We start from the raw sequence: 68335 nt of genomic DNA on the forward strand, positions 1-68335 counted from the left end.
AAGATCTGCCAAGTCCATCTGCATCACAGAAAGCGGGAAGCAATGGCAGTGACATCTGCCATGGCTGAGTGCTGAGAAGCCACGTGAACATTTATAAAAGGAGATGTAGGACACTACCCCATCTGTTTGGCATTTCCCTGCTCCCTTCACTCAGGTATAAACCTCCTGCAGATGGTGCCAATCCCAGTAGTTCAATTATCCACCAGTGCATGACCCACTGCTCCTGTATCCTTTGGTGGACAGAGATATTACTGGAGATAAAATCTCTTCTTAATGTTTTCATTACCATCTTTTGTAGATCCACTCATAACAAACTACCAACTCCCAACACTAAAAGAGGATCAATTTCGATTTGATAGAAGGATTTATGAGGTGGTGAAATGCTGGTGAAGGTTGTCTAGCAAGGTGGTAAATGACATTACCTTGGAAACATTCACAGTCAGCTTGGACAGTCTCTGAGCAGGTTCATTTAGCTGAAGATGGCCCTGCTCATTGCAAGGGGGTTGGACTAGATGATCTTTAATGGTCTCTTCCAACCCAACCCATTCTAGGATTCTATGAAAACCACTGGCCATGGTCATGAGGAGCTGCAGCAGTCTGCTTTGGGATGAGGCACATGCATAGTGACAACTTTATGTTGACATCTGTAACACTGATTATCTATTTTTCCTTTATTTTTTACAAGTTATCCTACAAAATAATGCTACTCATTGGCAACTTTCTTGACATGAAATTCCAGGGGTTACAATGAGTGGTGATCTTACAGAGTCTTACGTCTTTTAAGGGGGTTGAATCACCCATTTGGCCAAACTGTACTGAGAACCAACCTTCTGTTGAGTTTTGCAGGTAGACAGTGCTGTACCTGTCAATCTTGCTGAAGCAAAAGTTTTCCTCAGACACAAATCTACCTACACTGCAGTTTCAGATTCTTCCTACAAAAGGTTTTTCTGAAGTTTAGTGTAAGGCTGAATAATTTCAGATGGGAAGCCTAACTATCTACTGAGAAAAATGGGAACGTACACTCCATTTTAAGCTCATTAGAGAAAGAATTAGAACGACATGTGGATGCAAAGCTGATATCCTCTAGATAGTAACTGCTGCATCTAGTATTGCTCAGCAACGTGCAAAAATAGAAGTAGAAATCCACACAGACAAAAGACAAGGGTTTTTTTCTGATGTCAATAAGGTGCCCAGATGTGGCTCCTGAGCTGTGTACATCCCATTGGCCTGACTGCCCCGGTGACCCCTCCTCACCCCCCATTCTCCTAGACACCTGCAGTTTTCTTTGAAGCAAGGACATGGCAGGCATTTCCCAGAGACATGTCAGGACAAAGAAGGAAAAGCAGAGAGATGGATTCTATCTGTCAACTCACAATGAAATACAGTAACAGCCCCCCAAGTCCCAAAAGAAAGCTCAATTTTTTCTAGTTAAAAAAAGTGTTTGGCTCATTCGCTAGACCAGCTGCTTCCTACATAAGAGGCATGCACAGAGTACATAAAAGAATATTTGACATTTCTAATCAATTAGGTAAGGGGAAAAAAACAGTCTATTTTCCTATTCAAAATAAAATTATCGTGGTTACTTCAGATTTCAAGGGCATTTATCTTTCAGCTTCAGACAGAGGGGCACTGAGTAGATTACAGGTTACTGACCTAGGGCTAGAGAGTGACTAAGCTGCCAGCTGGAATGGAGGAGCCCAGGCTCAGCTCTGGCGGAGCACTGGGATGGGAATATCTGTGTCAATTGTCAGCCAAGTCAGGTGTGCCTTAACAGAGCCAGGACTGTGCCAGGCCAGGAAAAACTGGCAGCATGGGAGGAGGGAGTTAAAACACCTCAAATCAAGTTGTTCAAGGGAAGCACTCCCAGATTTTGCCTGCACACTCCCTGGCTTCGAAAGCTTGTGTAAACATTTAACCTGGGAAATGCCAAGGAAATCAAGGTGAGGAAGAAGGTGGCTGGAAGGATTGTAAGAGAACATAGGCACTTCCCCAATCTGAGTTCAGCTCAGGATGTTTCAGTGGAAAAGGCACAACCTGAGATTTGTTATGTATATTTTACTCAAAAACACAGGAGGCTCCAGGCCCCGAGGCAGGTGCCAGGCACCACTGCCAGCCCTGCAGCAGAGGCAAAAGAAACAGGTACAGTGGCATGGTGCCCTCTTCTTGGAGATCATGTGTCTCTTTGAGGCCTCTCCAAAGGTCAGTGGAGAATGGATGAGGTCTTTGAGAGGGCTGACTGTACTGTCTCCCAGTTCAGAGGAAAGCAGCAGCTCCTCTGCACTGCCTGGGTGCAACCAGGGTGAGCAGGATGGGCTGGAGGTACCAGGTATGGGATTTACCCCAAGCAATTACAGGCTCCCCCTGCAGTTCTTGGAGACTTCAATCCCAGACAACAGTATCAGAAGTCTCAATTGCTGCACTTTGCACTTGTAGTACCAGGCCTGTGTTCTTCCACTATTTGTCAGGACAGCATGTTTCAGGAAAAATATATTCCAATAGGGCTGTGAAATGTCCAAGCCTGTAAAGTCCTGTCCAGACCCAGCAGAGCCCTCTGGAGACCGCTCTCACACGTGGAATCTTGGGCCTGTAGTGCCACCTAATGAACAGGCGCAGCTCAGAGCCCACACGGATGCTGCTGTGTGCAGGGAAATCAGGCAAAGGAACTTGGTAGGGCACTTCATTACTCTCTAATGCCTTCCACCCCTCTCCCAGTGCTTCAAAAATTACTTATTTAATCCTCACAACCCTGCTGTCAGGCAGCAGATAATAATAACCCTATTCCGTGAACAAGATGAGGGGCAGCTTTTTGCTGAGCCCAAATACATAAACCCAAATACACAAAACAAGTCAAGAGCAGTTGAGTAACAAATGAGAGTTAACTCCTTTTTCCATGTCGCTTTTGGAAACAGTGCTTCCAAGGAACAGGGCAAAGCAGTTAGATGGTGCTTTGTTGCTATTTGCACCCTTTCTTCTGGGACTCGTTGTTTTGTTTGTCGTGCACCAACAGGACCCATCTGGGTGACAAGTCCTGAACTCCCATCCTTCAGGAGGCAGAAGCTTGGTTCCATTTGGTTTGTAAGGACGGTGGTAGGCATGAGGATCAGGAATGGCTTTTAAGGTACTAAAGGACATTCCCTCAGGAAGAAACCAACGGTGTTTGGTTTTTACATAGGACAGTGTCAAGGAGAACAAATATTCCACACAAAGTGCAAGTAGCTGAGCTCTTCATGCTGGTCCCAGCAACTGCCTTCTCAGATCCAGAGAGCAAGACCCTGAGGTGGTGCCTCCCAGGACTGTGTTCTAGTTTCTGGCTTCTGCTGATATAAGGAGGATCCCAAAGGACAAACCATCACCCAAGGCAGGGAGCTGCCTTGAGGAGGCAGAGAGTTGCCTTTAGGCAGCTGGCAGACAGTGTGGGGAGTTCAGTCTCTCCCTGGAGCATAGGAGTTAGGGCTCTACATTCTTCCTTCTCCCTTTACCTTTTCTGTTGTGATCTCAGGTCAGGCACCCACCAGAGCAGAGGCCTCTTTAAAGGTGCTGTCACAGAATGCAGCATGTGTGTAAATGGCAGCCGTGTGGTCAGAGCCCTTCCCCAGAAATGGAGGGTCTGAGCCAAGCATTTTCCTCAGCTGGAAGGGTCAGTAACACACTCTTTCCAGGAGCCCAATCTGCTTTACCCCACACAGCATGGCACACAGGAGCATGGTTTAATATGGTAGTCTGTAACATGGGTGGAGAGCACCTCCCAGGTTCAGCATCCCAAGGGCATAACCCAGACATGTCATGGCAGAAAGGCTGGGAGCCTACTTCTGGCACCAAAGCAACAGATCTGGCCACAAACGCCAATCATGTCATGACTGCACAGATGCTGAGCCCTCAGCTACGAGTGAAATAGGCTCTAGCCCCTCAACTACTTTTGAAATATTTCAAATTTTCCAGAGTGCTTCAGGGGTGAAGAAAGTGAGCAGTGCCACTCTGGCCCTTCACAAAGGAAGGAACAGGGGACATACACTGTCTCATGTGCAAATAGTCCTCCGTGAAAAGAAACGTTTTTAGGGCTGGATGCTCTACAAACAGGTGGTGCCAGGAGAAGATCATATGTGAGAGTGGGAGTCTTTGGAAGTTTTAAGCAGTGAACAGCTGAAGAAGTTTCCATAGAGCATGTGGGAGCCAAGGCTTTTCAAAGACATATCATATGTCCACAGATGGGCAGGCTTTCACTAAAACAACAAAACTCAAATTAATTGAAGCAACAAAACTTAATTTCATTGAAACCACAAAAATATTTTTAAAGAAAACAAACCATAAAAGCACTCTTAAAAGCACTCTTGAACTCTTATTTTCTCTTGCCCACCCACATTTCTAGTCTAGGCTTCAGAGCAATGAAAATCCTATTACAGCTTCCTGTAGAGGAATTTATCTTAGGTGTATGTTTTGTATACCAAATCAGCAAGGTTCACTCTTGCCGTGACAGTCAAAGTGGCCAGAGAGAAGGAAGACTGATCTCTAGCTAAGTGTTTATTTTGGAATGTAGAAATCAGTGTTTCAGCACCTTCACCAGGACATGTTTAGGAATTTTGTATGAGTCAGCACTGGATGACATATACACACAGCCGGGAGTTGTGGTTGGGACACAAATCTCTTCTTGCCCAGGAAAAGCACCCTGCCATAGCTGCTCCATGGCCCAGTGAATTCTGAATTTGTCTTGCATTAAGCAGGTGATTCAGTGAGTGAGTATGTATTGGCCTTGCTCTTGAAAAAGAGAATAATCTGGTGTTTGGAGGCAGTCTCCCAGAAGGTGGGATTTTATGGCTCTGAAGACAGAGGAGGGATAGGACACTGATCACCAACACTACTGCGTTTGTGCAATAATGGATGAGCAATCATTTAAAAGGTAGGAAAACAACAAACCCTCTCCTGGTGGCATTTGCAAAAAACTGGTAGCTGCTATTTTTTGCACTGATCCTACTCTGGGAAGTAGCTGAGCTCTTCCAGGAAGTCTGGGAAGAAACACCTACCTGGCAGTTTGCAGCCACACCTGGCTATGAGACAAGGTGCAGAGGAAAACAGCTGCTCACCAGGTTGATCTCAGACTAAAGGACAAGTGCCAGCTGTGGTAGATTAAGAGGAACACAGTCTGGGATTTTGGCTTACCCTCCCACTAAAATGGTCTTCTAGGGGCCTTAGATGCGTATCCAATGCATGGCCACATTTCAAGAGAAGTGCTGTGCTCATATCTAAAGAGGATGGAAGGCTGCAGTTAACAACTGTGCTGTGTGTTGTGTAAGGGGTGGAGAAACACAACCAGAGCTTTCAGGCGGTCCTCTGCTTGGGCCAGATGATCTTTCCTCTACCCTCTAGGACCATCTCCTTTGGCTGGGGGACTTCCACGATTGTTTTCCTTGTGTCTGCTGTGTAACACGCGGAGGCAGAGCACTACTTTGAGCTGGGGCTCACTGACCATCCAGCGTAGGGAAATCCTTCTGCTGGGAGCAGATCAGAGCCAGGTGAGGAACACACAGCCGCAGAGATTTAAACACATTGTTCACTGGCTGCTGGTGCCAAGGGCTCCGGATAAGCCGAGGAGCTGCCAGCTGGCAGCAGGGGGCAACTGTATTCCTTCCACGCGTTTTAAGAAACATTAAAGATACTAATTGATGTGAACGTGCCGACAGGTACTTTTTCTGGTGCCCTTCGGCTTAACCGCACTGATACCCGATGCAACCGGTGCGCGTCTTCCATGCTTCCAAGGAGCGGACGGGGCTGCTCCCCGGTCGCAGGGCAGCACGGACTGCGTCTGTTTACTGCTCTTTACTCCTGCGATGTGTTCGGAGGCTGCCTGCCGAAACCGCAGTGTGCAAATGACCCGGTCCTGTGCTTGCAGGGCGGCAGGACGAGAGCCATCTACTGCTAATTCGACACGCAGCACCGCAGCGGGAGAGGCCGGTTCACTCACTTTGTACCCGGCATCGACAGTCCGGTTCCCCCCGGGCTGCCGGCTCCGGGACATTTATGGAGGCTGCCCAGGAGGGTCTTCTGGTGCAAGGACGTTTCTTGAAGCTTCACCAAGCAGCGTTTCTTCGGGGATGTTTTGGGTGGTTTTGAAGCTATGCTGATTTTTGCTGCAGTCTTCGGGGGGGGGGGGGGGGGGGGGGGGGGGGCGGTATCTTTGACAGGATTAGGCTTTGAAGAATACAAATGACCATTAATAAATTTTTAGTGTTAATGTAAGTGCTTGTATCAACTGGAAGCTGAATCGCTTAATCAGGCTAGCAGCAATTAAAATGCTAATTTTTTTCTGTACTTGATTCTGCTTGCAATTTTTACTCAAGTAAAACTCTTTGAAGTTAATTGGAATTTTGATTAAAGCCTCCTGGATCTGGGTCTCTGAATTTGTACTAAGGAAGGTTCAATATTTGCTTTGGTTTTCTGCACATGGAGTTCACTGCTATATATATGCACGACTGTACAATTAGTGAAGAACAAGAACAACTCCAATAAAGATTTCTGTAATCTAGTTCTTGATATACTTCAGAAAAGGTCTTTTATCACAGAATGGCTTTTAAAGTACTCCTAAAACAGTCTGTAAGATCTGAAAACCTTGATTGATTAAATTGTTTGTCTTAATTATTTCTAGCCCAAACGAATGGCTTAGCAACATTCACTTAATGGTAATTCAGAACTTAGATGGGGTAGGAGGATGGGAAATATTCCGGCTCTCTGCCTTCAGCGCTCAGGTTTTTGTGGCTAAAGAGAAAGAAAACAAAAAACAAACAAACAAAAAACAAAACAAACAAAACCCCCCCAAAACCCTCCCAAAACCCACAACACAATAAAAACAAACCAACAAACCAACAAAAACAAACAAAACAAACCCCACTGAAATTACATTGTAACCATTAGTAGAATGAAAAGTAACTGTGATGGAACTGCTTTTAAAGGTAACATTTTGCTCAAAATGTTGCAAAATAAACACCCGGCAAACGCAAAACCCTGACTAGACTAGAGTGACGAGGATTTTCAGGCAAAGGAGTGCTTTTCTGAAAGCTGTGACATAACTGGTGCAAATATTGCTTAAATTTCACTTGAGTCAGTTGCTGGTGTGGGAAAAGCAGAAAGAAAGAAGGGAATAATCGCATGGAAATTACACTGATAATACCAATCATGTGGGTTCTTACTATGTATCTCTGTTTATAAAAAGAGTATTAGAGCTTGTGATTAAAAATGCAGGTCAATTTGTTTTTGAAAACTCCTTTGTTATCCATTAACAAAGTTTATATATATATGTCTCCTTAAGGAGACATATATTAAATAATGAGTTGTAAACATCCTGGACTAAGAACCACAAAAGTTTATCAATAATTGAAATAATAATAATTGAAAGTCTGTTGCGACTAGGGGAGTTTTTTCTTTATTTTATTTTATCCTAACGTGGTCATTGGAGTGCAGTTGCTTTCTTTTTTCCAGTCCAACACCTCAGCAAGTGGATTCCATGTGAGGAAAATATAAACAGATCCTTGCAATTCAGAGAAATGTTCTGTTCTTCTTTTGTGTCTACTCTTTCTGAAGGTCTTAATTTTGAGAAATAAAGAATATTTTACCTTAAATATTTTCCCTATCCCCTCTAAAACAGACACAGAATATGAGAAAGGAAGAATTTAAAAGAAGATCAAAGCTTTTATTATTATTATTAACAATAATTTTGTAATATGGTATAAATGTCTTGAATATGCAATAGCTATGCTAGTAACATACCAAACCTTTGTTATAAACTGCTAGTTCTGCCTAATGATTATCCAAAGGGTCACCATTCCCTGACAGTGGATTTTGAGTTTCAGATGGCTTCAGCAAGGGTAAGCACCCTGCCAGTTACCAATCCACACCTGTGGACACGGTATGTTGTGTGCAAACGAACACCTGCAGCTTAAACAACTGAGACTAACACGTTTTCATTGCACATTTGCCATTTTTTCAGTAACGTTTGGCCTGTTTCAGACTTCATGTGCAAACAGCACCCAGTGACATTCAGTCACAGCAGAGAAGCAACTGAGCGCACTTGTGGTAGAGTATGTAGAAATAAGTCCCCGCTCTGATGTAAAAAGTTTCCTAGGAGACTTCAATGAAAAAAACCTCGGACTGTTGTTTGGTGCAGTGGTTGGGAAGCAAAAGCACATTTCTGCAGACTGGTGTGCAAGGGAGCTTGGATACCTGAATGCCTGCTCATGATGTCCCTGTTTTCTCATGTTTCACCCAAGAAAGCCTTAGCTGCCTCGAAGAGGTGGCCTGAGGTCCTGCTGGTTCCACGATGACTGATAGCTACACGTGTGCTACGACCACAGAGCCTCTTTGCCCTGCTAGAGGCACAGATGCACCCCCAGGACCTCTCATCAGCCAGATGGATGCAGCAGGATCGACGCCGAAATCGGGATTATTAACTGGATCAACGCTGAAACAGGGACTGACATCCCATCAGATGGATTAACACTAAAACCAGGAGTGGTGATCCCCTTTCCTCTCTTTTCTCTCATTTTTATAGTTCTTTCTTTCTCTCCCTCCCTCCCCTGCCCCGCATCCCCCCCACTCCCTTTAATACATCTTTTCTCTCTTCCTTCTCATTTTACCCCTTTTTCCAAAAACCACTGCCATGTGCTTATACAGTAGGTCAGGGACTAACATACCGATTTCCATGCCAAGTGTGTAATTTACTAGTAAAGCTTTCTGATCGTTTGCGGGCCCTCAGACTTTCGTAGCTGCTTTCCACCGCGAGCGTTTGACGAATCTCGCGGGCTTCCTTCCCCGTGAAGGCAGGCCGCGGCAGGCACCTGACGCTGGGGCACCCGCAGCGGCCGCCCGGCCAGAGGCGTCTCGCCGCGTTCCTGCCGCAGCGCCGCTCCCGCCTCCACGCTCTGCCGCTCGCCGCTTCCCCAGCCGCCGCTGCCAGCGCGCCACCGCCGGGGGCCCCGTCCCCGCGGACAAGGCCCGTAGATGCCACGGCTCGGCGGCGGGAGGCGGGAGGGAGGCGGCGCGGCCGGGGCGGGCAGCGCCTGAGGCGCCGCTCCCGCCTCCTTCGCCCCCTCGCTCCCCGCGCCCGCCCCCTCGCGCGCGCGCCGGGGAAAACGTTGCGCAGGTTCTAAAGCGGCGGCGGGGGCGCGGCCGCGCGCGAGGGGGCGTGTGAGGGGGAGCGGCGGGGAACGGCCGCCACCGGCACAGCCTCGGCCCGCCGCCGGCCCGCCCGCCGCATGGAGCTGTCGGCCATCGGCGAGCAGGTGTTCGCCGTGGAGAGCATCCGCAAGAAGCGCGTGCGGAAGGTGGGCAGCGGCGGAGCGGAGCGGGGCCGGGAGGGCAAGCGGGGACGCCCCCCGCCGCTCCCGCCGCGCACCGGGAGGGGGGAGGCGTGGTGGGCGCGCGCGGCCGCCCGAGCCCCGTCGCCGTCCCGCGGTCCCCGTGCCCTCACGCCCGCGGCGGGGCACCGGCGCTGTGCCCGAGGCTGGCGGGCGGGCGACACACGTGGTGCCCGTGAGACGGTGCGGGGCGGAGGGGAGGCCGTCGTTGCTGGGGTTCAGGCTCTCTGCGGGATGAGCGCTGCTGACACCGAACGGGAGAGCCCAAACTCGGAGAGGGTTTGGGAAAGCTCCCGTGACTCAGTTTCCCCAGCCGCGGAAGCTCTCCCGTCCCCTCGGAGTGTTGCGAGGATTAACCTGTAAGCGTGCAGTGCGTAGAGATCCTCCGGTGGGAAGTTCCTTATACGTCAGTGTTTTCCAACTTTGGGAAGCTGATGAGCCCCCCCCCCAAGAGGAAAATGAAACCGGTTCTCTGCCTCAAAGCACTCGAAGCCGAGTGTTTTCCTTGCTCTTCTCTCCTGGAAAGATGTCTGTGACTGCAGCAGCGGCTCTTGGAGTGTGGTCGTCCTGCATGCGTGAAGGCCTTTGCCATGCTTTGGGAAGTGCTTAACAAACTCCACAGTATAACATTAAATATTTCGATAGTTGTTCACATTGCTTGCAGAGCCCTTGAATGCAGTTTCCAATCGCTACTTTATTATTATTATTATTATTATTATTATTTTAATCTTGTACTTAGAATGGGGGGAAAAAAAAAAAAAAAAGATAGCTCTGAACTTCAGCTGTGAGCTGCTGATTGCTTGGGTTGAAAGGATGAGTGCCTGTGATGGATGGAAAAGTGTCTGAGTAGAGCCTGTAGCAAATGGAAGAGAACATGCTAGAGATGCTTCCTAGATCCTGATATACTGTGTTTCTTCTCTGCTTTTAAAAAAAAAAAAATCATCTCATATTTGCTTCTGGCATACATCTCCTTCCTACATTTATGTGTGCTGACTTCTTGTAGGTTTGCCCATGAATGTGTCAATGGTTCGGTCTTGCTCTCTGGTTGGTTTTTAGTGTTCTGCCTGCAAGCCTTCTGCAAAGCTATGCTCCACGCTGATGGTAGTACAAGCATGCTTATATACCACTGTGTCCCAAATTCTTGGAGAAAAATGTAACGTTGAATAGGGAAGTGGCTATGTTTTGAAAATAAAGTGACAGGAAACAAGCTTTTTGGTTGCAGAGTTCAGTCTGTTGATTGGTGGCATCTCATACTGTAGCCTGTATTTGCTTCCATAGTTCACCTGTTTTCTTCTGCCTTTTTCCACCCTCAGGGTAAAGTAGAATACCTGGTGAAGTGGAAAGGATGGCCCCCAAAGTAAGTTGTGCTTGTCTGTTTTTTCTTTAATATTCTGTAATAGCTTGCACTGTGTCTCTGCAATTGAGCATTTCATTCATAAATGAGCAGTGGCTTGTCCCTCATTTCAACAACAATAAACAAAATGAAAGAGCCGCAAACCAAACCCAAAACTGTTTTTTGAATTGGCAGCTAAGGAATACAAACTGTGTGGCAGTCTATTCTGACTGGTTTTTGCTACCGCTGGAATATTTCATGGAGATACTTTCTAGATACAAATGTTTTTAAATGCCTTACGAGTTCAACAAAGAACCCAGCTTCTTCTGAACTTGGAATGGCTCCTGCTTTTCTGAGTCAGCACCAAGAGGAGCCCACTTTATGTTCAGAGCTGTCCGCAGTCTTTTAAAATAGAAAATGTGTTAATGGTCTTGTCTTCCTCTCCTACTGCTTCCCCTCTGCAATTCACCAACAAAAGGTTGGTGAAAGGGGCAATGTTTCAGATTTATTGATTGTAGCCAAATGCAGGTGAACTTTGTCCCTTGAGAATTACCGTTCATTTCCTTGTCTGAAACCTCCTGTTATTCTGAGTGCCTTTTTTGCGTATGTTTTGGTTGCTCCATTACAAAAATCAAGAAAAGTTTGGGGGTTTTTTGGCATTGTGTGCACAGTTTACAGACACTTTTCTCATTAAAAAGGCAGCTTCATCTGAAGAGGAGCGATTTCTCTGCTTAAGCAGTCTGTGAAATGCTTTGAGATTAAAAGGATTAGGTAACTGGAGAATATTACTATGTCAGCTAGCAGTTTAGTAGAACAGCCTCCTGGCCAATCCATATGGGGCCCTGTCTTTGCTTTTCTGTTTGTGCCTGTGTGTGTACATACACAATGTGCGTGGGTACAGCAGTGTTACACACGCAGTTGCTCTGTGTGTTGCTAAGCAAAGGGAGCTGCTTGTTACAGCTTCATCCTCACAGCTGCAAAGCGGGGCCTGACAGGATGGTTCTGTCAGGCTCTACCTGGTGTCCAAGAAACTGAAATGCCTAATTGTCGTGCCTAATCCTTGTGATTATAGGCCATGTGTGAAGATAGGCAGCTTCCCCACTCTGGTGGTGTTGGGAGAGTGTGACTTTATTCTTGAGTGCTCTGCTATCAGAGTGTAACCTTGTGCACTTGTTGAGCACCTTCTGCCATGTAGTGTGGTCACTTCTTGGACTGCTTTAGCCTCAAATAGCCAAGTTTTACTTCATCACTGACAGAGGTTGGGAAATGTATTTGGAGCCTGCAAGGCCTCATCTCTTGGCCAGAATACTGATGTTTATCCCATTCTCCTTTCAACAAACTCATTGAAGTCCTTCTCTTGTAAACTCCCTTGCTGAGAAGGTGGGCTGGGGCATAGCGTAATGTTTCTTGGACAGAGCAGGCCTTATTCTTAACTGCTGCCTTTTCTTGTCCTGCATCTTGGAAGACTGCGCGAGACAGAACACTTTGGGGAATTTAAAGCACAGTTCCCCTGGGTGCAAGGTGATGTCAGGGTTCTCTTATTTTAATATATGGCATGTCCAAGCATCTTCCTTCTTCCCCCAAACACCAAATCTGAAGACTGATGATTTTTTTGTTTCCTTCCTCTTGCCTGCCTCCACTTTAACTGTTGCCTCAGTGGTTTGAATTACTTAAATTCAAGATGCTCAGAGCATTGGAGTCACTTTCATCACACTAGAAGTCTCTGTTCCTTGTTTCTAAGCATACATATACCGGTGACAGCATGCAGCACCACAAGCTATTTGTATCTCTGTGTCTGTTTCTTCATCCCACATCATTCCCTTCCGTAATTACAAACCTTGTTGCATTGCTCTTTGTAATCTCTGTACCTATTATCCCATCATTCCCACTGGAAGTATCATGGAAGGGAATAAGGATAGGTCAGCAGTTTACTGCTTACACATGCAGTTCATATTTCACTTTGTTTCCCCTTCTTCTTATTAAAAAAATTCTTTTTCATGCCCTACTCCTCGGATTTATGGATTGCACTGCTGGAGTCAGGGAATGGAGGAGTGACAATTTGACTCTAGCTACAAGCTTGTTTACAACTTGTGGTGGAGTTAAAAGGAGGGGGAAGAGGAGGAGTAGAAGGAGGGGGAAGGAAGATCATATGATCTGTGTTTTCCAGAGTGCCTGCTCTCTGCAGTTTGCTGCAGCCTAGGCTGTGTACCCATATATAAAGCTCTGTGTGCGCGCGCGCGTGGCAAACTCAACCGTGTTTTTTTTATATGCAGTGTTTTGCCGCTGCAGCAAAGCCAGAATCTGAGCTGCAAAGAAGAAGGAAATATCCACCAGGGTGGGGGTTTTTTTTGTTTGTTTGGTTGGTCGGGGTTTTTTTAAGCAAATCCCTTTTCTTCCTATGAAAAGCAATCAAATGACTTTTTTCCCCCCTTGTTATTTTTCTTAAATTTGTAGGATGAGTGCCAGAATCCCTGCAGCTGGGAGGAAACCTTCCTCTTTTCAAACAGTATCTTGGCTTTGACAGCTCACAGTCAGGTTGCTGCAGGAGGCATGAGCAAAGGAGGGAGGGAGAGAGGGAGGGATCAGCTGGTTATGAAGACATGTCTGTTCTTAACTCTCTGATGTACAGCACACCTTGGGATATCTGAATGTCATATTTTTGTTTCTCCCTTTTGTGAAAGAATTGAATTTTCATTTCTAGATCTATCCTCCAGTAACATTCCTGTGTTACAGTATCTTTCTTCTCTCTCATGGAGAGATAAAAGGGAAAAGCTTTCCCAAACCACCTCCCCTGTACACCTCATGTATTTCGTGTTCTCACATACTGTCTGTGCTTCATCCAGAAATGTAAACAACCTAAAAGGCTTTCTTGCTGTTTAAAAGCAATGATACAAATGCACCCTTATGCACCTGCATTTGACTCCTCTCTGGTCCTTCTCCCCAGGGTCTGGAAAGGAGCTCTGCCTCCAGGCCTGGATCTCACATTTCAGGAAACTTAGGATTCTGAGGCATTTGAGGATTCAGATTTGCTTTCTTGCCTTAGAGTGTGTATGGTGGAGACACAAGACCCACCTTTTCTGGGCAAGTGTGACCCCCTAAGAAGTAAACATGCCCCAAGGACAACTTTGTGATCCTTTCAGCTTCCACAGTGGGAGTATTTTGGCTGTTTCTCCCTAGTGTTGTGTGCATCTGTGCTTTTTGGAAGCCAGTTGTGGAGTTGCCTGCTAGGTGTGCTCAGTCCTTTCCTGAGCACCTGATTCCTTTCACAGCTGTCTGGCTGTTGAGGAGGGAGCTGGGGCAATGACTAACGCTGTTCCCAGGCTACTTTGGGAGCGTCGAGCCTGTTCGGAGCAGTGTTGGTGGCCCTGCCTGCAGTGCAGCTGGGGTACTTTGTGTCGATGAGCTCTGCTCGATAGGAACAACCTGTAGGGGGAGCCGAGCAGGAGGAGGAAGCGTTGGCAAGCGGCCATCAGCTTGCCCCAGGGCCCAGCTCCCAAGGTTTGGTTGACCGGCATCAGTGGAAAAAATTAAACTCTTAAATGAATCCTTTCAGCTTCAGTGATTAGAAGTAATTAATAATGCAGGTGAGAAAGCATACTTACTCTTTGAGCACTCTAAATTAAGAGAGACCTATTTTTCAGAAAGATGTATCAGACCGTGCCTCATTGTTCCGTGGGGTTTGTGGGATTTGAGGGAGTGCCGCAGATGAGACCTGTTTAGGCATGGACTTTAAAATGGTTTGTGAGTGTCTGCACAGGCTTTGCACACAGAGTGGAGGGGGGCCCTGGGGAGGAAAGTCTTCCCTGTTTTTGTACAAAGAGCTGCTTGATGCTTGGCCCTGCCTGTTTTGGGAAGGGGAGGTGGTGTCTGTGGGAAGCTGGGGAGGGAATGGCTGGAATTCCTCAGAGCTCTCACAGTGTTGTGGCAGGCCCCACTGATCCTTGTGAAGACGGTATCCAGGGTCGCAGCACACTGGTAGCAGGCCTGCAGAGTGAATGTTTCATTAAAATATTGTTTACTTTTTATTCCATATGTTTTTCTTCAGATACAGCACATGGGAGCCAGAGGATCATATTTTGGACCCTCGCCTGGTAGTGGCTTATGAAGAAAAGTAAGGGCACATGTTCTTTCTCTCCCTGGACACAGGAAAAGAAATAGTGTCTTTATTTCATTATATGCATAAAGTGCCCGTGTTGTCCCTACTTCAGTCAAAGATGAGATATATAGTAATGAATCCTGCTTGATTTTTGTATCCTGCTGTTGATTGAGATGGAGAAGATGGGATTAAAGCAGCTTTGATTGGCACTGTTCAGGAAATGGCGCCAAGAACAGGCAGCACTGAGTCAGAGAACAATCAGATTCAGGTTTTAATCAGGTCCAGAGCTGGACTGGAGTGATGTGAGGTGGGAAGTTTCTCTAACCCATCCTTGATTAGCTGTGTCAGAGAAATTCCCCTATGGCAAGGTTTTCACTCCTAAAGGAAGTAATTCTGGGATGTTTTCCAAGCTCACACTGGTCACTATTGGGTTTTATTGAAGGAAATGGAGGGAGATAGGCTGCAAAAGGTTGAAGTCCCAACCAGGTTTTATGTTGTGGTATTTAGTATTCAGTTTGATTTGTATTCCTCTTTCACAGGGAAGAGAGAGACCGTGCATCAGGGTACAGGAAAAGAGGCCCCAAACCAAAGCGCCTCCTACTGCAGGTAGCCTCTTGCTCTTCTGTGTATTTCTAACTCCTTAGCTGCTGTGCTGCTCCCCTGCTCTCAGTGAGGTGGAAACTGTCTGTTTGCTGTTGCATGGACAAAATTTGAGGTAACAAGTTAACACAATAACATGAAATTAGTGTTTAGGCAGACAGTTTTAACCTGTTAGCTGAAGAGCTAGCTAATTTGTGTTTTAAGAAGCAAAGAAAAAAAAACAACAGCTTTTTCTCTCTGAACTAGGATTTTACAAAGTATGGGCTTGGGTAGTTGCAGGTTACCTGGTTTGTGTGTTCTTTTAGTTTCATGTTGAGCTTGGACTTTCCATCAAATCAAAGCCCACAGTTGTAAGTGGAGTTTCAGCATGCTTTTACTGTTGCCAAGCAAAGCAGCCAGTCCTAGTAAGCAGATATTAGGAAGAGCTTAGAAGGCAATTGAAGAGGGGAGAGAAGTGGTATTGTAGAGGCAGCACACCTTATCGTAGCTCATCTAGATGTTCAAAGAATGAACAAAGAATATTTTCCTGGTCCCCAGTGGGGAACCCTCACTGCATGATCAGATGTCTGCTCTGACCCTTGCTGCGTTGGTGTCTTGGCAGCGGCTGTATGGCATGGACTTGAGGAGTGCTCACAAGGGAAAGGAGAAGCTCTGCTTCTCTCTTGCACGGAGGTTTGGAGGAGGAGACAGTAGCCTGCCAGGGGCCAAGACAGGGCAGGCAGAGTTCCCTGAGAAGACTGGGGGTGCAGTCCTGCCATTCTCTCTCCGGAAGCAACGCAAAAACCAGAAATACCTACGACTGTCGAGGAAGAAGTTCCCCCGCATGGCGAGTCTGGAGAACCGAAACTGCAGGCATGAGTTCTTCCTGAATGATGCAGTGGGCCTAGAGGCCAGGCAGAGCCCTGAGGACTGGGAGGCCACGCAGCACACCAGCAAAGAAGGTGAGGCCGCTCACCCTTTGGTGAAGTTCTGGGGCACGTGAAGGATGTTCTGCATCCTTCCACCTTGGTTACATCCTCGTGGGATTGTGGCTTAGGTCAGGTCTTCAGAGCAGCCATTGCTGACCCATATTTGGCTAATAAACAATTAGTCTGTGTTCTTCAAACAAGAAAGAAACTGTCAAACGAGGGTTTCTTTCTGGTTTGAAGAACACAGACTAACTGTTTTTTTCTTCCTGTTGGCTCTATGCAGTCTTACATCCCCGATGCCCCTCAGAATGTTAGAAAACATGCAGAAGATACTGCAAGTTTTTCCCTTCTTAAAATTTCCTCCCAGCAGAGGTGACACACGAGCATGACAGATGAACTCTGCTTCTGCCCACATTATCCACATGTGCTCAGCCTGCTGCTTGGTTCAAAGGACTTTGGCTGGCAGTGGACAAGCTTGGATAGCGGCAATCCTCTCGTAGTGCTGCCTTAAGAAGCATACAGGAATGCTGCTAGGAACTCATAATGTACTCCCTGCCCCCTCATTCCTTTTCCTGTCCACACCCCTCTAAAGCCTCTTGCTCTATATAGCTATGTGAGAAGGGGAGAGAGAGATGAAGTGAGGATGGTAACTCCTGCCTGATCCCACTGAGTAGGCAGCATGAATGTAGGCATGGGGGATGTCCAAGCACATTTGGCATTTTGGGGAAGGATACCAGCATCTTGTGCAGGAGGGCTGTGGGATGTGAGCATTGCTCTCAGTTACCAGGGAAACTCTATCCCCGCGTTATTAGAGCTTCTGAAGGCGTAGCCTTCCTGAGGAGTGGAAAACCAGGGCTTGTGCTGCTTGTAGTAGCTACTCCTTGCTAGGAGAGTCTGTTAGCCAGGCTGGATTAGGCAGGATCTTGGGGAGAGGGCTGTGTTCTGGGAATCAGCGCTATTCCCTCCTTTCTGAGAAAGACTGGAATGGTGCTCAGAATCTAGGGAGGCCGCAATCGGAGTAGCACAGAGGAGCCCAGTGTTACATCCTGGCAGTGAGAAAATGTATGGGGCTATTCTCCCCAGAAGTATGTGGCACTAAAGCACTTGGGGATCAGAAGAGTAAGTGACACTACAGAATTGTAAAACTGTTTTTGTTCTCCCCTTGACACGTGGCCTGTGTGGAATCCCAATTACTGTTAGGGGCAGTTGGACTCTTTCTGGGGGGAAAGTAGAGACCCCAGGTGTTTGAGACAGAAAGCAGGAAATACACTCTTAAGGGGGTCTCATTCTTTGCCTAGGTATGTAGTGGACAGCAAAGTATATAGTGGACAGGTAAGAGTGACAGGGAGAGGGTGTGTTTTCCTTCCTCTCTCTTTACATGGCAGTCTCTGGGGGGTGTGGGGAAGTGAGCCTTTGGGTGGCAGGGGGCCTGATAATTATTCTTACAGTGAGAAAGTACAGGGTTGCTTGGGTTTCCTGTATGGAGCTGCCAAGGAGGCATATGAGGAAGGAAGAGCAGTTTCTCCATGGAGCACTACTGAGGGATTTTTGAGAGCATCACACCCAGGCTGCGTTGCAGGTACAGTACAAGGCTGAGCCTCAGTTTTTGCTCACTTTGACTCCCCTAGGAGTATCAGAAGAGTGTGTGTAAGAGATTTTAATATTTACGTTTTCAGCAGGGTAGGGCATTCAGAAGACAGTGAGCTCAAACCAGGGTGAATATGCTTTGCTGACACAAAACCATATTAGGGCCTGAGATGGGATAAGGGGTATGGGGGAATTGTGGATGACTAGATGAACGCACTAGTTTTACAGGGTCTTTTTACCTCTGCATAGGCTGCTCTGATACCACTGTGTATCTGGACACCTGATCCTCCATTTTCCCTTAGCTTCTGAGGGTAGGGCTTGCACATGTTCTTTCTTGCTCTGTACAGGCTGAATGCACCTACGGTTTGTCAGAAAGGAGACCCTTTTTCCATCCTTCCTTTCCCTCTCCCCTTTCTCCTTTCTCCTCCCTCACCTTCTCCATTTCACTAACATGCCCTTATTGTCTCTTTCTTTCCGCAGCAGATGTGGATGCCGGTCTCCCTTGGATCCCCACTGTGCCCCCCAGTGAAGTGACAGTGACAGACATCACAGCAAATTCCATTACCGTCACTTTCAGAGAAGCACAAGTGGCTGAGGGCTTCTTTCGAGACCGGAGTGCACAGTCCTGAATCTCTGCAGTGCTCCCCAAAACCAGTGCTTTTAGGGTGTGGCTAGGGAAGGGTTACATTATTCCTTAAGAGAAAAAAAAAATCCAAAATGTCTCCTCTTAAAATGTTTACAGAGACCTTTTTCTCCCCTCCTTTTTCCCCTTTCAGATACGCAAAAAAGGGCAGCGTAGGGGGTGTGTGTTTGTCATTGCTTTGTCCAGTGGAAAAACTGACAGCCCTTTCCCTGGCAAAGACTCCCTTCCTTGATATGGAAGCAGCAAGCTGAACAATTCACCTTTTATCCTGTTAAGTGGCGGCAGCTGCATTTGTGGGGAGAGGGCATATGGAGGTGGAAAGAGAGCTGGATCTCTGGCCTTCCTCCTTGTTCTGCAATTGATATCCTTTGGATAAAGATACATCTTTGTACATTGCTCTTCCCACCTTCCTCCTCCCTCTCTTCCTGCAGCAGTGAGAGGCGATGGATCCTACCTGCGTAGATAACTCCAGCCTGTTAAGACTTACTCTCCAGTGCTGTTTTCCCTGTGGCCTGCTGTCAGGATTTCAGAAGCGTATTTGCCTCTCTGTGGTAAGTCAGTCTTTGCAGCAGAGGTCCGTATACACTGCAGAGCGTTCTCCCTTTGATTGTTGATCTTGCAGAAAGACTGAAATGCATCTCTGAAATCCAAACTGGCAACATAAATTCAATTTGCCCTCATTAAAAGCTCAGAAAGCCAGCATAGTTGAGACATACCATTCTGTATATGCTAGACAGGATTTCCAGGCTTGGCTCTGCTGCATGAGGAATGCATCATGGAAAGTGGGGTCTTCTTACCCTTTGCCAAATTCAATATTAATAACAAATCCTGTCCTGAATCTGTGGTAATAAGTTCGTTGAAAACTGATTCCTCTCCCTTGGGAGGAGAGACTAATAGGACAACTGAAGCATTGCCTGGCACTGCAGAGATATCCAAGATACTGGCACAGGCCCAGGACATGGGAATTGGATAGAAATGAACTAGAAGTGGACCTTGATTAGCAGCAAATTCTGTTCTTGGATCACATAGAGAGATCCAAAATAAACAACATGTGGGGAAGGCATGTATTAGATTTGAGGAGGGGAAAAATTCCTAATTCTTGCATGGCCTGAGTGATACTCTTCCATGACTCCAGTATCCTCACAGTACCTGTGGTCCTGTACTACTTTACTGATAGGAATCTCCCCTTGGAAGGCTTAAAAATCTTTGCCAAGGGAAGTGGTCTGCATTTCAATAGACCTGCCTGATCTTGCACTTCAAAATGCCTTGTGCTGGACTGCCTGTGACATTTTGAGGTTTTTGAAGAATTGCTGTATTTTGAGTTGGTAGTTTAGCATAGCATCTGTTCTTGCACATGCAGGTTCTCTTCCATTTTAAAAGCAAACCTTATTTAAATAACTTAATTTTTTAAATATACACCTTTTCCAATGAAAAGCGAGAAAAGTAAGGTAGTCTAAAGTGGGAACTGCAGGACAGAGTGCTGCAGGGTAACATTGGCTACTGTCATGGTTACTGTCCTCAAATACTATGTTTCCTTACCCCACCCCACCTGAAGCATCTCTTGTCTGTTGTATTTATTCAAAATGAAAATAGGAGCCTTCTTAGCGCTGAGATAAAAAGACCTGTGGAAATCCTCAGTCTGTTTGTTTGAGGGGCTTGGCTCCTGGCCTGCAGAATTTGGGAGCTCTAGGATTTCTGGTCCTCCAAACATCTACTTATTATAAAGTGCTTAAACTGCCACTGTGGGTTTTTACTAGAAGCAGTTTTTACCTCATTTAGGATATGGCAGCTCAGTGTAGATTTAGTATTTCCCCTTCCATCTCAGAGCTATTGGAGCAGGTCTGTCTTTCTTGCCATCAGAGCAGTTTCAGGATCACTGGGAAGATCTTGAATTTCTGGATTGACCTTTTGTTTCTCAAAGAAGTAAGATGGGAGTTTGATTATAGAGAAATCTGAGAGGGTGAGAAGTGGAAGCTGGGGGAGAATTATGTGGTGGGAGCAAGAGTGAGTGGGAAAGAAGCTTGCAGAAGCTAGCAAGAGCAAGCTGATGAGGTAAGCATGCAGGCGTAGGATGTTTGTTGAATGTGAGTGTCCAGAGCGAGGCTTCTGTGTCTGGAGTTGCACCGTTTTTTGCAGGATGTGGGGTCAATGTTGTTACTATCACCCACACACCCCCTCTTCCTGACACCCGCCAAGTATGCTGAATACCTGCATCTTTCTTCTGTTGTGACCAGTGGACACACCACGTGATTCAGTCCACTCTTGTGGGTTGGAGCAGGTCAGGTAGTGATGGTTGCAGAAGCATAGCGTTTTAGCTTATTTTAAAAGAAGTCTTGAACTGCAGCTCATCCTGCTAAGTCTTCATGGCATTTATAGGATCTGGTTTCTTTATTCTAATGCAGCAACTGCTGCCTTTGACATGTCTTCATCTCAGTGCACAAATGCACCAAAAACAGCTTCCTCTTTACTAAGTTCCTGGCTTTGGCTGACATTGGAAGCAATATCAATCCTGCAGCAGGAAAAAGCTTGTACTAATAAACTAAATTTCCATCCTCTGATTTTCTCTCCACTCTCCAGCTGACACTTCTCAACACTTTATTTTGGCATTTTTCTTTAAACATATTTTCTTTCTCTTGCAGTGGAGTTTTCAATGACTTGTGGTGGTCTTTCAAAGAGGATCCACCCACAGCTTCATATCTTAATCTATTTTTTTTTTTTTTGGATCAGGCAATCTAGTGTTCTGCTGACTGGTGACTAATCATCTGCTGTACGAAGTGTGGAACAAAGTACCTGGCTATCATGCTGCTTTGTGTCAATGAGAAGCTACCCATAATGGGGTTAAGACACAACAAGCTGCATGTGTGTGGGTTTGGAGGGGAAGGTGTGAAGAGGAGTTTGTGGTAGGAAACTAAGCTAAGCAGTTACTTTGTTGTTGTGGCCTTTTTTTTTTTTTACACTCATGAATTCTTGTTTATCTCAAAGAATTTTTCAAGAAGATTTTTCTCCTGATCTTTTTAAAATGTGGCTCTGTTCCACATTGTCTGTTGACATATCACTGTAAACTTCCTTGGTAGAGCTGGTCTTCAGGGACTTTAAAATTAGCTTTATTCCACCCCTGCAGGTGTAGAGAGCATTTCACTAGTGATGGAAAGACACATTGTCTGGGTTTTTCTCTTCTCCCCAATATTGTCCATCTGGCAGTTCAACCCAAAACCTGGCAATTGAAGTGGGACCTCCTGTGCTGACATATCATGAAAATCAGATGTTGTGTTTGGATCTTTGTTAAGCATTCTGCTTGATTAGAAGAGCCAGAATAGCATCCAGCTGAAGCTGAGTTTAATAATTCTATTTGAAGCACAAGTCGAGAATAGAAATGGGCTAACTCTCCCATACCTTGTTTGGTTCCATGGCTGTAAACAAGAAAAATAAACTTCAGCCAGTGGAAATTACTGAACTACACAAGAAACAACCTTCTCAGAGAATTGCTCTAATAGTCATTCTTAGAACTGTTTCCATGTGAAAATATACCAGCAGTGTTGGGGGACAGAAGTGTTTATTTTACAGATCTTGCAGTAAACTCACTATATATGTGATAGACCTGAGGGAGTTCATGAGACTGGAAAGCCTTTTTTTTAACATTGTATTTAAAAAAAAAATCTATATGGAAAGGACTGCCTCTGTTCCTGGATGGTAATACACTAGATGTTATTGCTCTGATATGCAAATGATACCTTGGAATAGCAAGTTTTAACACGTAAATAGTGGCATTAAGTAGCCTCCTGCATGCTCCTTATTGTCTTGCCTTTGCTTGGGGGCCATTCTGCTTGTGAAGTCGTGAAGTCAAGTCAGACTAAGGTGATTTTTTTTTTTTCCTTTTTTTTTTTTTTTTTTTTTTTTTTTTCCCAAGCAAGACCAGGATATTATTGTGAGAACACCAAAAGCAGTTCCATTTGCCAAAATAAGCCCAAATTTGTTAGTGAATTGACTCTTGTTTATGTCAGAGCTCAGACATAGAGAAGCTTATTGAGAAATGAATGGCTTTTTTTGTTATTAGTGTTGTGAAACTGTCCAGAATTGTTCTTCTGGTGTTTTGTGACTGGATGTATAAAATTGTTTGTTCACCTCACAGGGGGCCCTTGGTCCCAGTACCATTTCATGCTGTATGCCAGCTAGTGCTGCTTGATGGTTTCACTGGAATAGAGAAGGGAGGCTCATACAGGTCAAAAAATAGGCAGAGCTGCTCAGGCAAGTCCCTCTGTGGTAGCCACAACAGAGGCCAGGGTGCGGAAGACAGTGGGGGCTGCCAGCCACATCTATGTATTAAACGAAGTTTACCACCACCTTTCCACCTCTTCCTCTCCTCTAAAGCTCTGAGCTTTTGTTTTCAGAAGTAGGGAAAGTACAAAAACCTCCTTTTTAAAAACAAATTGGTATCTACCCATCTTCTGTTCCTCCCTGGCCTGTCTGCAGCTTTAGGAGGAAGAGGGTGGTGGGCCTTTCTGGGACAAATGCTGGTCAGGGAAGGGAAGGACAGAGTTGCCTCAGAGCTGCTCTCACTAGGTTGTTGAGGAGGGGCCTTTGGGTGATCTGGCAGTTGAGAGAGGTGTATTATAAAGAAAGAAGTTTTTGTGAAACTGATCCCTTGCATCTGTGAGTGGAGCCCTGAATGGGCCTGCACAGAGGTGAGTGCTACATTTATGTATCAGTCTTCTGCCATTTGGGAATTCAGTGAAGATGTGTAGGTTGACAACTTGCATAGAGTAATTTCTACATTAAAATGTATAGCATTGAAACACACTGCTTTTGCCATGCCTGTTGTAAGGGTTTTCCCCAAGGGCATGATAAACTTGTTTTGAGATAATAGCTTGTGGTTAACAAGACCACATTGTCCTGTGCCTGAACTTACTGTCCTCACAGAGAAAGTGTGATCTTCTGGGTGTCAAACCACCTGGATTCCACACAGGAAGGAGGTCAGGATCGGAAGGCTTATAAAACAGCCTCAGGGCAATTAGGAGAGAGAAGCAATCACTTAAAATGGAATTCAGACCCTTCAAATCCTTTCCTGTAACTAGCACTTGCTGTAGAGATGTCCTCTTTTTCTCTTTCCCCCTTAACGTCTTGAAGTGCAAGGAGGGGGCAGGAGATGATCCCTAATTAACTGGGAGAGGTAGAGGTGCAGGGCTCCATAGGAGCATTTGGGGCTGCTGTGGATTGCTACAGAGTTGGGATGGAGTAGAATTCCTAAGGCTATTCTGAAGCTTCATCATAGTTTATCTCATTACTGAGGTAGCAGAGTTTTGGCTGGGAGGGGAATTTTGGAGGAGGAGGAGGTGGAAAACCTTTTAAAAAATTATTATTATTGTTATTATTATTGTTGTTGTTGTTGTTGGTTTTTAACCAGAAAATGTAGTGTCAGCACAAAGAAGCTTTTTGCAAATCTGTCAAAATGTTAAGCAGCTTTCTTTTGCTTTTAAGTCGGAAGTATGTTCTGAAGCACTTTGGAAATGCAAAGGACTAGGAGTGCCAAGTACTCCTTATCGTTTACCTATAAGTGGCATTTGAAAAGCAAAAGATGTATCTGTTTCAGGCCGCTGGCTGCTCCTTATCATTTTTCCAGAGCTGCCACCCAGCCCTTTGCCTCCCTCCCATGGGGGAAAGTGTACTTCACCATGCTGGGAGCAGAGGGTTCCCTGAGGGAGAAGAGGAGACCTGCTAAATCCCTTGCTTGTCTTTGGGGCACAGGTTGGCTTCCTCCCTCCCCACCTCCTTTGATTGAGGAAAGGGAAAAATGAAGTTGAGTTTCAGTTTGAGTAATCCTAGTCTGGAACTATGACTGTTTCTTCCAGCTCCAGAGACATCTTTATAGTTTCCTGTCTGAAAAATTGCACCTTATTAGCTTAATTGAGGAACGAGGAGATGTCTGTCCTTCTGCAGGGAGTGGGGAGAAGAACGGAGGGTGAACCAGGAGCTGTCTTCAGTAGCTGCTGGATTTTTCCAGAGGCCGTTTCCTCGCCTCAACTCCAACAGAACACCAACAAAAGAACTAAAATGATTTAGATTAAGGTTTTGTTCTGTGTATCTCAACAACCTTTTGAGCAGGCTAAAGGCAGAGAACCCTTTTCTCTCACCTAGTCAGCTCTACACCATGGGGGTCAACACCCCAGTTCTCTCATTGGGTTTTCAGCACCAACCTTTTCCCTCAGCGTACGCACATTGTTAGAACGCTTTTGCACACCTACTCATCTAATTTGGTGTGCTCCCTTTCTGTTGCAGGAGGAAGATGGGGGACAATGGGGTCAGTTAGAGGGGATGGTCCCTGGCTATTTTTGTTCCTGTCTCTTCAGTTGTTGCTGTTGTTCCCATCAGCACGCTAGAGTGTTGGAGTCTTTGCACACAGAAAGCTTCCTTTTGCACAGAATGAGCTTCTAGCTTTTGTACAGACTAACTGAATGTATTTGGGGAGGGGGGGAAATAGGGAGCAAACCAATTCCAAACAAACCAATCAGAGTATAATGCCTTTTCTGCGCAAGTATGTGCTATAAAAGGAGATTGTAATAGCAAAGGGAGGGCAGGCTCAAGTATAATTTGACACAAAGTGTGGTTTTATTTTTGTACTGATATGGATAAGAGACTGTACAGCATCTATTTATTTAGATGATTTATGTGGTAAATGTTGCAAACAAAATTATTAAAATATTAAATATGAGAACTGACATTTACCTCATGGTATGTTTGTGTGGTCATTTACCCCTCCTTGCTTTAATTCTACAGCTGAATTATTTTCCAACTGTCACATCTGTAGGTGTATTAACATGCAGTGCAGCTGGAAAAAGAATGGAAAATATGCATGCGTACATGAGGAAGATCAGTAAAGAAGGATCGGTGAAGAATGGAGCCTGCAAAAGGCTCTTTCTGACATTACTCATAACTTTGATTGGAGGAGGTGGAGTTTTTGTTAATTTTTAACCCACTGGGTAAGTTGGAGCTGTCCAGGGGTGACTTGGGATGACTGGTCTTTGGTGGATTATAATTTGAAGAGGAGAATGCCGATGGCAGGGTGGCTGTTGCTCTGGGTTTAGGGAGTTCTCTACATCCTTGCACAAGGCTGCAGTGCCAGGACAGCTCTGCCAGCACCAGGAGAGTGCTGGTATGCCCCTTATCCTGCATCTCATTGGAATGAGAAAGACTGAGGTGAGGCCTGGTCTGCCAGGCATGCCCTGCAGTGCTCGCCAGCTGGACAGCAGCTCTCCTCCAAGCCAAAGCCTCCAATGGTTTGGCCAGCAAGGCATCCAGGAACCTCTTCAGGATCGTAGCAGCTCCTCGGTACAGTTTGGCCCCTGGTTCATCCTAGGGCTTAGCCAAGGAGCCCGAGTCCTGGAACTGCTGATACTCCATGGAGGAAATCCCAAATGTTACTTAGTCCACTTGGGTGCCTGGCTTGCTCCTACAAGGTGTGTCCCACTCCATCCCCTGTGGAGGGGGGTTTATCATGGTGTTTATCAAGGTACCTGGGCAAGAGAATGGGGCTGTCTGAGATACCTCTAGTAGATGTAATGTGGGGGTGAGCCCTGCACCTGAATGCAGCTATGGCATCAATTACAAAAGCACGTGGGGCAGAAGCAGAGGGGGATGGGGTGCATTTCCTGAGTCAGTCATGGCTCAAGGCAGCATGGTTAGGTCTTGCCTGTGTTACCAAAGTGCCGTCAGCATGCTTGCCTTGAGCCAGGGAAGCTGGAATTGAGTGATGGCATCAGAGCAGGACTCCAGCCAGCCACTTGCTTTCTGGCAGCAGCTAGCCAGTCAGGTGAAGTAAGAAACTGCAGTGCAGAGTTACAGGAAAGCCTGCTCTGGAGATTGTATCTTCCTACCTGTGCCAATGCTGCAGAGGCTGGCTGGTACTAGAAACAGTTTGTCCTTCTGCATGCATGTGTTGGCTGGATTAAAGGTTAATCTGGGCAGTCCTTCTTTGTTTTAATAATCTGTTGCTATGCTGCCCCTCTGATCCATGCAGCGCAGCTGACTTTCCTTGCATAGCTCTCCCCATTGGATGCCTGGGAACGAGGGCACTCAACAAAAAGGGAAACCACAAGAGTTGAGCAGTTCAGTGTTCTCCAAGAAGCACAGAGCGCAATGGAGCCTGTGTGACCCCTGCAATGGTAATCACTTCCTGTTTGCTCAGTGCCACACAACTTCCCTGCTCTTCACAGCGTTTTGCTTGCCAAGCGACTGCTTTTGAAACAAGAATACAAGAAATCTGGGGGACTTGTGTAATCATCCTGAACCAGTGGCAGCCTGGGCAGCTGGGCCTGCTTTGGGAAATCCTAGGGAGGCCCCAGGGTCATCATAGCATCCCACTGCTGTAGGCACAGCACAAACCCCACAGGCCTCCTCTCTCTGCTGCATCAAAAAGTTAGTGGGCTGGAGGGTTGGTAGTTCTGGCCACTGCTTGGGCCAGGCTGAGCCACCCATACCTGGTGCGCAGGGGACCTGCCTTTGCTTGTGTGTGCTTCAGAGCTGCAGCAGGGAACCCCCAGCACACATTCACCTGAATGGCCACACTGCCAAGGGTTTGCTTGGAAACGTATATGGCACTGGCTTGAGGGGCTGGGCTATGTGCAGCTGTTCCTAGTATAGGTGAGGGACTGACCATTTGCTTTCCAAAATCTGCTGCTCCTAACAGTGAGCTCACTGAAGTGAAGAGCAGCAGAGTCAGTTGATGAACCCTTGGAGCTGTTCTGGAGATAAGTGCAGCTATTCCCACCAGATCCACAAAAAATGAGCTTGGAGGCAGCTACTGACTTTGAGCAGGTGAGTTTCCCCATTATCAAGTGTCATTTGAAAAACACATAAAAATGTTCTTGCACGTGCTGCTGTCCCCCTGCGTCTCTACACTGCTGGCCATGGGTCTTGATGTGAAAGATTTTGTTGCTTTCCCAAAGCATATTGCTTCCAGGTACTGACTTCCTGGTGCTAGTAAAAAGTGATCCAGTGTATCCTATGGCACCGGGGTTTTGCTGTCAGCGAGTTGCAAGAAAAGTATTTTATTTCAGTGTCTGTAGTGAACAATAGCTGTTTAGGGAGGGCTGTCTTCCCAGATGGGTTGGGTTTTTTTAAGTTTTTTACTAGAAATGTGAATGAAACAAAGGAAATGCCCAACAATGCCCTGAACAGCTGGATATTCTGCTACTATTTTGCTTTGTGAGAGAAAAAGTTAGATGAAAGTGTTAGGCCACACCTGTGCATCGGCAGCTCACAGTGATTTCAGCAGTGGCTGTGACTGGAAAGAAGGTTCTGCTGACGGATGGAAGGAGAAAATAACTAGAAAGAGCACATGGAGCTCTCTGAAAAGCTGTTGCCCCTTCTAGTCCATGGATCACGGTGCCTTTTGCTCCTGTCCTGAGGTGGGGTGTGCTATTCGTGATCCACACATCTGTTTTGGGACAAGGCCACCAGTCTTGGTTGCTGCACATGTGTTTGTGTAGCCACGTAAAGACCTTTCCCCCTTCGGATTTAAGGGCGCGTGCTTTTGAGGGTGGATGATGTTGCTGGTTGAAAGCTCAGTTATTTGACACTCAGCTACAAATGTAAAACAGTTGTTTAAACAAAGTGAACAGTAATAAACACTAATTTAAATGTGGATGGTGTTAATGAACACTTAATGTGCAAAGTTAAAGAAGTGAAAAGCAAAATGCAATGGGTGTGATCAACTTGTTCTTTTGAAGTCACCTTCAAGCATGGGAAGAACCGAGATTTAAAAAGGTGGTGTCTAGAGAAAAGAAGCAGTCCAGAAGGACCTAACTCAGTCTAGGTGAGAGTCTTGGGCTTTTGTTCTTGCCTGGCCTGTGATGCCAAACACCTGAGAAATGGCCTCTTAGAGCCTATTCTCAAATTGAGAGGTATGACCTAAATGCAGAATTATCAGTGATGAAGCACTCTGTGGTTCAGTCCCTGACTCAGAAACAAGTCATTCTCTGAATTGTTCACATGTCCTGAACCGCAAGGTCTGTGTGATTGTCCCCATCAGCATTCAGCTTACCATTAACCTCTCTTTAAATGGGGACATGGCAGTGAGGAGCGCATCCTCTCCTGAGTCACTTTTCCTCTGGGCAGAGAGCTTGTGTTGGCTGCAATATTTCAGCTAAGGTGAAAAAGAACAAAACACTCTGACAGGTCTTGCCTGAATCACAGGCAGTGAGGAAAACATTCATTGTCCTGCCTGCCTGCCTTGACTTTGGGAAATCCATCTCTGATAGTATTGATATTACAGCCATAATATAACTGTTTCCAGAATTCTCTCCTTCTGGGTGAAACCCCTGAGCAAGAGGTGGGAAGGGAATGTGCAAATGGAGACAGGGTTAATAAGGGTCCCAGGGGCTGTGAGGGGTCCCTGCCAGCCCAGCTGAGGAGCAGGTAGCAGAGAGATTCCAGTGCTCTGCAGGCACCTTGCTGGTCATGGTGGGTTTAGAAAGAGCAGCAAATGCAGGACAACCATTGCCTATGGCCCTCATCACACTTGCCACTTTTTCCAGAGGGAATCTGAAATGCACAGCCTCCGCACCCCAAAACCAGGTGAGAAAGCAGAAGAGGCCAGATAAGGTCCTCCAGGTAAGGGAGGACCCTGCGTTCCGCACAAAAACAGCTGCAGGGCCGTGAGCTTCCATTTTCAATCGCAGAGAATGATTTTTGACCGAGATTTTTGTCTTTTTAGCACCTGCAAGAGAGTGTAAAGTATGCTGCAAATTAGGGGTTTGCAATAATAGTCAGGGCAGGGAATTCCTCTAAGTGACTTAACATTTTTCTGGTTTCCTTACAGATTTACGTGGCATGATTGGCCCAATTACCTCGCAGTACCTTACATTGGCTCAAAAATTGTACCTTATACTGGCACAGACACCAGCTAAATGGAATAAAAGGCAGAAAAAGGAAAGAAAATATTTAAGTGACTTTATTAATAGTTTTTGCCTGGTATGGGCTTCAAGGCTGCCTGCTTCCCCGCTGACGAAAGGGGTGACGGTGCATCTACAGCGGGAGAAGAAGAAGCTGCCGCCATTGTTTTTAGTAATAAAAAGGCCCCATTCGGGCGGGAAGGGGCAATTCCGCCGCAATGCCGGGGATCTGCCTGGGCGGAATTCGCTTCCCTTCGCTCTTCTCCCCGCTGCGCGACCGTCCCACGGGCCTGGGGATGCGGGCCCCTCACGCCCCGCCCGAGGCGAGGCCCCTTTAAGGGCCCTTCACCACGGGAGGGGCGGGTCACGCGCGGCCGCGGCGGGAGGGGGCGCGCGGGCGTGCGCGAGCCGGCGGCGGCACGAGGGGGGCGGGGCCAGGGGGCGGGGCGGTGCGCGCGGGCGGGCGGGATTATTATGGGCTGTGGGCGCCGCCGCCGCCGCTGAGGGGGAGCAGCAAGATGGAGCTGTCTGCAGTGGGGGAGCGCGTCTTCGCCGCCGAGTCCATCATCAAGCGCCGCATCCGAAAGGTGAGGAGCCGCCCCGACTGGGGCTGCGGGACCTCCACCCCCCAACCTCGGTCCTCGTTGCCGGGCCCTGGCCGCGCCGCTGGTCCGCCCGCGGGGCCCCCGCCTCACACCCCCCCCCCCCCCTTCTCCCCCCCGCCTTCTCCCCCGTGTGTTGCAGGGGCGCATCGAGTACCTGGTGAAATGGAAAGGCTGGGCCATCAAGTGAGTGTATCCCGCCCGGGCTGTGGGGATGGGGGGCATGGGATGGGGCAGAATGAGATGGAGGGGGAGGTATCTGTGTGTGCAGCTGCGGGGGGGATTTGGGTGCTAACCACTTCGCTTGTCCCCTCCGCTGCTCCCACCCCGGCAGGTATAGCACCTGGGAACCCGAGGAGAACATCCTGGACTCCCGCCTCATCGCCGCCTTCGAGCAGAAGTGAGTGTTCATCCCCCACCCTGAGCTGGGGGGGCTGCTGCAGCAGGTTTGCCTTTGGATGGGCGAGCGGGAAGCAGCGTCCAGGCGCTCCTTTTCTTTTTTTTTTTCTTTTTCTTTTTTTCTTCTCTTTTTTTTTTTTTTTTTTTCCTTTTAACTTGTATGCTTCTGTTTGTCCCTGTGGGAAAAGTTTTAACTTCTTGACAAATTTGATTCCCTAAAGGGAACGAGAGCGTGAGCTGTATGGGCCCAAGAAGAGAGGACCTAAGCCTAAAACTTTTCTGCTGAAGGTAACTCTTATTTAAATAACTTGGGCCTAGCAAAAAAAAAATCTCTCAAACCTTGCCGGCATGTGCCCTTGGGAGGAGTGGACTTTCAAGTGACTTGTGTCTGATGCCTGGCTCTGGGAGCGCGGGGAAAACCCGACAGGAAAGGGGGGGTGGGCAGAGGCGCAGAAGCGTGTGAGGGGAGAAGGCGTGTGCGTGCGACGAGTGCCTCAGCAGGACGGTCAGCACACGCAGACATGCATGGTGAGCCTGCAATCTCTTTTTCCAATATCCTCTCATTCTCATGGACTTCTGTTGCCGCAGTGGAGAGCTGGTCAGTCCTGTTCCCTCTTCCTTCAGCCGGCTGTTTCATCCAACCCGTGCCCTGCAACTTAGCAGCGTGCTGAGCAGTCAGGCAGCAGAGGCGGGAATCCTGCTGCCACTTGTGCTCCTCAGATTGCATTTAAGGATGTAGGTGCTCTGTGAGAGTTTCATGAAGGGTTTATGCTTTGATCTGTAAACTGCAGGCTTGTTTTGCTTTTGCAGAGGGTGGGGGGGGTGGCTGGGAAGAGGAGGAGTGTTTCACCTCTGCATAGGATGGCAGCTGAAGTTTCCAGTTTCTCCCTGACAGACTCAGCATCTCTGCAAGATGTCATAGCATCTCTGCTTGCTTGCAGAGTAGAGCAAAGAAGGTAGTCCCTAGTGCAGGCCTTCTTGCCCTGTATTTTTACCTTCTTTTTGTTTTAATTAAGAACTCTGGTAGCTGCGTGATTGTTATGTGAGCTCTGTGAACTTATTAGTTTACAGATTAAATGCCTTGCTGTACTCCCCTCTTCCCTCCCCTTCTTCTCCAGCTGTCACAATCTCAGGCTCCAAATGAGCATAGAAAGAACACACCTTTGTACAGTTCAGACAGATGAGCAAATCCACAGTTCCCATGGTTTTATTCTGATAGGAAGCCCTGGAACAGCCAGCGTGGACCCTGTAGTAAGGCATCACTATCACCAAGTCATCCTGTGGCTTTGGGCAAGTCACTTAGGCTTTGTGCATGTTTCCCCATCTGTGAAACAGGTTAATACTTCTCTTTGCCTGGCAGCAGTAGGAGCTTTACTCAAGTCAGCACAGCATTTTTAACTGCATGAGCACCAGAAAGCGCAGTGGGGGGTAGGGTGTCACTTCTTCTCTGCTTTGAGAGGGCATAATGAAGCACACAGAAGAAATGTAGGAACAGGCATATTCTGATGCCCTGCATGAAACCCAGGGGACCATGGTAATCCTTGGTAAGTCCTGCTGATGGAACTATGCTCCCTGGTCACCTGGTTTTCTGCTAAAAAACTGTTCTATATCTGTAGCTCGAGAATTGCAGACATCCCATATGTGCTATCTCTTATGCTATACTCAGGGTACACAGACTAGTTAGCTTTCCTCTTTCTGGCAGTCATACATTAAATGTAACCCTTGTGTTTATACTTCCAGCGGTGCAAAGGAACACTTGAAGGGAAAACTACCAGCTTGAAATAGTTCTCTGCGTGCATTAAAAAATACTGGTATTTGTAACATCTGACACTGTTCAGAGCTGTAGAGAGGTGACTATGCTATGTGTAATCAGTTTCTTTTATTTTTGATTCTGACTGTGATATGGCCATTTCTACTGCCATATCACTCATTAAAAAAAATAAAAATCACTCATATTCACTCATTTAAAAAAACAAAGCCAACCCGTGAACTCAAAACCCACTCATTGCTTCTCTTTTCCCCTTACCCTTTAAATGTGAACTATTTAGCAGCATCCTTTGAATCACGTCCATGACACGTTTCTGTGGCACATCTTCCTTCTGCCAGCTCCTCAAACGGTAATGGAAACCTGTAGGTTTGCAGAGCTGGCTTGGTACTTTGTAGAAGATGAATTGTGATAGGGAGCAAGATCAGCTTTCCTGAAGGCTGATGCCATGTAGTGGGAGAGGCTGGCAGGGCAGAGCGCTACCACTTGGTTTGCACCTCTGGGAAATGGAGCTAGTGGAACTGTTAGTGCTCTGACTTGCTGTTCTGTGACTTCGGATCCTACCCTAAAAATAACGCCCCAGACCAGGCAGTGAGAAGTAACTCTGTCTGAGCCAGCCCCGTCTGAACTTGTTTGAGCTCTGTTCAGGCAAACCAGAATCAACACAATTGTGACTAGAGTTATGACAGAAGACGGTGAGACAGTTTGCAGCTCAGTTCTTTTGAACCTTGAAGATGCACATTTGACCTCTTTTAGTCCTGCAGCACAGGTGCTGTGGGAGGAGTGGGATTGACTTCTACCTCGTGCATTGCGAACAGTATTTTCAGTTCTTTCAGCTGCAGAATCTCTAGCCAGTGAGAATTTCGGAAGCAGGGGAAGAAATTTGATTCTTGTATCCCAGAGGGAGTATTTGGAGTTGGCAGTTAGAACAGTATTCTTTTTGATCTGTTAACTGAACAGATTAGACCTGGATGCAATGATGTTTAAGCACAAATCTGGCCTAGGACTGCTTTGATAGACTAGTCTGGCCTTGACTTGGTGGCTTGCTAGGATTTTTCATGTGTATCAGTGCTTAAACTTAGGCTTCTGAGTCTCCAGAATAGCATTAAAATAAGTGCCCTGATATGCCACTCAGTCCCACCCACCCTTGTGTGGGTGTTTTAGCTTGCAGTTTGGACTAGGTTTATCCTGGGATTAGTTCTCAAAAGTTGCAGATGAGCACCCAGGGGGATTTGCAGAAAGCATTCCAGCAGGTTAGGGGCCCACGCCTTTGGAAAAGCTTTGAAAAGCTGTATCTTTGACCACCTGCCGCCTTTGTAAGCCAGGCTTCTGTTTCTGAGAGCTTGCCCTTTCAGTCAGACTGCAGAGGCACATCACAGTCCAGGCTTTGTCATATCACTATCAAGATGGCCAATGTTGAAAGCAGCCCCTTCAAACTTCAGCTGCAAAGTTTTGGGCAGGAAATTGGTCTTTATCCTTTGCATGCTAGGGGCAAACTTTCCCACAGCTGAGCTCAGGCTTGGCGGGAGGCTGTGATTCTTGGGAGGCTGCTGCTGTGCTGCAGGCCTGTACTGAGTGGATGGGAAATGAAGTTTTTGGTCTGAAACAAGCAGCGCTATACCTAAGGCTCTTACCTTATTTATTAGGTATCTGGCAGAAGTCATCCTTGAGGACAGGCCCTTCAGCATGGACACTGGTGTGAGGTTAGAAAGAGACACAGCACATGCTGTAGTGATCTTCCTCTTTTTCTCCTGCGCAGTTTGCTCTTTTTATTTTGCATTTTTCTCTAGGCACTCCGCTGTGTGAAATGCAGACCTCACCAACTCACCTAATAAAGTCTAGCAAGTGCTATTCAGAGACAGAGCCGAGTCTGCAAGCTCAGTGGGTGGTTGGCAAAGACCCCTAGTCGGGGCAGCCATAAATACTAAGGTGACAGGAGTGAAGGTTAATGGGAAGGGAGAAGTAAGGAAGAAAAAGAGTAAAGGGATTCTTAATAGGAGAGTGGGGAAGAAGGGGCTGAGCAGCATGGTGCTCTGTCCTTTCACCCTTTCTTGAACTCTAAAGCTGGAATTGGGTTTCTTTTGATCTCCTCCCTGTTCATAAATTATCCTGAGTAATTTGAAAACAGACAGTTCCCCTTTTGTAGCATTTTGTTCCCAATCCAGAGGGAAATTTTAGTTTATGGCAGTGTTGCTTGGGAGAACTGTGCTATGAACTGGCTTGTTTTTGCCTTGTCACTTGGAAGACTGCAGAAGAAAGAGGGTGATAAAAAAGCAGAATGGCAGCCAAAAGGGGAAAGAAGAGCTCTTGCAAATGCTGTTTGGAGCAAAGACTGGGGGAATGCAGGTGGAGAATAAAAGACAAAGCAGAGCCAATAATTCATGAGTGAGTAGTGCTCCTATGGTGCAGCAGCACTTCTGGAATTGGTGAGATTTTGAAATAATTAACTAGAAATCCATTGCCTTACAAGGTCTTTGGTTTGGTTTTTTCCTTCCAAATTGGAGAGATTTTGATACAAATCAGGTAAGAGAGGCCTTTCTAAGCACGTGTCTGTGTACGTGCCTGCGTGCCTCAGTGCGTTAAGGGAATGAATGAACAAATATGCTTGCTGGGCCTCGAGGGACACTTATTCAGAAATAGTAGGGAATGGGGAAGATACTCTAGTTCCCAGGGGCAGTGAGGGAGAGCTGTACAAGATAAATAAAGGTGATACATATCCCAGATGGGAAGAGGGGGAAGGGAAGCAATCCCATCCAATCCCAATTGGCTTGCTCTCATGACAGAGCACTGCAGCAAGCCTCCAGAAGCTGCATCCTGAGCTGTAAGCAGAGAGTGAATGACTTCATATACATGCTGAGTACCTCTTCAGCAGTGAGCACATCCTGTGGGTGAAAGCAGCAAAACCTTGAGAGGTATTTCCATGTGGAAAACTTGTGAGCCAAGTAGCAAACTGTGGTGACACAGCTGAAAGGATTCAGCACGTTTGTTTTGCAAAGACCTTATCCTCGTGTGGCTTGTGAATGTGATCGAGGAATGGATCTGGAGCAGGGAGAAGTGTTTCCAACAGATGAAACTGAATGTTGAGTCTTCTCCAAACCAAAGGCAGCAAGTTACTTAATTTAAAGTTGGAAACAGGAGAAGGAGAGCCTCTGCACTGTCCTCTGCAGTGAAGGGATGGGTTCGTGTAGGTGATGCCTGAATAAACCTGATCCTGTGGTAGGAATACTAAGCTTCCCAAGTGAGAAAGCTCTGGGGGCTGGTCTTAGATAAAGCATCTGATACAATTTTTATTGAAACCTTACCTGGAAAAACAAGGTAAGCTGAATATTTGCATAATGCTTTTTGGAACTTGCATTGAAACTGGTAACTGGGGATAGCAGTGTAGCAGCAGGGGAGGACTGTTGGGCCCTAATTTACCCTCTCTTAATAATCTGACCAAAGTATCAATGCTGCATGTAGACTACCTGGAGACTACTAAAGCTGGAATTTAATAAAGGCAGATAGCTGAAACATGAGTTAGAAACAGTTTCAGCCTTGAGAAAGTGCCTCAGAAGTAACTGGAAACGCAGACACACAGCATGTAAATGAGACCTACTGGTTCTGGCTCACTGGAAAAGTCCAGGCCATGTACCAGGGCTCTGCACTAGCTGCTGTGCAAGCACAAAACCATGACAGGCCTCTCTCTCTTCTGTGAAAATAGGACAGGAGCTGATTAATGTGTACAGGCAGAGAAAGTAAAATCAACAGGGCTGTGGAAGTGGCTAGGTAGTGACCATCCCACCGTTATCACTTTGTTTAATGTGGCTGATGGGAAGCTTTGCTCAGGAGTTTTTGGGGTGTATAAGGAAACGGAGGGTGTTTGTGACTGCTTCCTCTGCACTTCAAGGAAGCTGCCTTCTTTCTCCCCTTGGTGATGGAGGTGGTGCTGGTGGAAGGTGACAATTGGATTTGAGTTGGAGCCGAATGGCACAGAGGGGGCAGAACTCCTTACTCCAAGGCATGATTACAGGGTAGGCAGTTAATCTGAAAGATGTGCAGTGTTGGCAACAGGAGAGGCCCTGAAGGATGGATACCTGTATCCATCCACTGAAGCTGTAGAAGGATTTTCAATGATGCATCTGTCTGTAACCTCTGCCTGGCTTCCCTGTCCTGTATTTTGGAATGGTACATCGTGTTGCATTTTGCTCTTGGCTCAGCAGTGGTAAATTGGTGAGAAACTCAGAGCACAAGAGCAGCAATGCTGGAGGGGCTGGCTGTGATGTGGAGCAGTATGAAAAGGAACAAATTTATGAATTCAGGTTGTGCTGGTATGTAATGTCAAAAAGCAAACTTTAGCTTGTCCTTGTGTCTGCCGTCTGCTTCAGAGGGACCTGTGAGGAGATGGAGCAAGTGCAGCCCAAATATGCATTTGCCTGTGACCTCCTGACCAGGTCTGCAGTGTCTCCAAGTTGTGTATTGATGAGATGGGAGGGTTGGTGTGTGGTGCAGGGAGTTCATCTGGTGCTGTTGCTGTGCTCAGGCCTGTACAATGCCTGTGACAGGATCTGTGTCTTATTTTCTCAACAGTTTGGGGCATGGAGTAACACACAAGGCTGAGCAAAGAGTAACTGGATGGACACTGGGATGCTTTCTGCTACAGCAGGATGTGTTGGAGTTTATGTGTGCTGGGAACACTTCCCTTTAGCTAGGTGGAAACAGCCCTGTTTGTTAATGTGCACTACATCAGTGCCTGCCTTGGGGTTGTGCTAACTTGTCTCTGTTTCTTTGTCAGTTGGCTAACACAGAATCCAGGTCCCCAGTCAGGATGAGCCTTCAGCCTCAAAGTCATTGACAAAGGTGGGAAGACTGTTTTCTTGTACAGTCAGAGAAGGAGGCCTTGTTTTTACAGTCCTTTTAAAGCCAGAATACAAGCACTGGAGTAGTACTGAAGGCTGTGATCATCCAGTGTTAGTCAGAGAGGAACAAAATGTCTTCACATCTTTGTTCTCTGCTCATTCAGGATCTTCAGTGTTTCCCATGGGTATCTCTGTGGAAGAAGAGGAACTCTGACTAACAGCAAAGCTCTGGAGCTGTAGGGCCAGAACTTAGAGCTTTTTGTGCAGGGGCTGGCTGGGCCCCTCGCTTAGATCTATTAGATCCCTGCCTTTACACGCACAATTTTTTCCCCAGGCGCTTATCTTGTAGGAGGCACAGCCTGCAGGGTGACAAAGGAGATGGAGTTAAGTGCTAAGCTCTTAACTGGCAAGAAGCCATCGCGGTCTTGGCGTGTGCAAGGGGCAAAGGGATGGAAAAGTTGGGGAAGAGAAGCAGCTGTTGTCTTCTGGCGCTGCAGTTCTTGCTGTGTCCGCAAGGTGGGGGAAGCTGCTTGTAGGGTGGGCAGTCACAGGGAGGGGGCTCGCCTGTCCCCTCCAGGCCTTTGTCACTTCTACCTGTCACCGCTGCTGAGAGGGAATATGGAAGGGAGTTGGTCTGGGCAAGTACTGGGGTGCAGGTGGAGGGATGAGCCATACAAGCAACAGTGTTCTGAGGAGATGTGATGTAAAAATAGACTGGGTTTCCATGCCCACAGGTCATACAGCACTAGCTTACCAATGAAACTGTTGTTCCTGCTGCCAGAAAATGTTCCCATCTCTGGTGCATGAACCAGGGCAGTTTCTGGCACCAGAAGAGTTAAAAAGGTTGTTCTCCTGACCTGGCTCTTGGGGAGGACTGGCGCAGAGCAGTTGAACAGGTGCTATTCCTGCTCTGGTCCAGTGCTAGGTTTCAAACAAGTGTGGTGCTCAAAAGGACAAGTCAATATCTTCTTTGGAGGTGCAGTTAAATTTTACTTGAATTCCAGCTGGCCTCATCTCTTGATTTAAACACTGGACTTTGCTCCCTTACAGCACAGTAGGGATGAAGGAGTTGCATGTGACTGTAGTTAAAAATCAGATCTCTAAATTTCTTGTGTTTAATGAAGACTGCTTCATCAGACCATTCTCACCAGCCTTCATCTGTGTTCCTGAAGACCGCCTTCTACCACACTTTTCAGATGCAGTTCTCATTAGGCATTTCGTAGCCTCTTCCCTTTTACCTTGTGCTTAATTAGTAGAGAACCCAGTACAATCCATGTGTAAGTTTGGGTACTGTCTCAGCACTGACAGCCCAAAGTGCCTAGGATGATGCTGGCTTCTTTGGCTGACAGTAGAGAGTTGTGCACATTGACTGATGATGACCAAGGCAGGCTTTGGAAACTACTAACTGTAACCCTGAAACATGCCTGGGAAGTAGCAGTTTCTCCCTGTGGAAAGCATGTGTCAACAGGGTTACAGCCTAGGCGGACATTAGCTGCCCCAAAACGATACAGTGTCCTGTGCCTGTCTGGGGTCTGTGCTGGAGCTATCAGTAGTTTCTAGGTGTGTACCTGCGCTTGTCATTGACGTTGGGTATAAATGTGGCACGGTACTGCCGGTGAGTGCTTGGGCTGAAGTGAGCAGTGCCCGATTTGAGATCTGGCTGCACCTTGGCTGCCTTTCTGACCCTGTTTTTTTTCTTTCTCCCCACCACCGCAGGCTCGGGCCCAAGCGGAGGCCCTCCACATTGGGGATGTACACTTTTCTGTCAAGCCTGGTTCCAGTACCTCCTCTCCCAAACTCCACTCCAGTGCTGCGGTGCACCGGCTCAAGAAAGACATCCGGCGATGCCACCGCATGTCCCGGCGCCCCCTGCCCCGTCCAGACCCGCAGAACGGCGGCAGCATTGGTGGTGGGGCTGGCATTCGTCCTCCTGTCTCGCCCTTCTCGGAGACCGTCCGCATCATCAACCGTAAGGTGAAACCCCGTGAGCCCAAACGCAGCCGCATCATCCTCAACCTCAAAGTCATCGACAAAGGTGGGAAGCCAGCCAATGGGGCCGGGGGCCTGGCTCGGCCCAAGATCCCGTCCCGAAACCGTGTCATTGGCAAGAGCAAAAAGTTCAGTGAGAGCGTCCTCCGCACTCAGATCCGCCACATGAAGTTTGGCACCTTTTCGCTCTACAATAAGCCGTCTGCTGCACCTACCCCCTCTCTGGAGGGCAAGGGGGAGGCCGAAGGCTCCCAGGCAGCCTCCTGTGGGCTCATTATGGGCTCCACCCCATATGATGCCCCCAGCTCCAGCTCCTCTGGCTGCCCATCACCCACTCCCCACTCCTCCTCTGACCCAGATGATTCCCCTCCAAAGCTGCTCCCTGAGACCCTCAGCCCAGCCATTCCCGACTGGCGTGAGTCGGAGGTCCTCGACCTCTCAATCCCACCCGAGTCAGCTGCTACCAGCAAGCGTTCTCCCTCAGGAGGGTGCAGTGGGGGGCAGACGCCCTTCTTGTCCCTTTCTTCTTCTGACCCAGAGCAGGAGGCTGGCGACTGGCGTCCTGAGATGTCCCCTTGCTCTAATGTGGTGGTCACAGATGTCACCAGCAACCTCCTCACTGTAACCATCAAGGAGTTCTGCAATGCAGAGGATTTTGAGAAGGTCGCAGTGGGTGGTGTTGGAGGAGGCAGCAAGTGAGCAGCCAGGTCCCCCCACTTCAGGGATGTGGGGGGAGCTCTACCTGAGAGAAGTAGTGGTGCGAATGGCTGTCCTTAGTTCACTCCTTCCTCCCCTTGGCTGTCCCTCTGCCCTCACTTCCACCCTTCCTCCTCCTTTCCTCCTGCCCCCTTCCTCTTGCCTGGAGGCTGGAGTGTGTCAGTGGGGGTGTGGGAGCACCCACTGTTCCTGGGTATTGGTACTGCTAGGAGGAGGCAGGGAGGGTTGTGGTGGGGCTGGGGAGTGGTTGTTTGTCCTTGAATGTGGTGTTGTCCAACGGGCAGTGGAGACTTTGGGGCTGAGGGATGAGTGAGCATGTGTCTGTGTGCCTGTGCGGGTGGTGAGGAAGGTGCGGCTCTTCCTCATTCCCCTTCCATCTTTGACAAAAACTGAGGAGGAGCTCCAAACCCTTGAGGGGAGGATGTAAGAGGATTGGAGCCCTTGCCCATGTCCTCCAGACCTTCTCCCACAATGTGCGTACAAGACTCTTCCATTCTTCCTTGCTATGACTACCATCCTGCCATCCTTCCCCTCTTGGTCTGTGGCCTGGATCTGCCCTCTCCTCTGCTCTCCTTGTGGCAGTTGCTGATCCGTATGCCCTCAGAGTGAGGGGGAGAAGGACAAGGGAAATGTCATGCCTGGAAGGTGCTTGAGAAAAAGCTGGGGTGGTGGGGGGTGCCCCATGCAGCCTATGCCTCATATTGGCTTCCCCTTTCCTTTGACTATTGGTGCTACCTTGGCAGTTGTATGGGTGCTTTCAGGTGCCCTGATCCCTCCTCTTCTCCTGCATCTTCCAACCTGTTCAGCTCCTCAGGAGAATGGGAAGAAAAGAAGAGTCTGCTTCCAGCCTATATCTTCCTCCTGATGCTCATCAGGAATCTTCCTGATTGCACTTGTTTGGGAGAGAGGGACATGAAATGCCTTCCCCTGGTCTTTCTGTGGCGCAGGCAGGAGTGGGCTGTGCATCCATCCTTCAGTCTGTGGGAAGATAATGCCAACAGCGTGACAGCTGCCCCAGCCACGTGAGGCTGCTCTCCTGCCTTATGCATACACTTCCCCGGCCTTCTTTGCTTCCTCTTGCTCCTTCCAAAGGAAGGAGGGGTGGATGCTATGGCAGGTTGGTTGTTCTTCCTGCTTGCTTTTGCCCTTCCTGCTCTCCCCTCCCTCTGGTGGGTGGCCTGGAAGAGATTTCCCCTCTGTCTTTTCAGCATCTGAAACACCCTTTACAACTGTCAACCAAAGGTGCTCAAAAGAAATACCTGTCTCTCTCAACATCCTATGCATGTGCTGGATCTCTTCCCCTAATGTTCCTGTGAGCTGATCTAGAAATTCCTTCTCTTCACCCCTAGCAAGTAGGAGGGAGCAAGACCACAGCTTGCTGTTTGTTCCACAGCTCCCTCTTTCACCAGCTTTGTTCACATCCAAAATAAGCTCTATATTTTGCCTGCCATTTCTGGCTTGCTCTGTTTCTGTGTGGGTCCTAAGCTTCACGGTGAGAAGCCATTCCTTTGCTTTCTTTTCTTCTACTTGCACAGGACTGAGCCTATAGAGTCAAGGAAAAGAGGTGCTGATGAACTGGTGGGAGAGCGTCACCCTCTCGGCCCTGTCCGTGGATGGGGCAGAGGGGTGTCACTTCTACATAACATGCTGCACAGGTGAAAAGGGTGGAAAAAATTCCTCAAGTCAGGACTCATTTCTTACAAACCTGCCCTGGGCAGGTGAACTCAAGTGGAATTGGCCCCTCTGGTGCTTTCACACAAGGATGTTCAGGAGCTGCTGGCTCTGAGGAGTGGTCTCCTGCAGTAGTGATTTTGTGGTTGCAGTGATCTGAGGATAGAAGGGAGCCAATTTGTGGGAGGGAAGTAATATTTGTTTGCCCAAGGGACATTGTCAGAGTGGTAGAGGGATAGACTGGCTTCTGACCTTAATTAGGGCTTTTGTGTCCAGAGCTTGTCTATTCCCTGCCTCCAGTGCCTGGGTTGGTGTAATAAAATCTTTGCTGCCCTCCCCACAAACCTTGCCTTGTAGTGGGTGGCATTCCAAGCTGTGGGAAACAGTAAATTCACACCAGTTGCAGTTGGGTGTCTGTGCAGACAGTATGAGGGGGATTCCAGGTGCTGTTAGCACCACCCTTGGTACACCTCTTCCTTTTTCTTCCCTTGGTTAAAGGAGCTTAGTGAACTCTTCAGGGATGTGCTTCAATTCACAGCTGAAGCTAGGGGCAGGGAGAAAGAGACTTCCCTGATCCATTCACCAGGCTAAAGCTCTCTATAACTTGTTGGACTTGTGTGCGTGTCTGTGTTAATACCTGCTTGTATTTTTTGTAGGTGTTTTTTTTTTGTTTGGGTTTTCTTTTGCGCATCTTTCCTGTGCCTGGCACACCGAAGGATCCCTTATGTTAGCATAGCCTATCCATTTGACTGCAGCTTCAAAGACGAGCAGTTTGTAGGCATAGGGAAAAGCTCTTTGGTAGGAAAATAGCGAGGAGATTCTTCTCTTTTTTGTCCCCCTTCTAAATAAGAACTAATTTGTGGCTCTGAGATAAGAGGAGCTGCTTTATGGGGTGGATGCAAACCAGCCAGTCACTTTAGGTTGTTATGTTACTGTTTGGTGTGTGTGTGGTGATGTTTTGTTTTGTGGTATCAAGGTTTTGAAAAAGTGTTGAAGCATTTAAGTGGGAGATAAAAGGGAACTTTAATAGGAAACTCTTGATGTGTTTTGGCCAAGATGTGTTGTTTGGCAAAATTCTTTTCCCCAGTGTCTCTTGTATGGTGTTCTTTGGGGGCAAGGGGCAGGAATTGTTTAATTGAAGGGATTTTGCCTTTCTCCAGAGTGGCAAGTAAGGGAACTGTCTGTGAAGAGCAAAACAATGGGTCATTGTAGGGATGCTCCTCAAGGACCTCCTTCCTGCAATGAGGGGATGAGTGGACTTGTTGCAGCAGAGAAACTCGTGCAGTAGATCCTCTTTGTGGTGGAGGAAAGAAGTATGATCCGGCTTGCAGACACAGCTCACCTGCTTGTGTGACAAATCCCTCCCTGGGTGGGTCACCATGTGGGAACCAAACCCTAAACCTTTGGATCCAAAATGAGGATCCCTTGCTGTTTTGAGTTAGAGGTTTGCTAACTTGAATGCAGCAGTCGCCTCAAGTTCCCTCAGGTGGACAAGACCCTTGAGGCTGACTAACCTACCTTCGTATTTACGTGGGCTGCGCTCCTCCTTCTGAATTTTTGTCCTTACTCCTTAATGGAGGTAGAAAATTCACCCATGCCTTTTAAAATGGGCATGGAATTGAGGGAGGAGTTTATTTGAAAGTATCCCCTTCCTTTCCCCATAACCCTTAGGAAAAAAAAATCAACAAAAACAGGGAAATACTCTCTGTGTCTGTGCCATGTTTGTTCTCGTTGTTGTGTTTTTAGAGGAGATTTTATGATGGAGTGGAAAAAGTGAAATGATTAGTTTTGCATAAAAAAAGAAAAGTTTAAAAAAAATTTCTACAGGGAGAGAGCGAGAGAGAGTTTAAAAATGAATAATAAATGCAGTGATTGCACAAACTGTAGTGGTATTAGATGGTCCTTAGAGAAAAGAGTATTTTGTAGTATCGAAGCATGTGTGTCTGGGATGGTGTTTGGCTTGCTTGAACTGGAAGGAAAGGCATTCTAGGACTAAGCAGCGATCTCTGAGCTGAAAAGGCAAGTTGCCTGTTGGAGGAACCCTGTCTACAAACCTTCCCGTCCTTGCCTCCCAAGTGTTGGAGTGAGTTCCCTTCCCTCCCATACCTCTCCTGTGAGCTAAGGTGGAGTCTCCAAGTGGTTTTCTGGCTGAGCAGCCCTCAGAGATGGCCAGTCACATTCTGACAGAATGTGGATCAGGCCATCAACATGGAAACAGTTGACTTACTTTGCATGCACAGCAAGCTGCTAACGTTTGGGGTTGGCATGTACCTTTCCTGCCAAGTTGCTGTCTCTCTTCTCTTTTCCATCCCCTATATCCAAGCAGAATTAATCATGGTAGGCTTATTTACTGGGAAGCATATATGCCTCCCCTCTGTAAGGCTTCTTAACTTCTTCCAATACCAGGTGAGGGGTGGCATTTTTCTGCATAGCACTCACCACATCAGGACAGAAAACTGAATCTCATTGGTGTGTAATCCAGCACCCCTTCTCCAACAGTGGCTAGATCTCTAGAAGCAGATTAGAGAGCTGCCCTGTGTGCTCTGATTGTGTTTGCTGAGGGATGTGCACCCTCTTCTTGAGGCCAGCAAATGCTGGAAGTTTTTAGGGTGGAGAGGGGAGAGGAACACCCTGACAGGACTGTGCTCAAATAAAGCAGCCTTCTTCTCCAGCTTCCTTCGGGGTGATGGGTAAGAGTCGCCTGAATGTTCCTTCAGAGCAAGGAGGCAGCTCTTGTGTGCTGGCTTCCCTGTCCAAGATGTCTCTGGTGATCACCTGGCATGTGGGAATGACTGCAGGGAAGAGGGAAACCACCAGATGTTGGTGTCTGAACGGAAGATGGCAGGCAGGAATTCTTGAACAGCTTTTGTTGTCTGGACTTCTCAGTGCCCTTTGCAGTGGCAGATGACTGATGTCTCGATGTTTTCCATAGTCTGGGCTGCATCTGGGAACTTCTTTCTCTGCTCATCAAACTGTCAGTGCTTCCCATGGCTTTCAGCTTGGAACAGAAACCTCCTGTCTCATGCTCTCTTCTCAATGAGCAATGTGGGACTGAAGGGGCATGAAGCTATTGAGATACAAGCTCCTTTGGGGATGAAAAACAGAAATAGTGTGGTGAGCAGGCCCAGCTGTGGGTGAGCCACTGCTTAAATTCTGTTTTCAAAAGAGAAAGGGAGCATTTCTCTGTGTCTCCCCTTACTGAAGTTCCCAGGGAGATTTTGTAAAATAAACAAATTAAAAAAAAAAAAATCTCAACCACAATAATGTTTTTTACCAGGTAGGAGCTGTCTCTGAGCTGAGTCTTCCTAGGGATATCACTCCCTTCTCCTGTCCCTCTTTGTAGAGGAGGCTTCAGCAGCTCCCAGCATTTGGAGATTATCACCTTCCCGGGGACTTCCTGGCATAAAGAGGTTGCCATGCTTGAAGGATGGTGTCCTGAGTTCCCCACACTTCTGCCCACCCCAGGCCTTGGCATTAGTGGGGCTGCTCAGGAGAAGGTCCTTCTTCCCAGGGAGGTGTAACAAACCTGGAGTGCATGTTTGGCTAAGTGTTTATTTTCCCTTTTGCTTCCTTCCCCACCTTTCCTCCTTGCCTGGCATATGCTTTTACTCCAATGTCACTTGCTTCTGCTGCATTTTTCAGGTGCCCAATAATCACGCAAGAGCTGGGATCTTACTTATTTCTTATATATATGAATCCCTCCCTTTCTCACCCACCACCCTGTGTGCAGCCTCCCTGACCTTTGCTCTGAAGTTGATCTGCTGTAGAGGGTTAATTTGGGGTCAGGGATTCTGTGCCTGCTGAGTTCTGTTCCTTCTTGGCTTGCTGTAGGTTTTTTTGCCAGCTGTGTCACTGTCATGTACCTCTGTCTCCTTAATGCAAAAGGGGATGGGTGTGGAGGAGACCCCTGCTGAGGGTGCTGGCAGCCCAACTCTCTAGGCATTTGACAAAGATGGGGTGCTCAGTGTTGCTTTAGAAATCCTCTGCTCCCTGCCTGTGCTTCCTTCCCCAGGTAATTCCAGGAAGTATCTTAATTTTACCAATGCTCTGAGGTTGAGAAAATATTTTCTTTTTTTTACTTCTGTTTTTGAGATTCTTCCCCAGAGTGCAATGTGTATGGTTTCTTTTTGGGAGTGTGGATGGAACGAGATGTTGGAGTCTGTCTCCATCTTCCCCTTTGCCTTTCCATCCTCTGCTCCTCTCACATTTTGCCATTGCCCGGTGTCAGACTGATGTGGTTGAAGGTATTTGCACCCTTTTCTGTGCAGGGTCAGTCTTGGCACCAGGAGCTTCTCCTGTGTGGTGCATTCTGAGGTGCCCTGTGTCCTACCTGCCTCACCTGTAAGTATGCAGCGGGGCCCTGAGTTCTTTCTTCCCTTCTCTAAATTTCTCCTTCCAGGAGCGAAGGGAGATACAGTCCTGTGGTGGTTGGCTGCCTCTGGCAGCTTCTGTGTAGTGGGGAACAAAAAGATTTCAGGGCCATCCAAAAGCACAGTCTTTGTGGTGGGGGTCCTTCCACGCCAGGTGAGCTCTGTGCTTGGAGCCCACACCCTCCAGGCACTGGCAGATGGCACTGGGCTGGAGGAGTGGGATGCGCTCTGTGCCCCTGGGCTGAGTGGAGCTGGGCAGCAAGCAGCATGCTGTGGCAAAGGGAAAAGAAGTAAGGTAACAGAACTGCAGAGTGGTGTCAGCTTCTGCAACAGTTCAGAGAACGTGTCTGCTGGGAGGAAAGGGGCATGGTGGGACATGCAGGCAAAGTGTTAATTCCCATTGCAGGGCCCTGGTTCTTTACTTCATTCCTTGTTCAGCTGAGCACTTAGAGCTCACATTAGACCTGCGGAAAACGGCTAGGCGGGTCAAAGCACTTGGTGGGGCTTCAGGGGCTCGTAGGACTAGTGGGGCTTTTCCATGCTCCCAAGCAGCCCCCCAGCTGGTTCCTGCTCTCTAGGGATGCTGAGGGGTTCCCTCAGCAGAGCATCAGGTAGGTGCTCTTGCGTAGGTAGGTTGCTCTTCAGCTGCCTTGGAGGGAGTCTGCTGCTTCCAGCCCCCAGCTGCAAAGCAGGGGCAGAATCTTAGGTCAAGTTCTCAAATGGAACAAAAAAAATTAATCGTTCTGATGACTTTTTTTAGAAAAGAATTGTCATGCCTGCACCTCCCCCGAGCAAATCAACTCAGTGTGCTGTCCTCCTTCCTCTTCTCCCCTGTGCCATTCAGCCTTGTACACTCCCTAAGAATAGAGGAGATTCTCTGCTTTGGGATTTCTTCCCCGTTTGTTTTCTTTTTGCGTAGAAAGTTGTCTGCTGGTGGTAGAGGACGGGGCCTGCTTCATCTGTTCCTTCCTTTCACCTTCCCCTGTACCAAGCTTAGGCTCAAATGCTGCAGATTCCTGCAAACACTGAACTTGGAGCAGGCAAATGGCCTAGCTGAGTTCTGTGGTACTTGGGTGCTTCAGATTCTGCACCTCTGCTTGAGCTTTGGCAGCATCAGAGCCCTTCCTTTCTCTTGGAGAAGGTCATCCCTAACTCTAAGAGTGCTGATAGTTCTGGTGCAACCCATCTGTCTCTTCATTTCCCCTCACTTGGCATACAGAGTGAAGGTGGTAAATTTTTTTAATTTAAAATAAACCTAAATATGTATCTTTTTTTTTTTTTTTTTAATGCATTTAAGGATTGTGCACGGATGAATTGTATATCTATATATTATTTTTTTGTCTTGCAATTTTCATTTTAAATATAGTGTTTGTTCAGTTTTGTTTTGTTTTTTAATCCAGTTCCCAGCTGGCTAAACTCTGTCTAGAGTGGATGGGTGGGAGGCAGAGCCACTGGAAGGGTGATTGAATCACCACTTTCCTTGGTGCTTCCTACAAGAAATTGGTTTGCTCCAGGTTTGGGGGTGGGGGTTGTGCTAATTACTCTTGTATTCTTGTACATTTTGTTCTTTCTGCTGCTCTTGAATATTGTATCAATGCCAGAAATGGGGAATTAAAAATGAAAACAAAAAATTAACCCCAATAAATTGTTACATTCCAAAATCGGTTGTTGTTTCCCTGGGGGCGGGCTGTGACTTGTGGAGCTTGGGAGGAGGGCTATGGAAATGTCTGCCCTGAGCCAGCACAGATCAGCTCTGCAGTCAAACACAAGCACCTGCAGCCCTGGTTTGCTCTTTGCACCTTTCTGGACACAGAGAAGCTCTGACAAAAGACAAGGGACTATTCTGGAATGCCTAGCACTTGGTGGCTGAAAAAAGCTCTAGGCTTTTCCCAACTCCAGAACACATGCTTAACTCCACTTTGACAAGATGATCTAAGAAATATGGTGACAATTTTCTCCCTATGTGTAATTGAAGCCCCAGATTCACTCTATCACTCTCCAGCCCATAGCAGCTGCATAAAAAGGCTCAGCTATACTTGTAAGGGGGTAAGTGCCGGTGGTGGGAGATGCGGTGGGGCAAGCGAGTGGCGTTTGGATAGAGATGCCTTTCAGGCAGGCAGGAGAGAAGGGTGGGAAGGCAGCACTTCAGTGTTGTAGTGCGTTAATTTGGTTTATATTGTATTTCATTTTTATATTGGGTTTTGTAATGTTTCTTCTGTTCCCTGGAAACTGTATCCTGTGGTTTGTCCCTGCTCGGCCGTGCCCATCCTCCCACACTGGAATGTAACCCAACTCTGTTCCACCTTGTCCCTGATTGAGTAGTGGCTTGTACCTGCCCCTAGGCCCATCCCCTCTGGGAAAAAGCCCTGGAACTGCCTGGGGAGCCCTCTCTTGCTCCGGGACCAGGATAGGCTCCAGATTTGGGAGGGGCAGGAGCCCAAAATAAAGCCCCAATTCCCCCCCCAGACAAAGAGCAGACTCTTTCCTTTTGCTGTCAATGGACACCTGCTCTCTAAATGAGAAGGTTTGCAGCCTCTGGGTAGCTTTAAAGCCCTGGGAAGGAAGATTCCTTCTGAAGTGGTTTCTCTTTCAAGCTAGCCGAAATGGAGCATGGGCTCTGAGGGAGAGAGAGAGCCACTACACCTCAGGGTACTGAGAAAGGGCAGTGGCTGGGCACAGCTCCAACCAAAACACTCTCAGGGCTGCCCTTCAGGAGAGTGTGCTGAGGTCTCACCTGGAGGGGAGAGAGTGGGCTGAGCTGGGCATTCCTTGGAGAGAGTTGCTGCCTTGAGATACTTGTGCCGTGTCTTGTCTGAGTTTTGGAAAGCCACAGCAGGGCCTGCTTCAGTGGTGACATGCTGGCAGCAGGGAATGCTGCCCGCCACACCCAAGCACATCCTAGGTGTCATTCATGTCATGCCATCAGGCTCACCTTGCCTCCTCTGTGTACCGAAGCACTCGCAAATCTGGCACTCCCTCCTCCCTTCCCCTTGCACCCTGGTTTTGCTCAGAAGCCAGTGGGCTTCTGGCTGGATTTGAGAACACCAAATGAAGCCAACTCTCACACGTGCTTTCTGGAGCAGGGGCAAAGGCTGGAGAGACAAATCCCAGCCTGACTGAACACATCCAATGAGGTCCCACACCAGCACACTGGTGCAGGCAGATGTGACTTGATTCACCAGGGCAAGGTGATGCAAGCCACATTTGCAGGGCTGAGAAACCTGGAAATGAAAGAAACCAAAATTTCCATGCTATGTAGAACCTGCAGATGCCCAGGATCTGAAGGCTCCTGGTCAAAGGAGATGTTGGAGCTGAGTCCATGGAGTGGCAGTGGCAGAGGAGCCCTTCTCCTTAGGGTGGCCCTGGGTATGTTCCTGAGCTGGGTGATAACATGGGAGGAGGGAATTCCCCCATCTCAAAGGCATCAGCTTGCATTCCCCTGGGAAAAGGTTTCTCCCTTTACCCCACCAACCTGCTGGCCTCAGCATCATGAACAGGCCAGGGTTTCATGCAGGCCAGGATGGAGCTGCCCGGTTCCTGTGGGGCGTGTTAGATGCAGGGCAGCCTTGGAGCAGCGGATGGCCTTCCCCTCAAACTAGCAGTCCATCCCAAACGTCCCTCTCACCCAGGGGGCACAGCAGGGTGACCTGTTGCTGTTGGACATGAAAAGAACAACACTCATGCAGTCAAGTTGTCAGAGCAAAAAGGAGGCATTTATTTCTCAACCTTGATTTGTATAAATTCTTGACAATGACCAGGGATTGGAGAATGAGGTTGCCACCTCTCTGACCCCACTGGTCAAACTAGAAGTCAATCAATTGTCCCTCCTCCAGACAGGAATGTGAAAACAATCACTTTGTTTATGTTACAGTCCGTGAGAAACTCCACTACAAAAATGCAAAACATCAGAAGGCTGAAAAGATCAGTTGACAGTGACCCTTTGTCCAGCCTTGCCCTGCCTGCAGCCATCCCTTGGAGACAGCAGCTAGCCCTAGACATTGTATGGATGTTAATTAGATGGAAGAAAATCCCTTAATTCCTCACTCCTGGTCCCTCTGGGCTGAATCCATGAGCTCTTGTTAAATCCAGCTTCTGTCACCAATCCTGCTCAAAACAAGAACCAAAAAAGCCTCACGTTGCCTTCCCCCACCCTGTCAAGCACCGGGTGCTTGCAAGGGCCAGCTGCCCACCGAGCATCTCTGAATTGTTATTCATGGGACAGGGAGGCTGCTCTGGCCACTCACCAGTCTGAGTCATCACCCCCTGTGAAAATCTATTTTTGTCACGTATTTGTCTCTGGGAGGAAGCTGTGGTCCCTGCTGAGGGAGAGGTCGGGACTGCGGGAGAGGTGAGCTCTGCCCTGCTGCAATACCCAACTCTTCCCCATCCCAGCACGGGTGAGTGGGGCTGGGCTGGTGCAGAGGGGCTCACCCTTCCCCTCACTGCCAGAGTGGCATCAGCCAGAGGTACAAACCTTGCCACCATGATTCTGCAACCTTTAGTTGCAGTCCATACCTGGACAATGCAAAGTCCCCAGCACAGCATCACTTCCCCTGGCAAGAAGCTTTGTAGAAGCGTATGGCACTTTCCCTGCAGGGCTGCAGATAAAGTGTATCCCTCCCGCCCTGATCTGCACGCTGTGAGGTAGGGTCGCCTGGTGCAGCACTCACATGGGTTCCTTTCAAATCCACTCCTCCCTGGCAACTGCCAGGGTGGGCATGCAGCAGGCAGGGGGTGACGCAGCAGGGTGCAATCCCCTGCCACTGTTAGCAAGGGACAGGCGGAAGGGAAGTGGCCGCCCCTCATATCATGGGGTGCTGCGTTTTTTTCCTTTGAATTCCATGCCAGTGCCCACTTGTCCCAGCACACTGAGTACACATCCTCCCAGAGCTCTCAGTGGCCCCGCCGCCAGGGCCAGATACCTGTTGCTTGGGCTTTCCTTACATCCATCTGCCCAGACTACTCTGTGTCCGGCTCCACTTTTTCTCAGCATCCCCTTCATCTCCACCTCTTCCTTGAACCGCCCCATCTGTCTTCCTCTCCTCCTCCCCACAGTCTTAAAACACCACAAGTCAGGCAGGTCTCTTGTTGGCTCCAGGGTGAGGGTTTGGGGGGGCTGGGGTACAATGCACTCTGTGGGGAGAAAGGGTGACTGTACCCTGTCAACAGCCAAATTTGAGGAGTCTTTTGTAGCTCTGGCTCCCTTGCTATCTGCTCAAATATGCCTGGGGGAAAGAAGAGGTAATCTTTACCATTGTTTCGTACCCAGCACTGTTTTAAGCGAACAGGCTCCTGCTTCCCTGCCAGCTAGGAAGGATTTCCTGCCATTACTGAGTAGAGCTTGAAACTGATTTTGTTTGTTTTTCCTCTTCTGCTCCTCTTTTTTCAGTGGGGCTGCATAGTCAAGGCCCCAGTGTGCCTGGGGAGCAGGAGAAGGTACAGCACAGATTCTGGTGGAGCAAAGATAAAATGGTTGTCTGAAGCAGCTCGTTTATGACCAGACTGAAAGTGGGGGAAGATTAAACGTGTGTCTTTATTTCCCAAATGGATAACATGGGCATGCAGGGCAGAGGGTGAGGCATCCCATGGCAGCTCTCTGCAACAGTCCTGTCTGGGGTGGGAGAGCAAGACAGCTAGGAAGTTTGCTAGTTTAATTTTTGGGAGAAAGGCAAGGAGGAAAAGGCCCGAAAGACTATCACAGGGAATGACTGGTGACGAGGCTCTCGCCCTCGGGGTATCAAGGGGCCCTTTTCTTCCAGCCTAGGCAACTCGCAGGGGACAAATCATGCCTTGGAACGTGCTGGAGCAGCATCCTTTCGCTGGAGGCTTCCGCCGGGCTGACTTCAGTGAGCCCGAGGCAGGGCTGGCCCCGTCCCCGGGTGCCCCCGGGGAGTCCTCCCTGCCCTTCCCGTCCTCTTGCCCGCTGGTTTCCCACCGCTCGGACCGCCGCCCTAGCAGCTCGGGGAGGGTGCTCAGAGGGAAGGCGGGGTCACTAAGAGGGGCACGGCCGGGGCGGTGGCGAGGGCGGCGCGGCGCGGCGCGGTGCGGGCGGCGCCGCCCGGCACATATAAGCGCGGCGCGGCGGGGCCCCGGCGCCGGTGCTGCCGCCGGTACCGTCCTTCCCCGCCAGCTTCCTCCGAGCTGCTCGTCCGCCCCTTCGACCGCCCGTCCCCCTCTCCGTCCTCCCAGCTTTGTTTTCTCGCCGTCCGCGGGCTCGGGCCCCCCACGCCGCTGCCACCCTGAAGTTTCTGGCGGTGCTGCTGGCGGCGGGCATGCTGGCTTTCCTTGGGGCCATCATCTGCATCATCGCCAGCGTCCACCCGGCCGGCACCGCCGCGCCCGCCGCCGCCGCCGACAATGACTCGGCCGCCGCCGCCCTCCTGCCCGCCGCCGACAAGGGGCTGGGAGCGCTGCACGGTCCCGCCGAGGCCGTGGCCAGCGCCGGGCCGCGCCTGCCGGGGGGGCCGCCGCTCTTCAGCCGCTTCGTCTGCACCCCGCTGAGCACCGAGTGCCCGGCCGCCGGCAGCGGCACCGCCGCCGGCAGCGCCGCCGGCCCCGAGGAGCTGCTGGCGCTGCGGAGCGCGGCGGCCCAGCTGCGCCGCACGGCGCTGGAGCAGAAGGAGCGGATCCGCATGGACCAGGAGACCATCCGGGAGCTCACCGGCAAGCTCAGCCGCTGCGAGGGCGGCCTGCGGAACCCCCCCGCCGCCGCTGGGCTCCGCGCCGCCCCGCGCCCCGGCACCATGGGCCACCCTCCGGACGAACCGCCCGCCGTGCGGGAGCTAGAGGAGGCTGTCCGCACTCTCCAGGACCGAATCGACCGAATAGAGGTGCGAGGGATGCTCCTGGGTGTCTGGGAGGGATGCTCCCGGGGATGATGCTCCCAGGGGAGGATGCTCCTGAAGGTCCGGAAGGGATGCTCCCCGGGGATGGTGCTCCCACACATGCCATTCCCCAGGCCTGTAGCCACAGGCATCCCGAACTAGCTCATCCCCCTCATAGGGCTTCAGGAAAGTTGTCCTTGCCCCCCTCTTTCCTGAGATCTCTGCCCAGGGGCAAGGGACTCACCTTGAGCCCCCCGCTCTTCTTTCCATGAAGGGTAGTCCCAAAGCACCAGGGCTGCCTCACTTTCTCCCCAAGCAGGGGACCTTGCTTGTCCCACAGCACTTGCTAAGGACTCCCCCAGAGCAGACTGGCAGCTCATGGCCAGATCCTGCCCTTTAGCAAAAAGGCAAATCCCATCTGATATCATCGTGGCATTTCACAAAGTAAAGTGGCGTGCCACCCACTGTGAGCCTGACACCCTTTCCCCACATGGTCCATAGGAGCTGGAGAGAAGGGCACAGCTGGAGTCATTCACTGTGCCCATTCCTGTAGTATTGGGCTGTTGGCACTTGGGATGCAGACCCCTGGTCCCCATTCTGTAGCAGTTGTGCAGCATGTGCCTGGCAGGCTCAGCCCTGGCCCAGCCACAATCCCGTGGCACCAAAGCTCTGCCACGACGCCTGTCGTGGGGTACATCATGGAGTGCATGTGAGTGTTGATTTATTTGGGCTCAGCAGTCCCACAGAACTTGGCAGACTTTGCAGATTATGGCTGTGGCAATGGTTTAGGCACATGAGATCTGAAGAGGAGAGCTGTCTTTGTTCCCTGTGGGAAGTGCTCCAGGTAGGGCTTGTTCCCTGAGGTCTGTCAGGTGTCAGAGCCATCTGCAAGGAGCCTCCTGGGAGTCCTTAACCTTCTCATCTTCCTGTTCAGTTGCCTGTTGACCTCTCCACTCTTCTCTGGAGCGTGGAACTAGCATGGGGGACATGCAGTACCTTATGGGGTCCCTCTCCTCAGCTTTGCCCTTCTGCCCGCCGCTCCTGTCACTACAGACATGTGGGTGCAGCAGCAGCAGTAGGCAATGGATGGGAAATTCAGTCACTGAGGTCACAGGCTGAGAAATGAGACCGGGAGAGAGAGTTATTGTAATCAATGGAGATATGAACAGGAATAAAAAGACAGAGAATGGCAAACAAACACATGAACACAAGAAGGAAAAGAGCTGCAAGACGACAGAGGAAGCACCTATGAGCTGCTAGGGTAATGCACACACAGGCACAAGAAGAAACACAGAGGCATGCCAGGCACATGCAGGGAGAGTGGGAGGTACAGCCTATCTGACACGTTGCCCAGAGCCAAATGGAGGAACAGACCCCCCCCCTGAAAAAACTCTGCAGCCCTAAACAAATGATTTTCCATCAGTGGAATAAGACAGCAAGTATGCTTACCCAAAAACATAGTGGGGAAATAAGTCTCTGCACACACCAGACAATGCACGATGGAATGGTGCCCAGCATATCAGTTTGGATCTTGGGGAGCAACAGGCCATGGAGCCATGCTCACCCTCTTCTCTGTGGGGCAGCATCACCCATGAGCTGCCCTGGCCCCTCTCCTGGAGTTTCTGATGATGGTGGGAGGTTTGAGGAGGGTGAAGCTCAAGGGTTTTGGAGCAAGCTGTCACATGCTCCTAGGGAGTCTAAAGCAGTGCTGAGACAAGGCTCATGCATTCATTGATGAGGAAGCCAAGTTGCACACGACCAGAAATGTTTGGTTTTGTGTAGCCAGGAGCCTGAGGGTCCCAAGCACACTCTGTGGGGGAGACACAGCACCCTGAGTCTCAGTGAGCCTGCCAGGTGAGGAAATAGGGCAGTGTGTTACAGATTTGTCTGTCCTGGCTCCCTCCTGGTAAAAAGTGTTACCTGTGTGCATCACACCCCTGTGATGACTGCAGCCCAGCCAGCTGAGCCTTGTGGTCACACCTCAGCCATCCAGTGATGGTTGCCTGTGGCCTCCCTCTCCAATCTGCCTCCCACCCCAGGAGCAGACACCTATGGTGGGGTACCCGCACTCTTCTGTCCCACATGGCTCCAGCTGTCAGCCCTGGGAGCCTTCCTAGGGTACCCCATGACATGGCAGGCACTCATCCCAAAAGATGACCTTTGGGGACAGTCCCAGGGTGCCCCCACGTGCTGAAGACTCTGCGAAACCCATTGGGAAGGAGAGGGAATGCTGCCAAGTCCGTGGTGGCTTAGTCTCAGAAGAGAGATGACAAAAAATGCCATGAGCCGCTCTGGGAAGGCTGCATCCCAGGAAGTCTCCAGTTGGGCTTGCCAGCAGGGATTACTGCTAGATGCTTCAGTGCTACGGACTGCTGGTGGAAGATTGCTGATCTAATCTGGGCACTTTCAGCCCTGTCCATAAGACATAAGATTTATTTATGGACTGAAAAACCTATTAAGGCATTTGTTTCTTAATTTTGTCAGCATGGCAGAAGGATTTCCCAGGAGAGGATGCAGGGAGGGCCCCCATGGTCTCGCTCTGTGTCCCTTGCCATTTGTGTGTGGCTGGGCTAGCATCAGCACAGCATTCACACATCTGCCCTCACCTCTTCCTAATGCCACCCGAGGCACTGATCATCCCTTCCTCATGCACAGCAGCCTAGTTAGGCTTTTTCATCCTGGCTTTGAGGGTCCCCCCTTTCTCTCAGTGTCTGCTCATGTCTGTACACTCTGGTGCATCTTAGAACACAGAGCCAAGGGACCCAGGTGCTCCTTTTCCATGCTTTTAGTTATTGCTGCAAATGGAAAGGGATCAGGGAGAGAATCACCTTGGCTTCCTGAGCTGTGCTGAGATGCAGATGCCCCCTTCTCCCCATCATCTGTGGTAGGAGAGCAGAGCAGGAGAGGGGACAGCCTGATGGGCTCCATGGGGGACCTGGTGGAATTGCAACAGCCTGTTTGCTCCTCAGATGGTTCGTGGCTATGCCATTGTGGCTGGTGACCTGGTTGCTGGCAGGAAACCCTTGGGTAAGGGAATGGGAATGGCAGTGACCCAACTGCTTCCCTCGTGTCTTCATCTCCAGCAGTGTAAACATGTAAACATGTAAACACCCAAACTGTGACAGTTTCAGCCCCCCTGAGTGAGGTTTTAGGGGGACAGGATCAACAGTGAGCCCTTCTTTTGCGAGGAAGAGGGAAAGGCTGAAGCATCCCTGTTTTTCTTCTACTCCATGCAGCCCCTTTTGAAGTTTAATGATCCCCAAGGTCCTGCCTGGGTCCAAAAAATCCTGGTACAGCAGGTGCACTGTCCTGCAGCAGTGAGCATCCCAAGGATAGCAGCCACTGAGGAGTTTTGTGCCGCTGTAAGGATTCACGGGTCCAAGGAATGGAATGGGTCTGCTGTATACATACACCCAGTCGAGCATCATCATTCCTGGGATGTGCCAGGGCTCCACCCCACAGGCATTGTCCTGTGCTCCTGCCTGCCCTGTCCCAGCAGCCGAGGTGGGCACTGGTGTGCTGGGGGCTGAGGGGGAGCAGCGGCGCTGAGATTTGCCCGTGCATTAGTAAAGGAGTCTCTGATCTCCTTATGTAAATCAAAGTGCGTTTGCTGACAGGGCTGCGGCCCCAGTGAGCACACGCTGGCATGGCTGCCGCAGCCCCCTGCCCCCACCTCCCCCTCCCCACCCACAGCAAGCCACTGACATTTAGCGTGATTAATATTACCTGGCATCTTTCAATCTTTTTTTGCCAGTTCTGGTGGCCAAAAAGCGTGGAACGAGCCTCCTCCACACCCACTGCCCACTCCCCTGCTGCCTGTGCAGCAACAGATGGGAAGCCGGGTGCCGGCTGAACAGCCAGGGAGAAGGCGCTTCCCCTCCTTCCCCTCCCCAAAGGTCACCAGTAAATAACAGCTGCACATCAATCATTAATAATTTTGCAAATAATTTGCCTTGTGAGAAAGATGCTTGAGTGGCAGCTCAGAGATGAGGATCATGGCTCGGGGATGCAGCCCGGTCTAGTATCAGGGGGATCATCCAGCGCAGCTCGGCTGCACAGTGAGAATGGGGAGTCCAGTCTCCTGTCTAGCCATCGTCTGGATGTGGGGATATGGATGGTGTTTGCTGGAATGGCCCTGAAACCCTGCCAGATGAGGGTACTGCCTACAATCCCTTTCCAGAAGGAATATAGGGTCAGCAATAGTTCAGCTGGCCATGTGACTCCAGCTGTAGGTGCCCTGGCTGCCAACTCAAGAAGGACCAGCAAGAGCTGGAGAGAGGGCTGGATGGGGAAAAACTCAGGAGGGGGGAAGAAAGTGAACGGACGGGGAAAGACAGTGTGTGTCCATGGAGAGAAGCACCAGAAAGGTGCTCCAAAGCCAGAGAAATGAAAAAGTCATAGGGAGAAAAGTTAAAAAGGGAACAAAATAGCAGCAGGGAGAAAAGCAGGAGGAAAAGAAAGGTAAAAAAAAGTACTCAGTCACTACTGAATAATGTACGGCAAGCTATCGGGGGCTAGTGAGAGTGACAAAATCTCCCAGCTTTTTCTTTTTTCATCATTAACAGATGGAGCCGTGCATGAAAGCAGGGATGTAGGCTCCAAACCCGCAGCTCAAGCAGTCAAAGCGTGCGGCAGACAGGAGCATGCCAGCCTCTGCTGTAGCCAGGCGGCCTGAAAGGATAAGAAAAGCCCCTTGGAGCCCAGGGGATGTGGCCAAGGAGGCAACCTCATCCTACCTGTGCTGCCTCCTGCCAATGCAGCCAGCTCAGCTTGGGTACAAATGCAGACAGCCCCAGGTAGGAAGTATCCCGGCCAGGAGGATGAGAATTAACCTTTCCATTTCCCTTCCCTCCTGCCATCTCATCCAGTGGATCTCCAAGACCCCTTTAAAAAAAAAAAAAAAAGTTAAAGCCCCTCTTCCATTGGCTAATCCTTCAGCTTTGTGAGGACCAAAGGTAGGATGCTCTTTGCTGTGCACTTTTCCCTTACCAGAGAGGTTTTGCTCTCACTGCAAGAGCATCCTTAGTGCTGCCTGGAGCAAGCTGGCAGTGAGAGCTGGCATTTGGTCAGGGCTGACAGATGTCCCCAGCATAACCTCTCTCTTCTTGCTGGGTTTTTCTTTTCCAGGTTGGTTTTCCTCACAGACCCTGTGGGTTCGCCCTGGCAGACCCTGCCGGCAGCTCTTGAAGACCTTGGGGCATCAAGACTTCCATTTTATTTGTAGCCTGAGCATGTTGTTGCCCAGAGTGGGTACATTTGTGCTCACACCAACACCATCTTCTCACTTTTCTTCTCCCTGCTGTTCCCATCTGCCAAGGCTTCATCCTGCTGAGCCAAACCTGACTTTACTCCAGCCTTTCCCTCCCCTCTGTTCATGATGGATAGCAAAGATTTGGGGTGACATGGGCAGGCATCCCTCCCCTTCAGCTTTGTGTGCATGCATGTCAGGTCATCTCCAGCCTGGAGAAGCTGGATATAAGAAAGAAGAAAAAGTAGGAAGCCAGAACCACAGGTGAGTGTGCTGACCTCCCCCAAGCCAGCTCTGAGGCAGGAGGGAGGCTGTTCAGATGGGCAGAGGTTGTAATCCCCCATGTCCTGCCAGTACAAGCCATGTGAATGGCCAGGGCTGAAGCAGCCATGCGCATCCCTCGGTGCCAGAGGAGCCAAGGTAAGGGTCTTCATGGCTGCTCCAGCACCCCTGGGAAGGTCTGGCAACACAGGGAAGGTGGTTGTCATCTTTCAGAGCCTGTGGCAGAGACACTAATGCACTAAGGACAAGGGGAAAGAAGAGGACTCCTCTTTACAGAGAAACTCCAGGAGCATGGCAAAGGGTCACTTTCTCCCTTCCAGACTGGTTTTCTTCCATCTGGGATGGGGTCTTCCAGTAAGGCGGGGTCTTTGCAGAGCGCAGTAGAAGCTGGGAGCATCTTCAACAGCTGCCATGTTGTATTTGCCATGGGAAGAGTTTTGGTGTGTGTTAACCCTGACAAGACCCTGGCACAAGACAGGCTCGATGTCCCCAGGTGATGGCTCATGCCTTAAGGACCAGAGCCAGATGACAGCCTGGCACCAGTCCCACTTCTCCCTGGCATCCTGGTGGCCTGGGAGAGGCTGGCTTTTGGAAAGCTACCTGGCACACATGCACACACCCCTGCATGCCAGCTGAGCTCAGCTAAGAGGATTACAGCCCCATTAAGTGATGTTAGTGTGCTGGCTATAGGTAAGCAGCTTCACAAGCAGCAGGAGTGGCCAGGAGATCCAAGGTCCTGCCCACATCATCTCCTTTTCATGGGAGGCTGTCTGCAGGAGCAGAGCCAAGGGATGACCCATCCTTGCTCTGTCTCTGAAGAGGCAGAAAGTCATTAAGAGCAGCCAAGCTTCATTTTGCAGTAATGAGCTCAATGGGGGCTCTGAGAGGGGAGGTACAAAGTCAGCTGGAAGCTCTTGGAGAAGACCCCAGTGCGGATATGGGACTGTCATCCCAGCACTACCTGTAGTGCTGCAGGCTGGACATGTCCTTATTTAAACTCTTATAGTGACACTGCTGAATTTTCTCTTTTGTTCCTCCTATTCCCACCATTGTGGCTGCTGCCAAATGCAGCAGGAGCTGCCAGCCCGCACTAATGGCTCAGCACCCACTGCCCCAGCACTTGCCCGTGATGCCCTCCACACCAAGATGGAGCAGCTGGAGGAGCAGCTCCTTTCCAAGATCCTGACCCTGCAGAAGGAGCGCCAGGCTGCCAGCACTGACCACAGCCAGCAGCAGCACAACATCGAGAAGGAGCTGAACTCCCTTCAGAACCGGGTGACAGAGCTGGAGCACGGTGAGTCCTGCCCAGTGGGGATGGAAGTGGGACAGAGGGTTCCTACCCCAAGATACACCACCAGGAGAGCCCCAGGACATATCACCCTTATCCCAGTTACAGGTACTGACCTTCCTCTCTCCTCCCCATCCTTGATACGTAGGACCACTGGGCTACAGCCCTCCTGATGCCTTCAAGGTGACCATCCCAGTGCAGAACAACTACATGTATGCCCGTGTGAAGAAGAGTCTGCCAGAGCTGTATGCCTTCACCATCTGCATGTGGCTGAAGTCCAAGGCCCTGGCAGGCATTGGCACCCCATTTTCCTACTCTGTCCCAAGCCAAGCCAATGAGATCGTGCTCTTAGAGTGGGGCTCTAACCCCCTGGAACTGCTCATCAATGACAAGGTCAGCCCAGTCACAGGAGGGGCAGGAGAGAAAACCCTGCCCTCATCCTCCCTGCTTCAATCCCCCTAGGAAATTATATTCCTGGGGGCATTGGTTCAGGGAGCTGGGAGGAAGGGGCCCTTGGTTTATGGTGGGAGGCAGGAAGGTTGGGAGGATGGCTCATTGGGGTGAGTTTGGAGAAGGAGCACATCTGGGTGTCTGTAGATTTTGGGATGCCACCACCACTCTGGGGGTACCCTGCTTGCTCTGCAAGGGGCTGAGGACACCCTGGGGTCCCCCAGCAGTCCTACTGAGCACCGGGATCTTGCTCTTCTCTCAAAGGTTGCCCAGCTGCCACTCAGTCTGAAGGACAAGGCCTGGCACCACGTCTGCGTGGCATGGACCACCCGGGATGGCAAGTGGTCTGCCTACCAGGATGGTGAACAGCGGGGTGCCGGTGAGAACCTGGCCTCCTGGCATTCCATCAGGCCCCAGGGCATCCTCATCCTGGGTCAGGAGCAGGTGGGTACCAGTTCAACACCAAGAGCCGCCAGTTAGCATCACTCTAGTGGGAACTGACTGGGGGGAAAAGCCCCCAAATGGGGCGAGGGCATGGGGCAGGGTGGGCAGGAGCACTCAGCAGGGCAGCTGGCTCTCCTGCCTGTTCATCCAGCCTCCAGGCTGGCCACGTGCCCCCTTCCCTCTCCCTATCCCTCTGGCCTCCCTACCTGGTCTTCTTGAATCTCTTCCATGCATTCATCCCCTCCTTGCCATCAAGCACCTTGCTCTGCTTCTCCCCAGACTTCTCCCTCTTCCCCTTGCTGTTTCCCACTGGATGCATGTTCTTCCTCTTCTCTTTGTCCCTGTCCAGTCACCTCTCCTGTTCTTTCCCAGGACACTCTGGGGGGCCGCTTTGATGCCACACAGGCCTTCGTGGGAGAACTGGCACAGTTTGGTGTGTGGGACCACATGCTGGCGCCAGCAGAGATCCTGGGCTTGGCTAACTGCACCTCCCACCTCCAAGGAAATGTGATCCAGTGGGATGACCAGGCAGTGGAGGTCTTTGGAGGTGCTAGCAAGGCGAGCTTTGCTGCCTGTGAGGAAGGGAGGAAGGCATGAGTGGCCCCCAGCCCTCTCCCTAGTGCCAAGGAGCCCAGTGGCAGCCCTGAAGCGGAGAGCCCCTTTCTCCCCTCCCAGACCAGTAAGCCTTGCTGGGGCAATGCTTGAGCCCCCCATACTGGTGTCCCAGGAGGGAGAGGGGCCCTGGAAGCCTCCCTGTTGTCCCTGTGCTGGTGCTGTGGCTTGTCCTCATTCCTGGCTGGCTTCTGGGTCTCATCTTGCCCCACTTCTGTTTTGGGTGGAACTCACTGTACCTGCAGGTGTCCTTGGTATGGTGAGGGTCCTCACCTTGTAAGACCTAACAAGGAGTGGGAAGGAGAGCTCCATCTACTTTGAGTGCAGTCCAGCCTCAGTGGGATGCCAGGGTGCAGGCATCACCTGAACACATCCCTTTTCCTTATTTCTAGCAACCTCACTGTCTGGTTTTATGAGCCTGCATTCCAGGATCTCAGCTCCAGCCCCATTCTTCTCCTGCTGCCCTGGTTTTTCAAATGTGACCCCAGGGAAGCCGAGGGAGAATGGCAGAGTCAGTGGCACAGTACTTATCTGCCTGCATCCCTTTCCCTGCCTCTGCTGCCTGTTTGGGCAGGGCTGCCCAAGGGGTGCCAGGCTTTTGAGGCAGAGGGAAGAGAACACTCCCCACCACCTCCAAGCTGGGAGAGGGGCCAGTCACCAAGGGAGTGGGGGGAATAGAGGCAAAGCATCTCCCCCAGCGCTGGCCGGGGGAGAAAGAGTGCAGCACTGTCGTTGAAGGAAGATAAAGCAAGAAAAAAGAGATGGAGGATGGTGGCGGTCAGAGGAGCCCCGCCATCCATCTCCCATCCAGTCTTTTGGTACTGGATTGGGCTATTGCTCTTGGTTGCACCTATGTCCCCCTCTTTAGCTGCTCCTTGCCAGGAACAGGGCTGCCTCTGGCCTTGAAACTGGGAGGGTGAAAGAGCAGGCTGGTGTTTTCCCTGTGGAGTGCCTGAGAATATGATGTTTCCACATTGCCTGGTCACCAACATCTCAATATGTGAGTGTGTGTATGTGCACATGTGTATGTGTCTGGGGGTGGGGTGGGAGGGTTATTTTGAGGCTCTCATGGTTGCTCAATGCAGTGTTCAGCTTCCAGTGTTCCCCCCTACCCCAAGTCCTGCTTTGGGTGACAGCTGCCCCCGCCCCTGGGAGAGGCAAAGCTGGCAGAACGGACACCCCTGCCACCCCCCATCCCCGTCCCCCAGGGTGTCTGCCAGTGCTGGGGTGGCTCAGCCCACTGGGAATGACACAGCAGGAATGGGGAGCAGTCCTTGTGCCAAGTGGGAACACTGTGACCTTCGTGCACCCAGGGGAGCTGCCCCCTCTCCCTCGCTCGCTTGCGCGCTTTCTCTAATGCACGTTTGTGAAAAGGGCCCCTGACATGCACCCGTGTTGGGACATTTCTTTTGTAAAGCTGATTGTGGACAATAAAAGTGATGTTTTCTGTTTGAGCCTTCTGTGGAGCGTGAGGTTGCTGGGGCGATGGACGGGACTGTTCAGCCCAGCATGAGGTGACCTTCCCCAGGGTGCTTAGGGTTGCATCACTGAAGGGAGTTGGCTGGTCCACTGCTGGCATTACAGGCATATCACCATGGGGGTTCGGTATTGCTGCCCCAGAGGGACAGGGGATGGTGTCACAGCCTGGCCCCCTTAGATCTACTCCAGTGCAGAGCAGTATGGGGTACAGGCTGCTGCTGGTGGGGCATGAGGGCTGTGGGAAACACCTCTCCATGGAGGGAAACAGAAATCATGGCCTCTAGGTCAGAGCATGAGAGCAAGGAACTCTCACTGAGTATAAATCTAGTTAAGTACTAGTAATGAGTTTCTGATCTCATTACCTAGAGGTAATGAGGTCAGAAACAGTGATTTCTGACCTCATTCTGGCCTCTAGGCACAAGAAGGTTCAGGCACGGCTCTTGGAGCTCCTATTGTAGAACAATTTGTGATCAGGTCTGCATGGTGCTTTTGCCTCTCAGTGGGTCCTGTTCCTCCTACAAAAAGCACAGCTTCACCAGTACTTGGGGGAATCGGAGCACAAAGCCAGAGGACTGAGTTTTCCTGTTGCTTGTATGCTGCTGGGGTCTCTTCTCTGAGTCAGAGCTGCCCCCCTACTTCTCCTTCTGGAGGGTGTTTAATGCTATAAAACAAAGGCTGGCACTCTCACCTTCAGCACATCTTCACAAAGTTGAGGGCTGGTTTTGAAGAAAAAGTATGTTCTTCAGCTGGAACATTGGTTCAAGGGCCTTGCTGAGCTGGAGGCTCACACCCCCACTACTAAGAGGAGAGGGTTCAACAGGCGCCATCTGCTTGTGCGCCCAAATAACAGCAGCATAATTAAGAAGCACAACATTTTTTTGAGGAGGAAATGTCAAAAAACACTGTTGGGATCAGAAGCTCAGAAAGAGGTTAATTGGGGAGGGGGTGGGGGAGGTGGGAACTGGTGCAGAAGACCCTTCTATCAAAACTGCAGAAGCACTATGAGAGGGCTCTTGGGGCTGCTGGCCCAGGCAGGAGAAATGTGAGAGGATGAACCAGCCTGGCCACTGACGCAGACTATTGGCAAAACACCCATCTCCTCCAGAGCCTGGAAACTCAGCCCACGCTGAAACTGTGTGTAAATCCTCTCCAGAAAAGCAGAAACAAAGGGGACACCAGGAGATGCTTGATCAGGGCCTTCAGTGCTGCCCTCCTCATCCCTGCCAAATGATGCTGATGTGATCCTAATCCCATCCATGTCTCCAGGATGTGTCACTTCTGGAACAGGAGAATGGGGGGACCCTGGTGTCAGAGCTTCTGCAAGGCAAGCTCCTTTCCCTGAGAGGTTCACAGCCAGTTATGCTGACCTGGGGGCACACAGGAAAACTTGGTAGAATTTTCCCAAACCTTGCTAAATCTTATGCCTCCACATAAGCCTCTTTGGGAAAGAAAGGCATTATGCAGAGATTAGAACCTGGATGGGAGGCACAAATGAAGAGCAGAAATAAATATTTCATTTCCATCCTGCCCTGGCTCTCTGCAGGAAGAAACGTCGGCTTCTTATCTGTATGAGGAGAAGGAGAGCAAGATAAGACCATTTCTTTTCGGTAAACCGAGCCTTGCAAGAGCTGCAAACCTGCAATAGGGCTTAAAAGGTAGAGAGGACAAATCAATAGTGTCGCTGGCTGCGAGAAGTAATTGCAATTACTTACACACATTGCTTGCTTCTAAATTAACCAGGAGCACTCAGGAGAAGCCCCATGTTTCTCTAAGGGCAGCTGGTTGGAAAACAACACGTGCACAGAAGAGATGAGGAACAACAAAGTCAGCCTTGAGGGAAAGAGGAGGGGTAAAGAAGGAAAATTTTAACAATGGTGTGGAGAAGGTTTAGTGGTTGTGGTTGGTGCTTCAGCTGGTTGGCTGTGTTGTGTCCAGATATCCAGGATAGGGTGGAAAAGGAGGAGGGCACCCGAGAGGTGGGCAGTGCAGGGCAGGGGCACTGCTGGGCTGTGGCAGTTCAGCAGGAGCTGGCACAAGAGGAGGTGGTGCGGGAGACAGGCAGGTGTGATGGATGCCACCCACGTGCTGTCCACCATCTCCCTGCCAAGTGGCCGTAAGCACACTTCTAGGAAAGGAAAGGGACTGCTATTTCCTTTCCTAACCTGCAGGACTCATTGCTGCAGGGCTTTCTGCTAGCCAAGGGCTTAGCCAGACTCAAATACCACTCACTCCACACTCCCAAAGGGGTTTGTTCATCAGTAAAGAAGACCAAGTCAAACATGGCAACAGGAAACCTTCGGGCCTGGCGGCTATTAATTATTGTGTTTGAAAAGTAAATGCTGACATTTATGAACCCCTCCAGCCCCTCCCCCTCTTTCCACAGGGCACCACTGGCCATGTAGGCTCTGCCTTCCCAGGGACATGGGCAATCCTGGGACCCGTGACTTCAGAGTGGGCTTTGGGGATCTCCTGTGCTCCACAATACCTGCAAGCTCAGCAGAGTTTGCATCATCACCGCTCCCTGCAGTGTGTCAGCCTCCTGGTGCCCTCAAACAAGGTCAAGCCAGCCCATAGTTGTCCCCAGAAGGTGACTGCCAAAGACCCCACTACCTGCTCTGCCCTAGCAATGGGGCGCTGCCTAATTGCCTCCTTTCACCTTCCTGTCCTGCTGGGAGCCTCTCTTGCTCCCTCCCAGAGCCAGGAAGTCTCATTAAGACTTGTGCAGTGCTCACACGGGGAATGCACCACAGTTCTGGAGCATCTGACACAGGAACAGCCCCTGCACGGCTGCTACTGCTGCAGCAACAGACCTTAATAAGAGTGGTTGTTGTTACTAGAGGTATTATCTAGGGGATCATGTGGGGCACTGTGTTTCCCAGCAGACCAGGGTATCCAGCTGTCCCAAAGCCAACCGCCTGTCCTCTGGCACAGAGGCTGAGCTGCTCCTGGCTGCCACCCATTCCTGTACACCAGTGTCCCCATCTCTGCCTTCCCTCAGCTCAACGTGGTGGGGGTTCTGATCCCAGCAAAATGCGGCTTCAGCATTCCCACCTGAAAGCTGCCTCCACGTCCTAGCGCAGCTGCAGGGTGGACCTCGGTGCGACCCAAGTCCCCAGCCTTGGCCCTCTGTTACTACCCAAGGTGGTGTGGAGCAGTGCTCAGTCCCTGGGCTGTGCTGACAGGCTGGACAGCAAGCTCCTGCCCCCCTGCTTTACCACAAAGAGGAGGTGGGGATGGCAGAGCCTGTGCCCACAGGTGCAATAGGGAAGTCCCAAAATCTGGCCAGAAGCAGGTAAGAAAAGAAAGAAAGAAAAGGAAGGAAGAAAAGAAAGGTGTCCTCCACCTGATGAAGAGTCAGCCGGCTGTCTGGTTAATGAAGATGACTAAAAGAAAGCATGAGGCAGGATATTTATCACATATATGTATATTTTGCAGTCAGTAGTTACTTTTCTATGCTCAGCTAAGAAGTACAACACACCCTCATGTCAGAAGGCAAATGCACTTTTTTCAATGCATTTCACTGTGGCTGCTGAAAACAAAGGAATTGAAAGAGTTTCCACCTCTGACTAGTGGCAAATAAGGCATGACCAGCCCAAGCAAAGCAACAATTCCAGCTCTCTCCAGATCCACAGGGGTGAATTGAACCCTTGCTCTGGACTTGTTTTCACCTACGGAAGGGTATCTTGCCCACTAATACTGGAAAATAAAGATCAGGTGATGTGCTGTCTGTGCCATCAGAGCCAGCAGCAAAAGGACCAATCTATGCAACCTTTGTTGGCTCAACCAAGCTCTGACTGGCTTGCAGAGTTATACAAAGACAGTCTGTGAAAACCCTGCACTTGAGGGTCCAGAAACCAACTGCTCACATTTTGGTAAGCCACAGTAGGGGGAGACAGGCCAGCAGAATGCTTCCCTTCCTCAGGAGGCACCTCTATCTTGCAGCCCCACTGTATCACCCACTACAATCACAAAAAACATTGTTTTTCCTATCTTTGGGCCCTCTGCAGTTTTTGTTTGGCCATTCTCCTTTAGCTTCTCACCTAGGAGCCACTGATGATTAATCCTCAGAAGCAGTCCCAGCATTCCCTGAGGGCAACACTGCCGGGGGTCACATTGATCAGAACCAAAGCTCGTTTAATTGAACCCAGAATCACACAGACAAGCGTGCTCCCTCCTGCCCCGCACACGGAGGCACACGCACAAAAACACACCGGCTCACGCTCGCTGCTTGGTAGGAAAAGTGGGTGAACTATACAGGGATTAAAGCATTAAAAAAGCACAGCAAGAATTTGGTGCTTGAAAGTGCTGTGTCCCTGGAGAGATTAGAGTAGCTGCATGGAGATAAAGTAATGATGATGGAAAGATCTTCCTCGCAGAGATTCTCTTCCTAATTATCTTGTCTGAAAAGAAAAAATTATGATCTCCCAGCTTTTATCGGTCTCTTGACAATTTTAGCTCTGTGCCTGCCTTGTTGCAAGAGGCCCAAAAGAGGAAAGGAGAAGGGATTAGCCCAGGAGGCAGGAACGGTAGGAGAATGAGTGGCACAGGAGGCAGTGCTTCATTTTTGTCACCACCAGCAGTGACAGAAAAGGAAAAGACGAATGATCACTTCAGCTTTGTCTTTCCAAGACCAAAGGCAGCTTCTCTGTCTCCAGCACAGCTTCATCAGGCAAAGGACCGCCAGGAGGTCAGATTCACTGCTGAACCTGTGAAAGAGATAGCAAGGTGTTCTCCCCGTGATCACAGGGCAGAGCTTGGTGCTACAGCGAGGGAAGAGGACTCCTGAGCTGGCAGGGGCAGGAGAGTGCCCAGATTGTTCCTCCCCAACTCTTTTCCTTCTCAAACAGCTGGAAGGCAAATTCTTCTTTCAGCAGGCAGCAAGCAGCAAGAACGTTTCAAACACACACCAACCAGAAGGACCCCATGAAAAATCAGACCCATGAGCCACCCTTCAAAACAAGGATGGCCACTGATGGAAAACCAGGCATCACACCCAGCAGCTGGGGCTTTCCACAGGAGAAGTCTTTCCCTTGGTATTATCCTGGAGCTTGCTGCTTCTCTATCCGTGTTAATTTCAGATGAATGCAGCCTTAGACCTCCCTGAAAACTGTTTAAGCCCTGGTTTAGAGGCAATCACTGTTTGGCTAGCAGGGTGCAGAGACAACAGAGGTTTTGTAGCAAGCCCAGAGCCAAGAAAAACCTAAAAAAACCCAGACATTACAAGCAAAAAGCTAGAGGGTGGGAAGGAGGCGATTGTCTCCGTGGGGATGGCGGCTGGTGCTACAGAAGCTGTTTGCAAACCCATGATTCACCCCCACAGCATCACTTTCTACTTCTTTACAGTCCTGTTGACATGCAAATATGAGCTGTTGCCTCTCCAGCAAAACGAGAACTGTGTTCAGTTCTGGAATCCGCAGTTCAGGAAGGACATGGAGGTGCTGGGGCATGTCCAGAGAAGGGTAACGGAGCTGGGAAGAGTCTGGAGCACAAATCCTGTGAGGAGCAGCTGAGGGAGCTGGGAATGTTCCGCCTGAGGGGAGAAGGCTCAGGGGTGACCTGATCACTCTCCAGTTCCCTAAAGGGAGGCTGTAGCCAGGTGGGGGTCAGTCTCTTCTCCCAAGCAACTAGACAGGACAAGAGGACACGCTTAAGCTGCACCAGGGAGGTTCAGCTTGGACATTAGGAGGACTTTTTTAAAGAAAGCGATTAGACATTGGAATGGACTGCCCAGGGACACGGCAGAGTCACCGTGCCTGGAGGTGTTTAAGGAAGACGGGGTGTGGCACTTACTGCCACGGTCTGATTAACATGGTGGTGGTGTTCGGTCATAGGTTGGACCATGACCTCAGAAGTCTCTCCTAACCTGATTTAATGATTTAAAAAAAAAAAAAAAAAAAAAAAAAAAAAAAAGCGCCCCAAATCGCTCCTTGTTCTTATGTTCATCCTTGTTGTTTAAAAGAAAAAAA

General features: G+C 49.5%; 3 protein-coding genes across 7 annotated transcripts; all 3 read left to right on the forward strand.

Moving 5' to 3' along the window:
- Window positions 1-9167: 9167 nt before the first annotated feature.
- On the forward strand, window positions 9168-29507 carry CBX7 (chromobox 7). Of its 4 annotated transcripts, XR_005700429.2 has the most exons (10): window positions 9182-9308; window positions 10655-10698; window positions 14720-14785; window positions 15310-15376; window positions 15972-16311; window positions 18346-19059; window positions 25311-25959; window positions 26520-26664; window positions 27189-27316; window positions 29322-29491. XR_005700429.2 is itself a non-coding variant. In XM_040061282.2 (6 exons), the coding sequence occupies exons 1-6, from the start codon at window positions 9240-9242 to the stop codon at window positions 18492-18494; spliced, it is 735 nt and encodes a 244-aa protein (XP_039917216.1). In that variant the 5' UTR covers window positions 9182-9239; the 3' UTR covers window positions 18495-25232. The 4 variants fall into 4 exon arrangements, 1 of the variants encoding a protein (XP_039917216.1); XR_005700428.2 differs by having other exon boundaries at window positions 9168-9308; window positions 25311-26664; window positions 29322-29507; XR_005700430.2 differs by having other exon boundaries at window positions 18349-19059; window positions 25311-26664; window positions 29322-29496.
- A 337-nt stretch (window positions 29508-29844) lies between these two features.
- On the forward strand, window positions 29845-47403 carry CBX6 (chromobox 6). 2 transcript variants are annotated; one of them, XM_040061280.1, is made up of 5 exons: window positions 29845-29981; window positions 30139-30182; window positions 30331-30396; window positions 30617-30683; window positions 38712-47403. In XM_040061280.1, the coding sequence occupies exons 1-5, from the start codon at window positions 29913-29915 to the stop codon at window positions 39681-39683; spliced, it is 1218 nt and encodes a 405-aa protein (XP_039917214.1). In that variant the 5' UTR covers window positions 29845-29912; the 3' UTR covers window positions 39684-47403. The 2 variants fall into 2 exon arrangements, with proteins under 2 accessions (XP_039917214.1, XP_039917215.1); XM_040061281.2 differs by having other exon boundaries at window positions 38766-47403.
- A 4418-nt stretch (window positions 47404-51821) lies between these two features.
- On the forward strand, window positions 51822-62344 carry NPTXR (neuronal pentraxin receptor). Its single transcript, XM_040061279.2, has 5 exons — window positions 51822-52572; window positions 59168-59390; window positions 59533-59777; window positions 60099-60278; window positions 60651-62344. Exons 1-5 carry the CDS (start codon window positions 52015-52017, stop codon window positions 60873-60875), a joined length of 1431 nt encoding a protein of 476 aa, XP_039917213.1. The 5' UTR covers window positions 51822-52014; the 3' UTR covers window positions 60876-62344.
- Window positions 62345-68335: the final 5991 nt, after the last annotated feature.

Source organism: Hirundo rustica, chromosome 4 (assembly GCF_015227805.2).
Source record: "Hirundo rustica isolate bHirRus1 chromosome 4, bHirRus1.pri.v3, whole genome shotgun sequence".
Lineage (NCBI taxonomy): Eukaryota > Metazoa > Chordata > Aves > Passeriformes > Hirundinidae > Hirundo > Hirundo rustica.

Coding starts and splice junctions, on each gene's coding strand:
- NPTXR (XM_040061279.2), top strand. CDS start 52,015: ATGCTGGCTTTCCTTGGGGCCATCATCTGCATCATCGCCAGCGTCCAC. Junction 59,391..59,532: donor GGTGACAGAGCTGGAGCACG/GTGAGTCCTGCC, acceptor CTTGATACGTAG/GACCACTGGGCTACAGCCCT. Junction 60,279..60,650: donor TCATCCTGGGTCAGGAGCAG/GTGGGTACCAGT, acceptor GTTCTTTCCCAG/GACACTCTGGGGGGCCGCTT.
- CBX6 (XM_040061280.1), top strand. CDS start 29,913: ATGGAGCTGTCTGCAGTGGGGGAGCGCGTCTTCGCCGCCGAGTCCATC. Junction 30,183..30,330: donor TGGAAAGGCTGGGCCATCAA/GTGAGTGTATCC, acceptor CCACCCCGGCAG/GTATAGCACCTGGGAACCCG. Junction 30,397..30,616: donor ATCGCCGCCTTCGAGCAGAA/GTGAGTGTTCAT, acceptor GATTCCCTAAAG/GGAACGAGAGCGTGAGCTGT.
- CBX7 (XM_040061282.2), top strand. CDS start 9,240: ATGGAGCTGTCGGCCATCGGCGAGCAGGTGTTCGCCGTGGAGAGCATC. Junction 10,699..14,719: donor TGGAAAGGATGGCCCCCAAA/GTAAGTTGTGCT, acceptor GTTTTTCTTCAG/ATACAGCACATGGGAGCCAG. Junction 14,786..15,309: donor GTAGTGGCTTATGAAGAAAA/GTAAGGGCACAT, acceptor CCTCTTTCACAG/GGAAGAGAGAGACCGTGCAT.